The sequence below is a fragment of the Trachypithecus francoisi genome, unplaced genomic scaffold, assembly GCF_009764315.1.
Source record: "Trachypithecus francoisi isolate TF-2019V2 unplaced genomic scaffold, Tfra_2.0 Lachesis_group1, whole genome shotgun sequence".
Classification (NCBI taxonomy): Eukaryota; Metazoa; Chordata; class Mammalia; order Primates; family Cercopithecidae; genus Trachypithecus; species Trachypithecus francoisi.
In genome coordinates this window covers 1410294-1479838 of record NW_022681454.1, presented here as the reverse complement: position 1 = coordinate 1479838, position 69545 = coordinate 1410294, and the positions used below count along the sequence as shown (strand labels likewise).

General features: G+C 58.2%; 2 protein-coding genes across 6 annotated transcripts; one reads left to right on the top strand and one right to left on the bottom strand.

Moving 5' to 3' along the window:
* Positions 1–9317: 9317 nt before the first annotated feature.
* NKX1-1 (NK1 homeobox 1) lies at positions 9318–12807 on the top strand. Its single transcript, XM_033213437.1, has 2 exons — positions 9318–9780; positions 11927–12807. Exons 1-2 carry the CDS (start codon positions 9318–9320, stop codon positions 12805–12807), a joined length of 1344 nt encoding a protein of 447 aa, XP_033069328.1.
* Positions 12808–27556: 14749 nt separating this feature from the next.
* On the bottom strand, positions 27557–69117 carry UVSSA (UV stimulated scaffold protein A). 5 transcript variants are annotated; one of them, XM_033213432.1, is made up of 14 exons: positions 68947–69117; positions 67814–67913; positions 66285–66615; positions 64495–64615; positions 62921–63304; positions 61686–61798; positions 61278–61406; positions 50140–50251; positions 39125–39269; positions 38464–38598; positions 35422–35605; positions 34691–34799; positions 31642–31816; positions 27557–29763 (listed from the first exon to the last, which is right to left on the bottom strand). In XM_033213432.1, exons 2-14 carry the CDS (start codon positions 67909–67911, stop codon positions 29670–29672), a joined length of 2130 nt encoding a protein of 709 aa, XP_033069323.1. In that variant the 5' UTR covers positions 67912–67913; positions 68947–69117; the 3' UTR covers positions 27557–29669. The 5 variants fall into 5 exon arrangements, with proteins under 5 accessions (XP_033069323.1, XP_033069326.1, XP_033069322.1 ...); XM_033213431.1 differs by having other exon boundaries at positions 28493–29763; positions 61278–61514; XM_033213434.1 differs by lacking the exon at positions 68947–69117 and adding an exon at positions 68674–68936 and having other exon boundaries at positions 28493–29763; positions 61278–61514.
* Positions 69118–69545: the final 428 nt, after the last annotated feature.

The window sequence follows — 69545 nt, the reverse complement described above, 5'->3', positions numbered from 1 at the left end:
CAGGCGGGCCCTCCACCCCAGCCTCTCAGTCCCGCCCTCCACCCCAGCCTCAGTCCCGTTGGCCAGCTGAGGGCCCCACCTCAAGCAACCCTGCCCAGTGTGCCCACTGGCTGTGTACGAGGGAACTGGGCCATGCTGGGCCTGCTGGTGGGGACGCGGCCAGCGAGGCAGGCGGCAGTATCCCAGACCTTCTCGGCACCTGTCCCCAGATTAGATTTCCCCTTTCTCATTACCACCGTAATGGGTCCTTCAGACCTCATTCCAGCCCTAGATATTATCTGACCCGTATAATTAATTAATTATAGCCCAAATATTATAGATTATTAAAAATAGCATAACTAATAGTGTAATATCTCAAGCTGTCGACTTTAATAGTCAACATTGTCTTGGCGGAGCTTATCAGCCCGGGACACCCGGTGAGAATATTGATTCCGGGTAATTTTAGCCGTCATCTGCCATCCTGACGGGGAATCGTCAGGTCCTCACCCCAGCCGGGCCTCATTTGAAATCGTTAAACCGCCGCGCAGCACACAGTGGATCTTAATGTTTCCTTTTTCTCCCCTTCAATATGTTTTGGCAACAGAGAGGAAAATAAATAGAGAAGTGAAGTGGGGGGCGGGGGAGAGAGGAGGATCTGTTCAAGAGGAGGGGGTGACTGACTTGTCTCTTGCCTTGGGGACCCTGGAGTCTGCATCCCCCGTCTTTTCTGGGGGCTCCTTCCGGCCAAGCCCACGAGGCTGTGAGGAGGAGGGGCCAAAGGACAGGGCCAAGGGACTGGGAGTCACACACAGACACCCCACGTGGCACTGCATCCCGGCCGGAGACCAGGGGGCTGAGTCCAGGGGCCCCTCAGGGTGCCGTCTGCCTGCTGTACCCAGCAACCCCCCCACAGGCCCACGACAGAGGCCCCCGACACGCTCAAGCCAGGAGCAGAAACACACGCACCCACGCGCACAGACCCACGGACGCCCGGACGCTCAGTCGGCACGCACCGCGCGGTCACACGCGGACACGGACACGCGTGGACGCTCCGCAATGCACACGATCGTAGGGACACGTGGATGCGGACACTCGGACACGCCGCGCGGTCACAGGCGCACGCACCCACTCGGAGACCACAGGTTGGACGCGCGGGACGGACACCTGCGCGCCACTCACGGGGGCCTGCGGGTGCCGGGAGGGGCCGAGGTTTAGCAGCGGATGGCGGGGGGCGGGGGGCGGGATCCGCCAAGGTCGCAGAGAATCAGAAAATGCAGGGGAGGCGCGGGGGGCGAGGGCGGGGCCGGCTCCCAACCGTCGAGAGGAGGGCGCTGCTCTGCGGGGAGGGCAGCTGCCTGGCGGTGCGGCCCCGAACGGAGCGGCCCCTGGGGGAGGGGCTTGGCGGTGCGGGGGCGTGAGAAGGGGAGTCGCTGCGGGGTGGGCGGGGCCGTCTGAGACCCCGGCCATGGGCTCAGCCGGGGGCGCGCCACGTGAGCGCGCCGTAGCCCGTGCTCACACGCCTACCCCACCCACCTCCCACAGACACGCGCCCACCCTTACCCCCTCCCGCGGACACGCGCCCACCCGCACCCACCTCCCGCGGACATGCTCCCACCCTTAATCCCTCCCGCGGACACGCGCCCACCTCGACTCCCTCCCGCGGACACGCGCCTACCTTTACCCCCTCCCGCGAAAACGCGCCCACCCCGACTCCCTCCCCGCGGGCGGCCCCAAGCACGTGGAGGCGCCAGAATCACTCTCCAAGGCTTCCCCAGGATCGTCCTTTAAACTTCTAATTATGATTCATGCGCGTGATGATAATTTAATAATCACGGAGCTGCGGGAGGCATTAACCTCAATTAAGCTCATTGCGCGGCCTGACCCACCCTCCCCACTTGCCCTCCGAACCCAGAGCGGCCCTGCAGGGCGGGGTGACGGTGCCGAACTCGTTTATTGAGCACCTGCTGTGTACCTGGCCTCTCAATCCCCTACTCCTCCTTCCTCCTTGCACCCACCCAGCTTTCCTGGAAGCTGCCTGCTCCCCTGCGCCAGGCAAGGGCCGCCTTCTCAGGCCCGGAGCCCTCCCAGACCGCATCTGCCGCCTCCCTCCTCCCTGAAAGGCTGCGGTGAGCGCGGGGTCTCCCTGAGCATGCTCATCCCTGCCTCTTACAGCCTCCACAGTGCCCACCCTGTCAAAGGAGCCAGGAGGAGCCCCTTGAGGGATAACGAGGGAGTGGGCTCCTCGTGAGGCACGGAGTGCTGGAGGAAACGCTGGCACTTGCATCTGGGTAAGGGTGGGGAGGATAGAGGTGAACACATGGAACCCTGTCACAGAGGGAGAAACTGAGGCAGAGTAGCCAGGTGAGATGGGAGCCAGGTAAGAGGGTGGGCTCTGGGAAGATGCATGGTGGTGGTGCTGAAGTCACATTTTCTCAACCCCAAGACTCAGTGGCCTGCAGTGGCCAGCGGCACTGCTTCTTCCAGGCCGGTGGTCTGTGCTGCAATGCCTCTGGGTAACAACCCCGAAGACTGGGTCGAGGCGGCACCATCTCCTGCTCTGGGCTGCAGTGGGCTCAGTGTGGCTGCCCTTGGTGGGCTCATTAGGATGAAGGCTTTGCATTGGATCCAGTTGGCTCCAAGCCTTCATTCCAAGTCCCAGGCTGAGGGAGTAATGGCTCCCTGCAGCACGTTCCCATGGAGGGGGTCTCCAACTGGCAGGGGGCCCTTATGGACTGAGCTCAGAACCCACACCTCACTCTCTGCCCACTGCGGGTCATGGGCCAAGACCAGCTTCAGCGTGGCTGGAAGTGTTCGTTTCCCAGAGGAAGGCATGGATCTTAGAGAGGGCAAAGGGAGAACTGTGGGTAAATTCGCCCATGGGGCACATTGCTGATTCAATTAGCGCTTCCCCAGTTGGATGTGACTGCGATGAGGGAGGACGGGCCCTACCGTGAATGCGCACCACACATCCTGGCTCCTGACCTGAGCTGGAGCCAAGCTCCACAGCATGGCACGGATGACCACTCCCCCTGTGCAGGGGACTCCTCAGGTTTCTGTTTCCATCCTCTCCGTGCATGGCCTCTGGGGAGGCCAAAGCAGAGCCAGAGGCAGGGATTCAGATGTATCCAGATGCCTGGGATTTACCAAAGGCAGGGATATCAAGAGGAAGTCCAGGGAAAGACAGAACCTGAACTGAACAAAAATACCTCTCTGTAAAGTCCCCCATGGCCTGATTCGAGGGCAGTTCTGGGTTGTAAATCCCACCAGCTGCTCAGCCATGGAGGAGGGAGTAGTGTACTCCCAGATGTCTCTGGGGGCCTAGGGAAGTTCCCCCAAGTTAAGCCATGGCACTCACAGCAGCCCAGAGCAGGGGTCCACCAGCCCACACAGAGAAAATGGATCAGTTCCAGGCCACATTGTTCGTGGAGGACAGAGTCAAGGTGGCCAGAGCCATTTCCCTGCCCAGGGGCTAGACAGATGGACCAGGACGTCATACGACTAAAAGGGTGGAGGGGGGGTACACAGGCTGAAACACTGCCCCACCTGCCAGCATTGGGCCCTTCATTCTTCCCTGTCCCAGAATGCTTTTGCCTTTTGCATCCTGCCTCTACCTTGGTGAAGGACAGAGCTAAGTGAGACACACACCATCCATGAGTGAACAGATAAAGGTCATATGACGTGTTAAGGCAGAACTGTGGAAGCTTGGATTGGAGGGGTACACAGGATGGCACCTGCCTCACTTGAGGAAATCAGAGTGGCTTCCCGGTGGTGCTGCCACCAAGGGGAGCAGGGATGATGCATGTGCACTAGTGAGTGGCTAAGAGCACCACCAGCAGAGAGGACATGGCAGCTCGGCCATCCAGGCACGGGGAGGGGCTCTGTGTACTGGGTACAGGCTTAGGGAGCTTACAGGATAGCTGGAAGGATCCAGCCAGGAATGACCCCTGATGCCAGGCTGCAGAGCCCAGATATGGTCCCCAGCGTTTCTGCAAGGGGAGGGTACTATTCAATTTACATTTCAGAATGATGGAAAGCAGACTGGAAGCAGCCAGGCTGGGGCAGGGGCAGGCAGAGGCCAGGTGGCCAAGACACCCCCAGACCCCCACTCAGAAGGGGTCTCCTGACCATGTGTCTCCAGGCAACATGACCCTGGTGTTTCCTACAGAGCCCCCCAGATGACTGTGGCAGTCATAGACAGGAGAATGCCTATGCTTCGAGCCCTGAGTACCGGCAGGAGCTTGGGGACAAGGGAGGGAAGGTGGCCATCCCAGGCAGGCTCCAACCTGGGCACCCTGCTGCCCCATGCAATGTAAGCCAGTGGCAGGCAGAGGCCAGAGGGCAGGGGCAGTAAGACAGAGTCTGGAGGGACAGAGCCTGAGGAGCAAGGACCCCTCTGGGCTTGGATGCTTTCTCTCAGAGACCAGTCACACGATTACCTATGACTTTGCACATGAAAAATGCTGTGCCAAAGGAAATCAGCGTTCACAGAAAAACCCCACCACTTACTGGCTGGGGGACACTGAGCACAGCATCGGTCCTCACTGGCCTCAGGTTATGCATCCGTAAGGTGGTAATCCCTGCCCCGGCCTGGCCCTGTGGTCAGTAAACTCTCAGGAGCCAGGGTGCTCTCCAAGTTCAACCAGCAGTGCCCGGAGAGGGAGCCAGCAGCGGTCTGCTCTGCAGCCCTGATGGGAAGCCAGGCGTCCTGCCCTCCACATAGCACCCGTGTCCCCAGTTGTTCCGATTGTTTGTATCTTTTTGTTTTTAAGTGTAAAGGGTTTCAACCTCACCTTTGCATCTCTGGTGGGCTCCTCGCCAGAAGCTAGGCCCTGTGCCACGTGCTTTCCATCCTTAACTCACGCAGCTTGCAGGTAGGAGAATGAAAGCCCACGCTGTGAACGGACTGGTAAACTTCTGGCCCTTTTGTGGGTGCTGGCTTGGTCGAGGTGAACGAGATGGCATCTGATCGGGCTGTGTAATGTACGCCGTGACAAGACTCCACACACAGCCTGTGGCCCTCTTCCTCCCTTGGGGCATCCCAAAGTTTGAGAAGGAGTCGAGGGCGGGGCTGGGAGGTCAGAGACGAAGGGCTGGAGACCAGGAGACACTCGGAGTTGCTGGCTCTGTCCGCGGTGCTGAACACGGCCCGAGCTGGTGGCCTCCGGGGGTGGCTGGAGCGCGCTGTCCGCGGTGTTGGCGCTGTTCGCAGTGCTGAAGCTGTCCTGTGCGGAGGCGCACGACGCTGGGGCCGCTGGTCTCCAGAGCTGACGTGCTCTTAAGGTCCGACCCTGTGTCCCCTCTCGCTTCTGGTGTTCCGAGTGTGGTCCACTCTTTCTTGAGGAGTCACAGGCCCCTAAGTGGACATATCTTAGAGAAGGAACCCAGGCCTGAAAGCAGAGGGCTCCCCTCTGACTTCCCAAACTGCGGTGATCAACAGGGGTCGCGGTGGTGCGGAGTGTGTGTAAGGGCGAGAGGAGGGGACACAGGAGCCTTCTTCCTCGTCCTCCGCCCGCACCCCCCGCCCCCATCCGGCAGATGCAAGGAGGTGCACAGCGAGGCTGTGGGGCCACGGGTGGGGTGGGGTGCACTTGGCACGAGGCAAACACTACACAAAGTGGAGGTGATTATGCCTCTGCCCAACCCTAGAGCCCCCGGGACACTGCTGCCCTTTCAGTCTATCCAGCTAAAGCTTTCCAGGCAAAGAGAGAAGGGACCCCCCCTCCATGCACCAAGTAAAAGGCTATGACCTTGCTGTCATCATTCGCACCACAAGTGGAAGGTATCAGGACCCGAAGCTCGCATGGGACCCAATCCCTGCAATTGACAGATGAAAAAATGAGGCGGAGGGTGGTTCATAAACCCACACTGAGTTCGTGGCAGTGGTGGCTGGCTCCGCCTCTTCCTCTTGTCCCTCAAACTTTAAAAACCTCTAATGCTGGGGAGGAAATCTTTGAAGTCTCAGCTCCCACCCACTCCTTTCCTCATGCTCCCTTCTAAGACCTGTTACCACCCCCCAGACTTCTGCCCCGTCCCAAGCCTGTTCCTGCCCACACCCGCACCCAAGCCCACGGTGACCCCACCTGGACCTGCAGCGGGGGGGCGGGGGGAGCTCTGCAATGGAGGGAATGTTTCCTGTGCACTGGGCAGGCAGAGGCAGCCCACCCCCGGCACTGATTTCACCTCTCAGTGCCCACCTGGGGCCCTGCAAGTGAAGCTGGTGTCTTGCAGATAACCCGAGATGGCAGATGGGCAGAGATTGCACAAATGGGGGTCTAATTGACAATCAGTTGTGATTAGGAGTGAAAGGACGTCTTTATAGCCCCAGACATGCTAGGTTGAGATCGGGGAGGGGAGGGATGTTTCTGGGGATCTGAGAGAGGAGGAGGAGGAGGGGTGCCCTGCATCTATCTCCGTGGCATGTGTTGTTCCTCAAAGATGGGGGAAGGGTGGGGCAGGGGAGCATGCAGCAGTGCCCTCTCCGAGCCTTTCCCAGGGGAGGCGATGGGAGGTGCCCTGTGTAGCTCTGGGGGACCCCTCAGGCTCCACCACCCGGCCCCTGCTCCTCTGAGCCTGAGAACTTCGAAGTTCATTACCCTGCCCGCTGCGGCTCACATGAAGATGGTGTGGGGCAGACAGAGGAGGGGAGGGAAGGCTCAAGGAGAACCTTGGGGCCCACAAACTTCAGATAGCCACGTGCTTTCATCAAAGTGTCACTCAACCATGACCAGGCCCCGCCCCATCAGGGAGAACATTCTGCAGTGCTGGGTGTGCACGTGTTTGCTGGGAAACGTATCGTTGTGTATATTATAACACAATTCCGTTATGCTATTCCCTATCGTATTTGATGTGTTACATTTACCATGTTTTAGTGACAATCATCATACATACTGCATCTATGTTGTATAAAACATCTTTTACATGTAATTGTGTGCATAAAACATCTTTTACATGTGATTGCATTCGTTTTGAAAGTTGTACCAAGAGGGCTGGGTGCCCATTACCCATCCCTTCCTCAGGCGCAGGTGTTCCAACTGTCTGGGACCTGGCAGGGTTGAGTGTTGTGGCTACTGGTGGGAGATGCTTGGCTGAAGTCAGGCCATGGCAGGGACGGACGCTTTGAGTGGGTTGTGCTGCAGGGAGACTGGCAGCCAGGTCAGGGGTCTGCCCTTGAGACCTGCCCTGCCTTCCCCCACCCAGGCCTCGCTGGCCACCCACAGCTGTGCCTCCTGGGGAGGGGTACAGGGACTGGCAAAGGGTCCTGTGTGCCCCTCCTCCGGAGAGAGTTAAAGACGAAGCCAAGACCAGCGTGGAGCTGGCGCTGGCGGGGGAGAGGGAAATGCAGGGATGCCAGTGCGTTTGTGAGGGCTCTGCCGGGCTTGCGTGCCTGGGCGCTTATGAACGGATCTGTGCTTGTATGTGCTACGCACTTGTGAATGAGTGTGTGTGTGAGTGGCGTGTGCACATCTATATCCAAATTTAGCTGAGGGAGAGGGAGAGAGTGAAGACCAAGGTGGGGTGGAAAGGAGATAATTGCCTCCCTGCGATGGGAGATTACCCACCCTCCTTCCCCAGAGGTGATTTATAATTTAAAGATAAAGAATAATCAAGTCCTGGCAAGGAAGGACACAGTGTTGTGGATCTGATTAGAATCTCGGGATGGACCAGCAGCGGGGAGGGCAGGGGAGGGGAAGCGGGAGGAGAAGAGGGACGGGAAGGCCTGCGGCCCCCCCACCCCCCAGTTCCAGCCTCCCTGAGGCTCAGCGTGTCCGAGCTTGGCCCAAATTACAGCCGATCGGTCCACCATTATTTCTCTCAACTTTTAATTTCTGCTTCCAAAGGATCATTGCCCGCGGTAATTGCAAAGGACCGCCCTGCGCGCGGAGCAGGCTCCGGGGACCGCGGCGTAAGGCGGCGCGCACAGCCGCCAGTGCGCGCGCCCGCGCGCTCACACCCTGAAGAAGCGTGCGCGCTCCCACTGCTGGCGCCCACCAGGGTCCATCTGCATCTGGCTGCTCGCTGCATGGGCAGGAGGAGGAGGGAGACTAGCGACCCGCCGGGGAGCTACCGCGATCCCGCACTGGGACTCCGGACGCCAGGCCCAACCCTCGACCGAGGGCCGCAGGGCCCTGTCCTGCAAATATCGCGGCTGTAGATAAAACGTACCCAAATAACGACTCAGGCCGTGGGGCTTCTTATTTATCCGGATGTGGCGAAGGGGGCATTTGTCGTATTATTTTTGGAAGAAACACACACTTTCCCCTTACTTGAAGAGGATCGATTTTATGTAGGCCGCCTGCTGTGTGTGCAATTTGTCGGTCCCCCTTTTGGGGGCGGGTTAAGAGGGACAAGCAGCCTTCTCATTTTCGATTCCACTTCTAATGAGAGGCTCGGGGGCCGCCGGCCCCGCCCCTCTGCTGGGACTCCAGGTCGGGCCCTAATTTGACGACAAGAAAGGGGCGGGCGTGGGAAGGGATGGAGGGGCAGAGACCCTGAGCAGGAGAGACCCCGGAGACGCAAGAGGAGACCCCAAGTGGGAGCAAGCGAGAGAGGCGGGACCAAGACCCACGGAACGCGTGGGAGGGGGCTGCAGACCCGGCGGAGACTCGGAGAATCGCGCGTGAGAACGGCTCCCCCCATCCCCGCCCCAACTGCCGAGGGGCGCCAGAGCTGTGGGAACCTTTGGAGCTCCGGGCCCCGCCCGCCGGGGGCCCGGAGGAGAGGCCGGGCCAGTCACCGCAGCCTGCGCCGAGATGTCCCAGCCAACTCTTGGCGCTCGCTGGCCCGCGCGCCCTGGGGTCTCTGCGGCCCCGCCGCAGATTGATCCCGCAATTATTTAAAAGCCAGGGCTGTCTCCTCCCCCTTCGCCAAGGAGGCTGGTGCGCCGTTTCCGGACGAGCGGAGGCGCAGCGACGCGCCGCTGACCACTACAGCCGCCTGCGGACCGCGCTGGGCTCCGGCCTGCGTGTCTGTTCGTCCGGCCGGCGGCTCAGTCCGTGTGTCCCGTGCGGGGCCCGCCTCCTCGGCCCGGGACCGTTCGCAGCCAATTAGGCGCGCGCGCTAACGAGGGCGGCGGAGCCCCGCGGCCGCCTGCGGGCGCACGTGTGTTCGGCGTGTGGGCGCGTGGGCGCCTCCGGCGGGGCTGCCATAAATGCGCGGACCGGGCGCCGCGGGCGCTTAAGGCGGCTGCGAAGGCAGCATCGGCCGAGGGCAGGGCGCGGCGCCGAGAGCGAGCGGAGCAGCGGCCGCCTGCGCGGGGTCGTGTGGCGGTGCCAGGGCCGCCAGGTATGGGAGCCCAGTAGGCAGCAGGGCCCGAGTGGCCGGAGCGGCGGAAGGCCGGCATGAGCGCTAGCGGCCCCGCGGCTCCTGGGGACGTTCCCGCGCTGCCGCCGCCTCCTCGGCCAGGTTCGGGGCCCGCACCGCCCGCTCCCGCCGCCGCTGCCCGGGACGCTATGGACGGGCGCGCGGAGCTGCCGGCCTTTCCCCGCGCTGGAGCCCCGCCGCTCGCGGCCAGCGACACTGTGCCTGCGGCGCCCGAGGGGGCTGGAGCGGCCCGGCCCGCAGCGCCCCCGCGCCCCACCTCCTTCTCGGTACTAGACATCCTGGACCCCAACAAGTTCAACAGCAGGAGGCGTCGCTGCGTGCTGCTGGGCCCAGTGGCGCCTGCCGCGTGCGCCCCGTGCGCTTCGGCCCCATGCGCCCCTGCACCCTCCGCCTCGGGACGCCCGCCGCGCGCAGAGGAGCTGGAGCGCCGCGCCCTCGCCGGCGCCGGGGGAGTCGGAGCCGCCGGAGCTGAGCCACCAAGTGAGTAGGATGCGTCCGGCGCCAGGTCGTGGGGACAGGGGGACCGGCCGCTTCTACGCGTTTACAACCCTGGAACCCCATGGCGAGTTGGGTCTGGCCCACGCCGAGGCTCCGTGGAAAGTTCGCAGAGCGCGGGGTCCGCACCAGCCCACCCGTGGCCTCCGTCCGACCCGGACTGCAGGGCCCGCATCGCCAGGCTCCTCTGGAGAAGCTCAGCCGGGTCAGGCCCAGGGGCTGCAGGGCTGTGAGGCAGGTCCAGGGTTTGCCTCCGCGCGTCTCCGGCCTGGAGGGGTAGTTGGTGCAGGAGGCGAGGGGCCGCGCGCGGTGGCTGGCCCGTGACCTCCCCACCCGCACTGTGCCCGCCCGAGGCCTCCTTCCCTCCCTCCTCTCTCTCTCTCTCTCTCTTTTTTTTTTTTGGACAAATCAGACTAATTGTGACAAAACGCTGGTTATCTCTGGAAAAACAATTAAATCCCTTCGATTACGGTTAAGGGGAAATGTGCTTAGCGGCGGAAAGCGGCCGGTAATGGGGCGGCCCGCGCCCCCGGTCGGGTCGATATCCCATTACGGCGCGTGCATATCTCTTTCAAGCACCTTGCAAACTCCCCCCGAACATCTAAATTATAGGGTCAAAATTCGGATAATTACTCGATTAAAACCTATTACACTTATTAGGGGCCGCTATTGATCGCGAATTGCATTCGACCCGCTCCTGATTGCTTTTTGTGTCCCCTCCCCCGCCTCCTCCCTCCAACTTCCCGGCCCCGCCGAGGCACAGGGAGGACAGCGCGGGGCAGATGGGGCTGGGCCGCGGCCACGGGCTCAGCGCCTGGAGGCTGCGGGCCGCACCTGCGCGGGGCCTCTTCCGGTCGGCCGAGATGGAGGGCGAACAAATCCGGCTGAGTGGAGGGGACCTTACGGACTCTGCGGCGGCGGCGCTCAGAGCCTCCACCTCCGGGGAGCCTACGGGGCGGAAGGACGGGATCCCGCTGAAGCCGGGAAGGCGCGCGCATAGCACAGCCGGGGAGGGAGCGGGGCCAGGCACCCGGGGCAGGGCTAGGACGGCGCTCGCAGTCGTCTAGGGGCGGATCCTGCTCCTGCTGAGGGAAGCGGGGACCCACAGTCGCCCTGGAGGAATCTGACAGGAGCGATTGATCATTTCTTACCGGAGATTTCGGTTCCGACCTGGCTGGAGAGCAGGCGGTGGCCACCACTGGGCAGCTCTGTGGAGTGCACCTGCCCCAACTCCTCCTGACTTAGGCCCCCTGTGCCAGGGCATAGAAGACCCTGTCTGGGAGAGATGCTTTCTTCCAAATTTCAGAGACTCAAAATGCAGTCACTGCAGGGCCTCTGCTTGGAGGATGCGGGGCTGCTGTTCAGACTTGGCCGACCCGGGCCTTTAGGCTGCGGGGAGCCACTCGGACCTGCTTGCCCGCCCAGCCCTCCGGGTGAGGCCGAGCAGGGCCCTACCCACGGCAACTCTGCGCAGGGGCCGAGGCGCGGGCAGGGGAGCCGGGGCTGACCTTCGCGACCGAATCTCAGGGCCTGGAGGCTTGAGGTAGGGTCGGGGCCAGGGCATAGGATTTGGGTCCCCCAAGCCCCGTTCTCTCGGTCGGCTCCGGCCCCACCCCCAGACCTGTTATTAAATGCCCGGTAATTGGCTGGTCCTGCGCTGGCGGTAATTGGAGGGTAATATACGCCGAAATAAATTAAATGACCTTAACTAGTTTGTACATTACACAAAATGAGTTTAATTAAGTTTGTATCTGCCCCGCGGATCGATCGGAGCTTCCACTCCGCTGTAATCTCCGCAGCCCGGCCCGGCCCGCAGCACCCGTCCAGCCCCGCTCCAGCAAAAACGTCGGGCGCCGCGAGAACGGGCAGCGCAGGGCGAGAAGGACTTTCTCCATAGAGAGAAACGAACAAGGGACCGGGAGGAGACGCGGGCGGCGGGAAGGAAGGACAGGCCGAGGGGAAGGAAACGACGGAGCGAAGGAGAGAGAGAGGAGGCGGGTGAAAAAGCAGGAGGAGTTGAGCAGGAGGCGGGAGGGAACCCTGGGGGAGGAAGCGGGGCGCGCGAAGGGCGGGATCCGGGAATGGGCCTTGCCTAACTGCCCTGTCCTGTCCTTGTTCCTCCCGCCCGCAGATGCTGGCGACCCCTACAAGGCAGGGGAGGCCGAGACCAACGACACTAACGGCTACAGCAGCGGCGGCGGCCACAGCCCTAGCGCGGACAGCGGGGACGAGGTTCCGGACGACGAGGACGACGACGAGGACGAAGCGCCCGAGACGGAGGCGGCGCGAGGCGCGGAGGAGGCGCGGGGAGGCAGCGGCGGCCTCGGGGCCCGCGGGTCGGGCTGCCCGGACGCGGCTGAGGCGGACGCGTCCCCCGGCGCCACCGTCGACGAGGCCGCGGTCCCCGGACCCCGCGGGAACTCGCCCGGAGCCCCGGGCCCGCCGGGAGCTGCAGCGGCGCCGGGGGGCGCGGGGACCACTCCGCAGGGCGCGGCGACCGCGGCGAAGCCCAAACGGAAGCGCACGGGGTCCGACTCCAAATCTGGGAAGCCGCGACGAGCGCGCACCGCCTTCACCTACGAGCAGCTCGTGGCGCTGGAGAACAAGTTCAAGGCCACGCGCTACCTGTCGGTGTGCGAGCGCCTCAACCTGGCGCTGTCGCTCAGCCTCACCGAGACGCAGGTGAAGATCTGGTTCCAGAACCGCCGAACCAAGTGGAAGAAGCAGAACCCGGGCGCCGACACCAGCGCGCCGACCGGCGGCAGCGGAGGACCCGGGCCGGGGGCCGGACCTGGCACGGGGCTGCCCGGTGGCCTCAGCCCACTCAGCCCTTCGCCGCCCATGGGCGCCCCTCTCGGTATGCATGGCCCGGCTGGGTACCCGGCGCACGGCCCCGGAGGCCTGGTGTGCGCCGCGCAGCTGCCGTTCCTGTCGAGCCCGGCGGTGCTCTCGCCCTTCGTGCTGGGCTCGCAGACCTACGGGGCGCCAGCCTTCTACGCGCCGCACCTCTGAGCCCCGTGCCGCTCCCCGCCCCCGAGGCCGCCGCCGGGCCCGGCTGTTTTCTACGATTCTAGTCGTTGACTTTGTACATAACCGGTTGCTACGGAAGAGTTTTAAATTTATAAATGACCATGCGCGTCGGGGCCGAGCAGGCGGCTCCCGAGGGCTCGGCCCGCTGAGAAGCACTTTGCAGAACTTCACTCAATCAATAAACCGCAGGCGGCCGCGCCCCAGTCTCCCAGGTTCCGGCGCCGCCCTCCGCCCGGCCCGGCCCGGCCCACCCATGAATCCTCTCCCGTGGGGACCAAGGCGCCTAGGGTGTTCGGCCTCGCGCGGGACTCCAGCTGGTTTTCCCACCGGCCTGGCGTCCTCCGGCCAGAATTCAGGTCTCTCTGCTGGTGCCTGCCGGTCGTCCTGGGCTTGGGGCTGGGTGCAGGGGCTCACCCGCCAGGCTGGCTGAGACTCAGATCTCAGCGTCCCCTCCCTGACCGGCCCCCAAGCCCCAAGAAAGAAGATCACAGGTCCCGGAAAGTGACCACCTGCTTCCTCTTCGCCTCTCCGCTTAGCCACTGAGCTGGTGGGACCGCACCTGGGGGCACAGCATTTTCTGCCTCCTGCTCCCCACCCCTGCAGCCTACTCCGGTCCCACTCCCCTGGTCCACATCCCCGCAAGGGAGCACCGGGCTGGGCGTGTCAGCCTGGGGGCGGTGTCAGTTTCGGCTACTGCCTGGAGGAAGGAGCACCTGCCTGCTTTCCCCCGGGAGGAGAAGGGGCTAACCCGGCAAAAGAAGGGGCTGGCCGGGGGCGCAGCTACCTGCCCAAGAGCGTCCCAGCCCATTCAGAGTCCGCCCCCGAGAGTCGGGTCGAGTGCTCCCTCTTGGTGCCGCCACCTCTCCTCCAGCGACGCTGGAAACGGTCCCTACATTCCTCGCACAGGCTCTCGGAGCCCTGTGGGTTTGGTGTTCGCATGAGCTGGGCTCAGGGAGGCCAGAGGCGCCAGGGCTAGGTGGCAGTGTGGATGCAAAAGCTGATGCTTCCAAGCGGGGAAGGGCGACATGGGGAGGGTTCAGAGCCCCAGAACGGGTGGGGAGGTGGCATGAGACACTGGCGACAGCTGGGCAGGTGCCCACCCCTCTTCTGCTGCTGGCAGGTGTCCTGAGCCCTGCCTCACAGAGGGAGCCTGGCTCTGCCTGGCGGCTGTGCCCTGACTGGGCCGGGTCTCCTGGTGTCCTGTCCATTTTCCGTGAGTGGGCTGAGCTCATCTCTGGGCTGTCAACCTGGCACCAGCCACTGGGGGAGGGCTGGGAGCAGGTGGTGGCAGTGGAATACTTAGTACCACAGGCAAGATGGGAGACAGAGCTGCCCACTGACTGGCCAGAACCTGTGGACAGAGAGCAGGCCCAGAGCAGCACCAGCCATCAGGCAGGTTGGTGGGGGTGGGGCAGGGGTGGCTGGGACCACCCTGTGCATTTGCTGCCCCCACATCCCGAGCCCCAGGCAGGCCTTGGCTTCTCCAGCTGAGGGCCAGCCTGACTCCCAGTTACTCTCTGCTCCCTTTCTGGGTCTGCATAGGTGAAGTCACCTGCCTGCAGCAAGCGTCCTGAGGCTCACCAGTCCAGGGGCAGGGCAGCCTCTCCCTCCTCCCTCTGCTGGCAGAGCTCAGGCTTGCTGGGTGGGGGTCGGTGAGGGAAGGTGAGGCCCACCTGCAGGTGACCAAGTATAGCCAGAGGGTCGACTCAGCTGAAGCCAGTGCAGCAGGCTTGGCCTGAGCTGGGCCCTGGGGCTGCTGAGCGGGAAAGCAGCTGCCGCATGGCTGGGAGGGAACCAGCTCTGTGCTGCAAGGGCCTGACCCTTTGCTGAGCTTGCTGGAACATTCCAGGAGCTCACAGCCCCTACAGGGAGATGACAGAAGGTGGCTGTGACACTGCAGGCCAGATTCAGACCCACTCAGAGCTGGCGTGCAGCCCTCCCATGGAGTTTAGATCCTGGCTCCCCATCCCTCCAGCTTCCACATGCCCCCACCCTGGCCTCCTCTGTCTCCTCCCCTCAAGGCTCAGCCAGAAACACAGAGCCACACCGGAGGGCCCTTTAGCAGTGCCCCTGGGGTGCGGATGGGATGGAGGTTATGGGCCGGGGGCTGTGAGGTCTGGGAAGCAATACCCACTCTATGCACCAGCATCGCCCACCCCTTCTCTAAGCTCCCTGGACAGCCCAAAGCCTCATGCTGCAGGCTTGGGGGACATTTCCTTGGGTCCCTCCAGTCTCTGGTTCACAGTTGCTGCACAGCGGACCCTCGTCATAGGAGGACTGCATGCAAAGCCACCTGAGCCTCCCACTGTGCTTTGCTGAGTCAAATGTGGGAAACTGAGGCTGGGAGGTCACAGGGCTTGCTGAGGGCAGTGCCAGCTGTGGTGCTAGTGGGTGCCCTGCTCCCTCCTGGAGGAGCCCCCACTTTTTAGCCCATACTCCTCCTGGGTCCCCAGGCCCCCAGTCTCCCTGGGGAGGCTGGGATACCGTTCCCTTGGCTGCCTCCCAGGGAACCCTCGGGCTGCCCCACCACCCCCATTTCCAGCAGGTTTGGGCCTCCCCTACCCGCCATTTCCAGTCTAGGCTGCCTGTGCCTGACTTGGTTTCAGCTCCCTGGGCCTGTGCTGCAGGCAGAGGTGAGCAGGAGCCTTGTTAGGGGCTTTGACGTGTCCCCTACTTTGGTGTCAGGGCCGTGAGGGAAGGTCTTGACCCCAGGATCTGAGGATGCTCTTCCATGGACCCTCCTCCTAGGGCTTAGGACTCATCCTGCTCTGGACCACACCTGCCCTGAGTTCCCAGAACTGCACGCATGTCGTTGCTGCAAAGCCAGGCACAGAAGGGGCCTCCTGTCAAGTGAGCATGAGCCCAGACAAGGGCAGCATTTGCTCTTATGCCCTGGGCTCCCGTCTCCTGCCCAGGGACCACTGACCCAGACGGTGAGTGGCCTCCCAATGAGGCCACCTCCCCACCCCCACCAGCCCATGGAGGGGCTGTGGTCCGTTGCTGTGGGGGTCAGGATTGGGTTTGGCTGCGTGTAAGAAAAAACCTGAATGAAGAGAGTTGAAAGGAGACTGTTTATTTTCTCTTTGTGAGGGAATTCTGGCCGGTGGCAGCCCTGGGCAGTTTTGAGACTTTCACTGAGTCCTTGGGGACCCAGCTCCTGGCTCTCTGTGCTGCATCAGGCCTGGGCAGGCCTCAGCCTCACAGACCCCAGCGGAAGCTGAGGCTCCAGCCACCACATCCTCACCCCCGGCTGCAAACAGGAAAAAAGGGAGCAGCTGGAAACACCCATCTCTTTTAAGAAGCTTTCCCGGAAGCCCACACAACACAGCTGCTCATGTCCCATTGGCCAGAGCTGGGTCATGGGTGCTCTCCTAGCCAAGGGAGGCTGGGAGATGCAGTCTCCCCCGGTGGGCATCTCACTCCTAGTGAAAGGGGAGGATGGATTGGGGCCACTGGCTGCCGCTGCCAAGCCTCCCTGTGCTCTCCACCCCCATGCCCACCTGCCCACTCCCCCAGCCCCAGGCAGCTGGGCTTGCTGAAGAAAGTCTCCCTCAGCCCGCCTGGTCTTTTCCAAAGCCCAGGGCCTCAACCTTGGTGGGCACCCAGCTCCTACACCCTTAGGTGTCTGGTGTACTCTCTCCATAACCCCAGCCTGGGTGGGCCACAGGTCCAAGCCCATCTTTCAGCCACAGAATCTTGTCACCTGCCTGTGTCTGCCAGGGGAGACGGCCCCTGCTGGGCTTTAGATGCGTCCAGTGTCTCCCAGCTCAGGCATAACCCTCCCTGGACCCTGTGTGGCCTCCAGCTCTCCCCCTTTCCTTCCAGCCTCAAGCCAAAGTATCAAAAGAGCCATCTACACCTGCTGTCTACATTTCCTCCTCCTCACTTCTCCACCCTCAAGCAGGCTCTCACCATCACTCGGGCCCTTGGCTGCCCCATCCTGGCGTTGCCTTCCCAGCGCCCTGCTCACTTGGTGGCTGGTTCCTCCTGTTCAGATTCCTGAGGCGGCCTGGGCTTGGGGAGCCCTCATCCCCCACTTGCCTTCCTGCCATGGCAATGGTGTGCCTGGTCCTGTCCTTGCCCCATGATGTCCTGGCAATGGTGTGTCTGGCCCTGTCCTTGCCCCATGATGTCCTTCCTGGGGCCAGGGGCCCTCCAGGCACCACAGAGCCAGACCAAGCTCCTCCCAGATGAAGCCAGCCCCACAGCCTCAGAGCAAACCACAGGCACCAAACACCCTCCCCACATCCAACCTAATCTACCCACATCCAGATGCCCCAAAATACCCCACATCCAACGTGCCCCTGCCACCCATTGTCCCCCCATCCCTAGGGGCCTCCCTGTGGTGCTCAGGCCTCCCCACACCCAGTGTCCTGCCTGTGATGGCCGTCACCTGGGTCCCCCGTTTCTTCCCTGGTGACTGAGTGCCCCCTCACTCCTGGTCTCTTCTGGTCGGCTATGCACAGCATCAGCTGCGAGGGGAGGCTTCCTATAGAGAAGCCATTTACCATGGGGGGAGGTGAGGCTGAACAAACAGGCGGGCAGCAGAGGGAGGTGAGCGCGGGGAGGAAGGGGCAGGGGTGGGTGGCCAGGCGGGGTTGCAGGACTGCACCTGAGGGAGGAGGCAGGGCTGAGCCCCATCCTTGCCCCCATGATCACTGCAGTCCCCACCTGCCTCTGGCACTGCTGCCCCTCCCCCATCCCAAGATCACCTTCTCCTCCACAGAGGCACATGGGGTGGGGGCATCTCATCCACTGTTGGGCGGGGGAGCTTGCTCTTGGGTGACAACCTGGGGATGTCCACATCCCACCTCCTCCTGACTGCCCTGCAGGGTAGACAGCTCTGCTGGTGGGGATGCCTTCTCTCTTTTCTTGGGAGGCTGTGGCTGAGCACTCACTCCCAGGTTGAGGGCCACATGTCCTGCCTCTGGGGCAACGGGCAGCTGGGTGCAGCCTGTGACTAGATTCTGGCCAAGTCGACATGAGTAGTGTGTGGGGGTGGGGGGTCAAGAAGGCTCCTTATGGGAATCAGCTCAGAGGGGAGGCAAAGCCCTTCTCCTCCCTTCTGCAGACCTGGTGATGGCTGGAGCCCCAGCAGCCACCTTGGGCCATGAGATAGCCTTGGGGCTGGAGGCCACGTGCTCTGATACTGAGCCAGGAACTGGAAAAAGACAAGGTCCTGGTGGAACTGAGCCCCCTCATAGGTGCCTGGGGGCACCTACCCTTGGGCTCTGGATCAACAGGACACAAACCCTTATGTCTATGAGCCACTCTTACTTGGAGTTTCTGGTTGTGTGTAGCTAACCCTGACACCACTTCCCATGGTGGCCCGTCTACCCCAGCACTGGGGCTGTGACCCATGCCCACCAGTGCTCCTTGGTCACTCCTCGCACCCACCCTCTGCTGCTCTCTGTGCTGACCTCAGCCAGTCTGCCTTGGATGAGGGCAGCAGCATGCTGGACCAGCCGGCACGGGCTCCCTCCCACTGTGAGCCCCACCAGTAGCCCCTGCATCCCTGGGAGGGAACCCTGAACCCTTGGCCTAGCACTGAGGACCTGCTCCTGCCAGCCCTGCCCACCACACCCAGGCCACCTGCCGTGATGGGCACCCTGCCTCCAGAATCTCTCTGCTTGCTGTTTCTGCCCTTCTCAAGAGCCATGCCCAGCAGATCCAATCACCGATGCAGCTGTGCCTGTGTCTGGCGGCCATGCTCTGTCTGCAACAGTTTCCAGATCCCAGCTCCTCTGTCCCCACCACCCAGGGTCACCGTCTGTTTAGCTATGCACCCTGGGCAGCCTGGGGCCTCTGCGCAGCCTCCACCGCCTCTGCCCTTCCTTGTGGATGCTGGACCGATGGAGCTCCCTTCCCATCCTCACTGGGACTGACAGTGTGCACCTGCCAAGGCCCCCACAGCTGCAGTGACCCTGCGTGCAACGTGAGGCTGCTATAGTGCCTGCCCTGTCCCCTCTGGGCCTGAAGCCAAAGCCCAGTTGCCTGGGCTACCGGCCTGTGTCAGCGCAGACACAGGGGAGAGACAGGCAAGCTGCTGACCCCTGGCTTCTGTGCTGCTTCTCAGCTTCCCAGGCTCAGTCAACCCCAGGTGTGCAGGGCTGGGGGCAGGGGTGTTGCAGGGAGCTCCTAGGAGATCCCAGAACTGCTGGGGGTCGCTCCAGCAGGCAGGGTAGGCAAAGGGAGTCTGCACATACTTCCTGAGCCATGGGACCACTCTCACGGTCCTCAGGAACCCCATCCCTTCCTGGGCTGCCCGGGCCCAGCCTTCTTCCCCGCCTGAATCCTCGCTGGTCCCTTCCCTCCCTAGGGAGGGGGCAACCTGCTCCCACGGTGGTTCCTGCAGGAACTGGACCCAGCCCCGTCCTCTGGCTCTAAATGCATCTGCAGGCCAGGCTGCCCCAGGCTCCTCTGCCCCCTGCATCTGCCTGGCTCATGGGGACCCAAACCACTTTGTGGCAAGTATGGGTGGAAAGAGTTTGCTGAGGGGATCTGAGAAAAGGATAGGCCCACTCCCAGCACCCCCTTAGTGCCAAGTCAGCTGCTCCCAGGGGCACAGTCCCCACCCCCTCACCCCACCAGCCAGAAAGGCCAGCCCAGCACCCCCACCGCACAGGGCCCCTCACTTGGTCACAGAGTCACAGGTTTGTCTTTTAATCGGCATTCATGAAAATTCATTAAGTCTGATACAAAAAGCACCAGGCTAACAAATCAGTCCTGAATTCAATTTTACAAAAACACCCTCTCCTCTCCCATCTCATACCCAATATTCCCACTTTATCTCAAGGTGGAAACACTTTATCTCAAGGTGGAAAGAAGCATAAAAGGGGCCTTTGACATAAAAATGTATTAAAAAGCCACCATGAGTAGAATGTACGGTAACAGCGTCTGACTCAGCCAGCAGGACAGGAAACCCACAGAGCCACCGTGCCAGGGCTCTGTGTGAGCAGGCGGGCACTCCAAATCGGCACGTGTGAGCAGGCGGGCACTCCAAATCGGCACGTGTGAGCAGGCGGGCACTCCAAATCGGCACGTGTGAGCAGGCGGGCACTCCAAATCGGCACGTGTGTGAGCAGGCGGGCACTCCAAATCGGCACGTGTGAGCAGGCGGGCACTCCAAATCGGCACGTGTGAGCAGGCGGGCACTCCAAATCGGCACGTGTGTGAGCAGGCGGGCACTCCAAATCGGCACGTGTGTGAGCAGGCGGGCACTCCAAATCGGCACGTGTGAGCAGGCGGGCACTCCAAATCGGCACGTGTGAGCAGGCGGGCACTCCAAATCGGCACGTGTGTGAGCAGGCGGGCACTCCAAATCAGCACGTGTGTGAGCAGGCGGGCACTCCAAATCGGCACGTGTGAGCAGGCGGGCACTCCAAATCGGCACGTGTGTGAGCAGGCGGGCACTCCAAATCGGCACGTGTGAGCAGGCGGGCACTCCAAATCGGCACAAAGCAAGGGCTCACTGATAAGAGGTGCAGGGACACCTGGGCAGCTATGTGAAATTTAAAAACTGGGTTTCCTGGCTCACATTTTGTATCAAAAATTAGAAGTAGATCAATGATTTCCATATGAAAATGAAACCCATAAAACTACTAGAAGAAAACATGGAAAACATTTCAAATATAATCTTTGAGTGGGGAAGAGCATTATAACTAGAACACAAAACTTAGAAGCCAAGAAAGACTGATAATTCAACTACATAACTCATGAAAGGAGGATCTGAGGAACGAGATGCCCACGGTGGCCGCTGAGAAGCTCTGCCACACTCCTGGAGGCGTGGAAGGCCGTGCCCACACAGGCACAGAGCTGTGTGTATGCCCAAAAGGAACCTGAGTCGTTCCAGCCCTCACCTCCAGCTGGCTTTGTGGCTGTGTGCAAGTAAGAAGTGAAGGCAAAGGCACAGTTGGCAGCTGCCTGCTGGAGCGCTGAAGGCACACACATCACACATCAACTGCGTGTCGGCAGAACAGTGAGAGTTATTGGTGCAAAGCACTTAAAGGGGTCCTCGGTCCAGTCACTGGCTGAACATGAAGCTGACGAGGTGGACACTTCAAATTAGTCCAGAACACACACTAAACAAATGGTAACAGCAACAAAACAAAAATAAACTCGTGGAGAGCGCATCTGATTTCCAGAGTTGCTCAGCACGTAATTAAAGCGTCCAGTCTTCAAACACAATAGATATACATGAGACCACAAAGAAAGAGTATGTTATTTCCTTGGTTCAGACATGGGAAAAAAGGCCATCAATAGGAACTTTCCCTGAATAGGCCCTGATGTTGATGAACTTACTAGACAAGTCCTATCTATCTAATCTATCTATCTAATCCTATCTATCTATCTATCTATCTATCTATCTATCTATCTATCTATCTTAGTTTTGAGACAGAGTTTTGCTCTGTGGCCCAGGCTGGAGTGCAATGGCTTGATCTCAGCTCACTGCAACCTCTGCCTCCCGGGTTCAAGTGATTCTCCTGCCTCTGCCTCCCAAGTAGCTGGGATTACAGGTGTGCAGCACCACGTCTGGCCTAGACAAGTACTTTAAACCAGCTTCTATAAATATGTTCATATAACTAAAGGAAACTATGTCTACAGAATTAAAGTATGAGCCTATTTCACTAAATAAAGAATATGGGCCGGGCACGGTGGCTCAAGCCTGTAATCCCAGCACTTTGGGAGGCCGAGACGGGTGGATCACGAGGTCAGGAGATCGAGACCATCCTGGCTAACACGGTGAAACCCCATCTCTACTAAAAACTACAAAAAACTAGCCGGGCGAGGTGGCGGCGCCTGTAGTCCCAGCTACTCGGGAGGCTGAGGCAGGAGAATGGCGTGAACCCGGGAGGCGGAGCTTGCAGTGAGCTGAGATCCGGCCACTGCACTCCAGCCTGGGTGACAGAGGGAGGCTCCGTCTCAAAAAAAAAAAAAAAAAAAAAAAGAATATGAGTAAAGATACAGAAATTATAAAAGAGAGCCAAATGGAAGTTTGGAGTAGAAAAGTACAATAACTGAAATGAAAATTCACCACAGCAGCTTGACATCAGGTTTTGTTTGGCAAAAGCATCTGTGACTTTGAAGATAGGTCAATTGAGATGATTCTTTCTGAGAAGAAGAAAAAATTCCGGAATAAGGGAAAGTCAAGGAGGCCTCTGGGGCTGTGCCCAGCTCCACAGAAACACACGTGACTGGAGTCCAACAAGGGGACAGAGAGCAGGAACACAAAATATTTCAAGTAATGACAACCAAAAATTTCCCAAATTTGCTGAAAAATATTAACCTCTATATCCAAGAAGCTCAAAGAACTTCAGGTAGGACACACTGAAAGATCCACAATTAGATACACCACAGTCAAACGGTCAGAAGCTAAAAAGAGACTGAGACATGGTGCAGTGCTCCCGCCACAGAAACCATGGGGGCCAGAGGCAGTGGAGTGGCATCTAGAGAGGGCTGACAGAAGAAGAGGGCCGTATCCTGCACCATGATTCTTCCCAAGAGGAGAAATTACAACATTCCCAGATAAAAACAAAGAGAATTCATTGCTAGAAGATCTGTCCTACAAGAAATACTTGAGGCTGAAGTCCAAGACACCACACTCAAATCCACACAAATAGCACCAAAAAAGACAACAGCAAAGCCAGCAACAGAGATAGCACAGACTCATTTCTGTTCGTACATCTTTTCTTCGACATGATTTAAAAGACAACTAACTGCAGAAAGCAATAATTACAAGACTGCTGATGGACTTACAATCTAAAAGGAGCATTTATATGACAAATAGAGCACCAAGAGGCTGAGAGGAAACAAAGCTACTCGAAGCAAAGGGTTTTGTACATTATTAAGTTCATCTGAACACTTGATTGGTTTTACATTGTTACTGTAATACTCAGAGCAGCCACTAAGAAAATTACTTCTAAAAAACCCAGCAAAACAGACAAGGAAATTACAATGTTACAGAGAATTAAATGTCCATTTAACACAAAAAAGTAATGGAGAAATAAAGGAAGAAAGATAAAAAAGACAATATAGAAAACAAATTTAGAAATGGCAGATACAAATCCAACCTTATCAGTAATCACACTGAATGTAAATGGATTAAACATCCCTCTCAAACAGCAGAGACCAGCAGGACAGATAAAAAACATGATCCCACTATATGCTGTCTACAAGAAACACACTTTTGATTCACAGCAGAGACCAGCAGGACAGATGAGAAACACAATCCCACTATATGCTGTCCACAAGAAACACACTTTAGATTCAGAGATACAACGAAAGTAAAAGGATGAAAAAAGATAATATGCAAACAACAATCAAAAAAGAGCTGAGTGGCTATACTAACATCAGACAAAAGGAACTTAAAGACATTTTTTTTTCACTAGAGACAAAGAAGGACATGTCATAATGATAAAAGGGTCTGTTCATCAGAAAGAAATAGAAACACAGATGCACTTAACAGAGTTTCAAAATTTATGAAACAAAAGCTGACAAAACTGAAGGACTCAATATCCCACATTCAATATCAATATAACTAGGCAGTAGATGAATAAGGGAAGAGAAGATGTAAATAATCAAACTACAAACCAAACCAATCAGACGTAACAGGCTTCTCTACAACTCTACAAACCAATCAGACCCAACAGGCACCTATACAACACTACAAACCAATCAGACGCAACAGGCTTCTATACAACACTACAAACCAATCAGACCCAATCAGACCTAACAGGCATCTATACAACAAAACAAACCAATCAGACCCAACAGGCTTCCATACAACTCTACAAACCAATCAGAACCAATCAGACCTAACAGGCACCTATACAACACTACAAACCAATCAGACCCAATAGGCATCCATACAACTCTAAAAACCAATCAGACTCAACAGGCACCTATACTACAAACCAATCAGACCCAACAGGCTTCCATACAACTCTACAAACCAATCAGATCCAACAGGCACCTATACAATACCACAAACCAATCACACCCAACAGGCATCTATACAACTCTACAAACCAATCAGACCCAACAGGCATCCATACAACACTACAAACCAATCACACCCAACAGGCATCCATACAACTCTACAAACCAATCAGACCCAACAGGCATCCATACAACTCTACAAACCAATCAGACCCAACAGGCATCCATACAACACTACAAACCAATCAGACCCAACAGGCATCTACACAACTCTACAAACCAATCAGACCCAACAGGCATCTATACAACACTACAAACCAATCAGACCCAATAGGCATCTACACAACTCTACAAACCAATCAGACCCAACAGGCATCTATACAACACCACAAACCAATCAGACCCAACAGGCTTCCATACAACACTACAAACCAAGCACACCCAACAGGCATCCATACAACACTACAAACCAAGCACACCCAACAGGCATCCATACAACTTTCCAAACCAATCTGACCCAACAGGCATCTATACAACACTCCACTCAACAAGAGCAGGATAGAAATTCTTCAACACTCTGGGACAGAAAATACGGTACGCCAATAAAATAACTCCCAATACATATAAAAGGCAGGAAATCATACAGTTATGTTCTTCAGCCATAATGGAGTGAAATAAGAAATCAGTAACAGGTCAGGCACGGTAGCCCACGCTTGTAATCCCAGCACTTTGGGAGGCTAAAGTGGCAGGATCATTTGAGCCCGGGAGTTCCAACACAGCCTGGGCAACACAGTCAGACCCTGTCTCTACAACAAAATTTTTAAAAATTTAGCTGTGTTTGGTGGCTCATGCCTGTAGTCTCAGCTACTTGGGAGGCTGAGGTGGGAGGTCGAGGCTGCAGTGAGCTGTGATCACGGCACTGCACTCCAGCCTGGGAGACAAAGTGAGATCCTGTTTCTCAAAAATAAAAAAGGAAAAGAAGTCAATAACAGAAGCAAACTTGGGAAATTCACATATATGTGGAAATTAAACAACAAACTCTTAAATAACCAAGAGGTAAAAGAAGAAATCACCAGAGAAATCAGAATATACTTTGAGATTAAAAAAAGGCAAAACACAATATACCAAAACTTAAGGGATGAAGTAAATCAGCACTGAGATAAAAATTTACAGCTACAAACGTCTATATTAAAAAGAAAGATTTCAAATCAATAAGCTAATTTTCCATCTTAAGAAACAAGAAACAGAAAAGAAAATGAAACCCAAAGCAACCCAAAGGAAATAATAACAGTTACAGTGGAAATTAACAAAATAAAGAATGGAAAATCATAGGGAATAATCAACAAAACCAGAAGTTGTTTCTTAAATAGATCAACAAAATTGATAAATCTTTAGCCAGACTGACTAAGGGGAGTAAAAGAGAGAAGAATCAAATTACTAACGCCAGAAAATACTATGAATAGGCTGGGAGCAACAGCTAACATCCACAATCCCAGCACTTTGGGAGGTCAAGGTGGGAGGGTCACTTGGTGCCAGGAGGTTGACAAAGATCAGCCTGGGCAACACAGCGAGATCTTGTCTCTACAAAAAAATGTTAAAGAAAATTAGGGCTGGGTGCAGTGGCTCACACCTGTAATCCCAGCACTCTGCTAGGCTAAGACAGGAAAATTTTTTGAGGCCAGGAGTTTGAGACCAGCCTGGGCAACAGAGTGAGACCCAATCTCTACCAAAAATAAGCTTTTAAAAAATTAGCCAGTCATAGTGCCATGCCCCTGAAGTCTTAGCTACTCAGGAAGCTGAGACAGGAAGATCGCTTGAGTCTGGGAGGTCGAAGCTGTAGTGAGCCATGATTGTGCTACTACACTCCAGCCTGGGTGACAGAGCCAGACTCTGCCTCAAACAAAACCAAACCAAAGTCAGAAAATTAGCTGGATGTGATGGTACATGCCTGTGGTCCTTCCTACTGGGAGGCTGAGGCGGGAGGATCACTTGGGCCCGTGAGTCTGAGGTTGGAATGAGCTATGATTGCACCACTGCACTCCAGCCTGGGCAACAGAGACCTTGTCAGTTAAAAAAACTTTTTTTAATGCTATGAACAATTGCATATAAACAGATTGCAACAAAGAACCTAGAAAGGGACAAACTCCTGGAAAGATGCAAACTACTGGAACTAAACAGATCTATAATAAGTGAAGATATTGAATTAGGGAAAAAAATCCCACAAAGAAAAGTCCAGCCTTCACTGGTAAATTCCACCAAATGTTTAAATAATTAACAACAATCTTTCACAAGCTCTTCCAAAAAATAGGAGGGGAGGGAACACTTCCCACCTCAATCTATGAGGTCAGTAGTGACGTGACTAAAGTCAGACAAAGACATCACAAAAAGACTACAGACCAATATCCCTCATGAATACAGATGCAAAATCCTAGCAAACTAAATCCAGCAGCATAAAAAAGGATAGTGTACCATGAACAAGTAGAATTTACCCCATGAATGCAAGGTCGGTTCAACATATGAGAAACAATGTAATATGCCATATCACTAGAATAAAGGACAAGAATTATACTATTATCTCAACACACGGAGAAAAAGCATCTGACAAAATTCAATACTTTATGACAAAAACACTTAACAAACTAGGAGGAGAAGGTAACTTCTTCAACCTGGTAGACAGCATCTACACAAAACAGCACGGTTAGCATCACGTTCAATGGTGAGAGACTGAAAGCTTCCTGCTAAGGTCAAGAGTCAGACAAGGATGTCTGTTCTCACCACATCTATTCAACATTGTCCTGGAGGTACTAGCCAGAGCAATTAGGTAAGACAAATAAAAGAAACCCAGATTAGAAAGACAGCTGTTTGCAGATGACATGATTTTGTGTATGGGAAATCTTAAGGAACACACAACTAATTAGAATGAATAAACAAGTTCAGCAAGGAATGCAGAACACAAGATCAATACACAAAAGTCAATTGTACTTCCATATTAGCAATGATCAGCCCCAAAATGAAATTCAGAAAACAATTACATTTATAATTGCTTTTATACATGCAATTTATAATCTTTTAATAATTTATAATTGCATTTATAATCCTTTTGGTTATAAATAAAAAAGAATAAAATATGAGTAAATTTAACAAGTGAAAGACTTATATACTGAAAACTACAAAATACTGTTGAAATAAATTTAAAAAGACCCAAATAAATGGAAAGATAATCAGAAGCTCATGACTCAGATTTAATATTAAGATGGTAATACGGCTGGGCGCGGTGGCTCAAGCCTGTAATCTCAGCACTTTGGGAGGCCAAGACGGGCGGATCACGAGGTCAGGAGATCGAGACCATCCTGGCTAACCCGGTGAAACCCCGTCTCTACTAAAAATACAAAAAAACTAGCCGGGCGAGGTGGCGGGCGCCTGTAGTCCCAGCTACTCGGGAGGCTGAGGCAGGAGAATGGCGTAAACCGGGAGGCGGAGCTTGCAGTGAGCTGAGATCCGGCCACCGCACTCCAGCCCGGGTGACAGAGCGAGACTCCGTCTGAAAAAAAGGCTGGGCGCGGTGGCTCAAGCCTGTAATCCCAGCACTTTGGGAGGCCGAGACGGGCGGATCACGAGGTCAGGAGATCGAGACCATCCTGGCTGACACGGTGAAACCTCGTCTCTACTAAAAGAATACAAAAAAACTAGCCGGGCGAGGTGGCGGGCGCCTGTAGTCCCAGCTACTCGGGAGGCTGAGGCAGGAGAATGGCGTAAACCCGGGAGGTGGAGCTTGCAGTGAGCTGAGATCCGGCCACTGCACTCCAGCCCGGGCGACAGAGCGAGACTCCGCCTCAAAAAAAAAAAAAAAAAAAAAAAAGATGGTAATACATCCCAAAGCAATCTCTAGATTTAATGTAATTCCTATCAAAATCTCAGCTGCTTTTTTTTTTGGAAGAAACTGATGAGCAGATCCTAAAATTCATTTGGAAATGCAAGGAATGCAGAATAGTCAAAACAGCCTTGAAATAGAACAAAGTAAAACTTATCACAACAAAGCAACATTGATCAAGGCATTGTGGTACTGGCATAAGGTGAAGGTCAATGGAATAGAGTCAAGTGCCCAGAAATAAACCTGTACATTTTTGGTCAACTGATTATAAATAAGGGTGCCAAGATAATTCAATGGGGAAAAATAATGTTTTCAACAAATGGTGTGGAGACAACTGGATATCCACAGGCAAAAGAATGTGGGCTCTTATACCATACACAAAACTTAACTCACAACAGATCAAAGATCTACACGTAAGAGCTTAAATTATAAAACGCTTATTAGAAACCAGGTGTAAACCTCTGTGATCTTGGATGAGGCAATGGCTTCTGAGATGTGACAGCAAAAGCATAAGTAACAAAAGGAAAACACAGATAAATTGCTGGACTTCATCAAAGTTAACTTTTGTGCTTCAGAGGACACTATCCAGAAAGTGAAAGGACAGTATGGAAGAGTTTTTGCAAATCGGCCGGCATGGCGGCTAACACCTGTAATCCCAGCACTTTGGAGGCCGAGGTGGGTGGATCACGAGGTCAGGAGATCAAGACCAGCCTGATCAACATAGTGAAACCCGTGTCTACTAAAAATACACAAATTAGCTGGGCGTGGTGGTGGTCTCCTGTAGTCCCAGCCACTCAGGAGGCTGAGGCAGGAGAATGGCGTGAACCCGGGAGGCGGAGCTTGCAGTGAGTCAAGATTGGGTCACTGCACTCCAGCCTGGCAACAGAGCTAGACTCTGTCTCAAAAAAAAAAAGAAAAAGAAAAAGAAAAAAGAAAAAAGAAAGTTTTTGCAAATCACATGAGGATCTAGTATCCACAATATACATATAAACTCCTGGCTAGGAGTGGTGGCTCATGCCTGTAATCCCAACACTTTGGGAGACCGAAGCAGGAGGATTGCTTGAGGCTAGGAGTTCAAGACCACCATGGGCAACGCAGTGAGAGCTTGTCTCTACAAAACATTTAAAAAATTAGCCAAGCGTTGTGGCGTGTGCCTGCAGTCCCAGCTACCTGGGCGGCTGACGTGGGAGGAGGCCTGAGCCCAGGAGTTTGAGGCTGCAGTGAGCTATGATCATGCCACTGCACTCAGCCTGGGTAAGAGCAAAAGCTCATCTCTAAAAGACAGAGAAAAAAACTGCTACAACTCAAGACAAATATTCAATTAAAAATAGGCAAGAGATTTGAATAGACTCCTCTCCAAAGAAGATACACAAACGGCCCGTGAGCCAGGAGATGTTCAGTACCCTCAACGCTGCTGTGGACATGTGTGCACGAGCTTCCGCATGGACAGGTTTTCACCTCCTTTGTTTTATACATCGGAGGGGAACTCCATGGGTGAACCCTGAAAACAGAATGCTAAGTGCAAGAAGCCAGGCATAAGAGGCCACATGTCGTATGAAAAGCCAGAAACAGAAAGCAGATGAGTGAACGGTTCACTAGCCTTTGTGTTTGTGTTAAAAACAACATTTGCATAAAAGTGGGTTTCCCAGAGTTCCTGAGTGGTCGCCTCCCAGCTGGGGAATGCAAGCTCTGAAAGCTGAGCTGCACGCACACTCCGTCAGTGCTGAACCCCGCACCACGACAGGCACTGGCCTCACGAGGACTCGCAGATACCCTCTGGAACAGCGCTGCTGCCTGTGTTCACATCTCCAGGCCCGAGGGCCTCTTCTACGAGGACAGACCCGTCACCAGATGACGACGAACCCTGTCGCAGCAGCACGGCCAGACCTTCAGGGCATTTCAATGTGCCATTTCTTTACATCAAACACAGTAATAGCCAAAGCATGGTTACTGCCCAGACCCACGCCCACTCTGCTGTCCTGAGACACTGGCAGAGGGAGAAGGTGCTAATGGCCAGTGCACTGGGCCCAGCTCTCTAGTTCAGTGCATAGTTAAACTGGTTTGAAAACTTCTCGTGCTTCTTCTGGTCCATCTGGTTCATGGCTGTCACGACCCTCCGCACAGCTGCTCTGTGGGGAAACAAGGCAAGATGTGACCTGGGAGGCTTCCACCAGGGGCCTGGGCTCCCAGTGGTGGCATCACCAGGGTTACGCACTGGTCCTGGGGCAGCTGCTGCCCTTGGATGCTAACTGCCTGTGGGTGCCACCTTCAGAGAAAGATGGGCGACAGGACCCTTGGCCCTGTCCCAAGACAGAGGCAGGCTTGGAAAGGGCCACCCAGGTCCCAGAGCTGGGGTCTGTGGCGGGTGGTTCTGTGCGGTGAAGGTGGCCCCAGCCCCACCTTGGCACTTCTCCTGTGGCCTCCCACACTCCGGGATGAGGGCACAGCTTCCCTCTTGGTCTCCTGGGGAGTGGCCTTGCAGGAGATGCAGCCAGGAGGCATGAGGACGGCCCTGCCCACGGCTGCACGCACAGCTCCGCAGCCAGGGACGGAAATGTGGAGGGCCGCAGCAGGGAGGTGTGCTGTGCTGACCAGCTCAGGTGCCGCGACGCACGACGCTGTGGAGCCAGCAGGGCCTGAGGCCACAAGGTGGTGAAACCGCCGCTCAGCTGCGGCCCTGTGGGGCTGCCAGGCACTGCTATGGGGGCCCCTCAAGGCAGGGTTTCGCCTGTGGTCACCCCCGGTCCTTTCTGTAGGGAGGGCTCTGGGCCACACAGCTGCTGTGAAAAGCCAGCCCCTGCCATGGGCTTCCCTGCCCTCATGAGACACAGGGAGGGGGCCTGGCATGGGGCCACGGGCCGTGCCTGCTCCTGCGCATCAGCACCCAGGCTGGCCTCTGCCCTGGCTGGTCCACAGGAAAACAGCCTCATCGTGAGCTACCAGGGGTCGAGGCGCCTTGTGCGGCTGGCTGCCATGATGGGTCCAGCTCTGCGCCAGGGGCCCCAGGCAAGCCTCTCCACAGCCCCCACCAGCACCCCTGCCCCGCCCAAGCAAGGCTGTGGATGCGCCGCCCACAAGCCCAGGGGATGCGTGGTCTGAGCGCTGCGAAGGCGCCTCCCGCCCGAGCCCATTCAGGTCGGTGCAAGGTCATGCTGGCCAGGAGGGGCCGCCTCTGCCCGGCGCACTCAGCACCCTCCAGGGGTGTCCAAGGGAGGGTCTCTGGGACGGCGATGGGTGGGGCCACCTCACTGGCGCTACAAGATAAACCTGCACCAGCAGGCACTTGGCACAGATGTGGGAGGGAGTCAGCAACCTCAGGTGGCTTCTAAGCAAGCATTCTGGATTTTCTTGGGCGAGAGTAAGGCAATGTGAAGACAGAAACACAAGGCCATGCGAGTGGCTGGTGCCCCAGCCGACAGACCGCATGCAGGGATGTCGGGCTGGTGGGCTTCGCACTCTGGCCCTGCCAAGGCCTCACCAGTCACACAGGCCCACGCTGGGCTGCAGAGACACCAGGCCAGCCTCCCAGAGCCAGTGCTCAGAGCAGCCACGCTGGGACTGGGCTCTGCTGGGGCTGATGCGTGGACCCCTGTTGTGGCCGCCTTTGCAGTCACCACCCTCCCTGAAGTCACCACTGCAGAAATACGCAGGCACTGACCTGGGGGCACCGCCAGGCAAGGGAGAGACAAGGGGGCTCACTCTTGTGAGCCGAGGCCTGTGTCCTGGCACGGCTCCCCCAGGAAGCGAGGATGACGGTGCCTGGTGGTCGAGCCCCTCTTATCCTAGGGAATGCTCAGGGGCGTTCCTGACCAGACCCTGCCTGCTACCCCTGCTGGCTGGCACTGCCCCTCCCAGGGGAAAGGCTGGGTGGTCCCCCAGGGGAACTCAAAGCAGGGGAGCCCCTGGAAGCCCCAGGTCCCTGGAATATCTTGGAGCTCAGAAGGACCCCCTCGAACACCCTCACGTTGGGGCCACGCGGTGGGAGGTGGCCCAGCAGCCACTCTTACTTGGCGAAGACTTTTCTCCCAATGCGAGCGCGGGCAGTGTCAGCCTGAGCCTTCAGGTTGGTGAGGCTGGGGTACCTCCTCTTCTTCCCCCTGCCTTTCCCGCTGTACCTGGACGAGCCAAGATCCTGCCCTGTGGCTGCCTCCACGTCTCTCATCAACTCAGGGTCCTGCCATTCTGCAAACAAAACTCATGCACTTCAGGAAACAGCTGGCACTGACCACAGCCCGTCTTACCCGAGGCCCCCAGGAGGGGCTCTTGGTCTCGTCCTGACAGCGGGGCCGGGTGGGCTTGCCTACAGCCGCACCCTGGCACCAGCAAGCCGAGAGGATGCTCGGCGGGTAGGGTTCCCTGAGCAACAAGCTGGGGAGGGTGGGCACACTGGTCCCCGTGGGGTGAAGGCGACACAGAGCTCGTCCCCACTGCCCCACACTCCCACAGGCCCCTGCCGCCCAGAGATGGGGAGCCGGGGCTGGGCCCAGAGGCCACTGCTAGGGCACCCATGGACCTCCCAGGCTGGAAGGCGGCCAAGGCCAGTGTGTTGGCGGTTGGTGCCATCCGCAAGCTACTTCCTTGCCTGCAGGCTAGACCGTGCCCCACTAGGCCAACTGTGGCCCTGCTGGACGCGCCTGCTGGTGGGGAGGTATGTGCGGCAAGGCTGGGCCCAGCATGATGCTCAGCAAAGGGCTTTTCTTTTTCGTTGATCCAAAGATGACCTGGCCTCAGGCCTCAGAAATGCTGGGTGGGGCTCTCCTAGACAGAACTGCCCTTCCCAAGCAAGCCAGGCATTGTCTGCTTGAGGCCCTGTGGCAGTGAGGGGTCACAAATGTCACCAGCCCCACTGAGCAGCCTCCCAGGCCCACAGCACCCACTGTGCAGATGGGCACCGAGGCCCTCAGGGGTCACAGGCCCAGGCTTCCCGTGGGGTTCCCCACACAAGGCGGAGGAAGGCCTCCACCAGGTGTGGTACTGGTCGGGCTCGGAGAGGCCACCCGACGGGACTGTGATGGCCGAGGGACTTACAGACAACCCTGACTCGCAGAAGGGGGCTAGGCACTGATGCTCCAGAGGCACCTGCTCCTGCAGACAGGACCCCATGAGCTGAGCCAGTGGGACCAGGCCACGGGGGCACATCCCCGGAGGGATGCCTACGCCTCGGACTGATGGCCAGGCCTCCCAAGCGGGTTCTTTGAAGTGAAGGAATACGGGGCCCACAATTCAGATACAGGAACGATTAATCCAAGATTAAGGAAAACTGTCCAAACAGTTTATCTCCCAGTAATAAGAAGGCGTCACAGTTTAGGAACCCAGTGAATGGAGCAATTGTTTAAATACAACGAAAAGGCGCCGGCACCCAGTAGAGATGGAGCGAGCGTCTCAGTGAAATGAAGGAGCAATTTAAAAGCCTTTGAGAAAAATCAATAGATGCTGGGAAGCGCCTTCCTGGGCGCTGACGGGCCCTGTAGCACACGCACATTGTCACTGAGGTTAGCGCCAGGGAAAGGAAAATTGCGCCCTGCGCGAGGGAGGCGGGGATCAATACTGTAGTTAGTAGAGATGCTATTTCACATCTGACTGGCCAGCGCTGGCCGCAGCCCGCGGCCTGATACCTGTTTGTTAACAAGTCACCAAGGGCTGGAAAACCAGATACTTTTCAGGGTTGACACAAAAAATAGGCACTTAATTTGCTCCTGAGTGTGAGCCCCAGGGAAGGCCTCACCCAGAGACGAGCAGGTCAGGGCCCTCCCACCGCCCAGGGCTGAGCTGCTGCCTCTGGGCTTCAGGCTGCACTCAACATCCGCCTCTCATGACCGGAGTGCAAGATGCCCAGGAGCCATGACAGAGATGGCTTAGAAGGGCCCCCGGGCCCCCAGCACTGCTCTTCAAGACAAGGTGTGATCCCCCGACTTCAGGCCAGGGCCAAGCCTGCAGGCGTGGCCACTCTCCAGAAGGGATTGAGGCTGGCCGGGGCTCACGCCTGTCATCCCAGCGCTGTGGGAGGTGAGGCAGGAGAATCGCTTGAGTCCAGGAGTTCAAGACCAGCCTGGGCAATACAGTGCCATCCCACCTCTACCAAAAATAAAAATACAAAACTTAGTCGGGCACGGTGGCATGGTAATTCCAGCTACTCGGGAGGCTGAGGCAGGAGGATGGCTTGAATCTGGGAGGCCATGATTGTGCCACTGCACTCCAGCCTGGGTGACAGAGAAAGACCCTGCTTCAAAAAAAAGCCAAATCAGATTTAAAAAGGAGAGAGAGAGTCTGAGGCTGGCCAGGGCCTCTAAAAACAAAGTCTTCCTTAGAAAACAGAAACGCACCCCCACACGGGAATGAGCCTTCGGGGAGGCATGGGGGGCAGATGAGCCGGGGGAGGCATGGGGGGCAGATGAGCCCGGGGGAGGCAGGGCAGGCAGATGGGCCCGGGGAGGCATGGGGGGCAGATGAGCCCGGGGGAGGCAGGGCAGGCAGATGAGCCCGGGGGAGGCATGGGGGGCAGATGAGCCCTGCTGACGTGGCAGTGCTGCCCCACAGTGGCCTTGCTGTCTGGGGCCTCTGGGCACCCGCACTCCTGCTGCCACAGCAGTGGCCACACGCCTCCTGGACAGAGCTTTGACCACTTGCACACTGAGGCAGGTGCGGGGCACGGCTGAGGAGGCCAGAGGGGTTCCTGGAAGCCACTCCCAGCTCAGCCCCATCACTTCTCTCGCCTCAAGGCCTTCACCTGCCTGAAAACACGAGGAAGCAGGACCCAGCCACACAGATGGCACCTGTGGCTTCGTGGCCCTGGGTGCCCACCTCCCGGTCGGGGTCTCATGAACACATAACTCCCCCTGAAGCCGGAGCCTCCTCTGGAGCCCCCAAATCCAACACCCGTGGGGCAGCATCCCCTCCTGATTCCACCAGTTACGACCGAGGGGCATGTAGCTCTGTGGACTGAGCTGGCAGAGAGGGTGCTCTATGACTCTGCAGACGCACCCCGGGCAGCCAGTGGCAGTGAGTCCCAGGCTGTGCCTCCCACGGCACCCGCCCCACCCGCCTGCCCAGACCTACCCGGGCGCTCCTGCTTCTGCAGCTGCCGCCGCTGCTCGCGAGCCCTGTCCTCCGGGTCGAGTGGCCTCCCTTTGTCGTCCCTTGGAATGATCTTCCCGTGGAAAGGGCACTGCACAGCGAGGACATGGTGGCTGACAGCGGGGAGGGGTCCACCCGCCTTGACCACCTGCCCCACCGCAACTCAGGCACAAACAGCGACCAGGGAGGGCAGCATCGCAGAGCCAAAGTGTACACAACCCTGGAATCCTCAGGGGAGGGCGTCCTGAGAGTCGTGTGGGTGGCTCCATCCCTCCCCTGGAGCCGGGAGCTCTTGGGCAGCTGTGGAGAGTTTAGGCCTCCCTCACGCCAGCACGGCCACAGCAACCCTCCTGCACCACGCCCAGCTGCCAGGCTGGGAGCTGCCCTGGCCCCCCGGCCTCTCCTCACTTTTGAGGAGCCCAGGCCCAGCACAGACCCGGGCTGCAACCATGGAGGACACTGTGTGTCTCGGCCCCTGAAGAGTCCCCAGGCCGTGTACCCAGGTGTCAGGCTTCAGGGCCCTAGGCAGGAGCCCCAGACACCATTCTGATGACCAACGGCTGAGCAATTTCTGCCCACCACGGACAAGCCCCTTCCACGGGCTTCTCAGTGCTTCCCCACCCAGGGCAGGGGCAGGTGGGGCTCGGCACCCCTCCGGCTGCCCCACCCTGGTCCAGCCCACGCCCACCCCTGCCCTCAGGCCACGGCCTTACCTTCAGCCGATCTTGGCGCTCACAGAGCCGGCCGTCTGGCCTTGGGGCGCGACACCGGTGCCGCACAGGCTCAAACCTCCCTGCAAAAGTGATGTGGCGGCTCCGAAGCATCTCGGAAACATCGGCATTGACCACTTCCTCCTCCACCTCGCTGGGCTTCCAGAAGCGGTGCTCGGAGTCAGATCTGCAGACAGAGCCAGAGGCCCTCAGAGCATCTGCAGGGACCCCAGAGGAGCGTGGCCACGGTGGTGCAGGCACAGGGGAAGGCCAAACCACCGCAGCCCAGCCACCCGACCCCGCCGACAGCACGCAAGCCAGAGAACACGGTCGCTCCTGCCTGGGTCTGAATTCTGACGCCACATGAACCAGCTGCAAGACCATGGGCACAACTGCCACCTGCAGGATGGGCTCTCCCTACAGGGCAAGGGCGACAGCCGCTGGGTCCTTGAGGCGTGACCTTGAAGGTTTACGGGACGTGCACGTGAAGGTCGTCTTTCCACTGCAGGGGCGTAAGGACAGGGCGGTACCGCACCCAGGAAAAGCAGTGGAGGCTGTTCAGCCCTCGGCAGCACAGAGGGACCAGGGGCTGGAGACCAGACTCTGCGGCCCTGGGTTTCCCAGGCGTCCCAGGTCTCCCAGGCGTGTCCGGTCCCATGCTCTGCTGCTGTCACCAGCCTGATTAGAGATGCTTTCCTGTGGATGCCACAGGATGGGGGAGCTGGGTGAGAACTATGTTCTCAGAGAACTATGTCCCCTGCCCACCTGGATGCCCAGGCAGAGGAGAAGTGTCTGAGGGGAACTCACACAGACCTGACTGTCCCTGTGCTGCCACCAGGCCTCCTTCTAGGGCATACAGCCACACTTGGGGCCAGCAGGAACCGGGGAGGACAGATGGACAGTGCCAAAGGCTCCCAGTGATGAGAGACACCACTCACCGCCTGCTGACTGGGGAATGGTTGGCTCTGCCCAAGGCTCCTGGACTCCCACACCCTGTGCCCGAGGGTGCTGGAGGAGCAGAGCCCAGCAGCCCTGCCCTCACCCCGGGTCCACAGACAGGAGCACGGCCCCAGGCACAGCCCACACTAGGGAGAAGGGACTAGCAGGAGGCCCTGCCCTGGGGCTCCCTGGACCTCATTTCTGCACCCACCTTGGTCTGGGATGAGGCGGGGTTGGGATAAGGCAGTGGGTGGGAACGCAGGCAGAACGTGCTGTCTGGGGCTTTGGCCCCACTTACAGGGAGAGGCATCTCGGGCAAAGCCCTGGTGGACTGCAGAACACCTGGCCATGTGCCCTGCAGTCAGGAGGGGTACATGCGGCTCCCCCGAGGGTGCCTGACCGCCTGGTCAAATGCCTCCTGCCACACCAGGAGAGGCCCCGTGTGAGAAGCAGCGATGCATTCTGCCACCCAGAACTCAGACCAGAGACGCCCTGTGGATCGCAGTGAGCCGGTGCACAGCAGCCACACCACGGGCTCCACCACTTCGTCCCCATCCAGGTGCAGGGATACTCCCTCGGCTCCCCTCGGCCGAAGACCACTGGCTGTCTTTTTTTTTTTTTTTTTTCAGACAGAGTCTTGCTCCGTCGCCCAGGCTGGAGTGCAATGGCACGATCTCAGCTCACTGCAACCTCCGCCTCCCGGGTTCAAGTGATTCTCCTGCCTCAGCCTCCTGAGTAGCTGGGATTATAGGCACCCGCCACACCTGGCTAATTTTTGTATTTTTAGTAGTGACGGGGTTTCACCATGTTGGTCAGGCTGGTCTCGAACTCCTGGCCTCAAGTGATCTACCTGCCTTGGCCTCCACAAAGTGCTAGGATTACAGGCGTGAGCCACTGCGCCCAGCCGGGGCCCGCCAGCCCTCTGTACCAGCATGGCTTCGTTCCAGCGGTTGCCTGTGGCCACGAGGCCCTCACAGGCAGGGGTCTTTCCGGAGGCTGTGGAGACCGAGCTGTTTCCAGGGCCCAGGGGCGCCAGCCCCATCAGCCCTGTCTCCCACCACGGCCTGGTCAGGCCCCGGCCTCCTGGACCCTCATCGTCTTGACGTCCTGGCTGAAAGGGGTGAGCCCAGGCTCTCCAGATCCCTAAATGTGGCAGACAGCCAGAGGGCAGGACCCCTCCACTTGGCAAGGGAGTGTGGGGTGAGCAGCCTCTGCCATCCTGGCTAGGGGCCAGCCAGGAAGAATGTGGCCCGCAACTGCCTGTGGGGCACACATGGCACTCAGGGGCCATCTCCCACACCAGCCCAAGCACCTCCACCCACACGACTGACACGGGGCCCTTCCCCAGCCCAGGCCACTGCCATGTTCAGGCTGCAACTCCATCAAGCCAGCCACTGCAGCACTCTGCAGGCTGCTGGGGAAACATGAAACCACGAGCTTGACGCACCAGGTGCATGGTGCTGACGGCCAGGCGGGTGGCGCGTGAAGCCAGGCCTGCCCAGCAGGGCCCTGGTGCCATCCAGGACTAACCGGGTCCTCACCAGGAGCTGTTCAGGCCTCTCTCTCAGCCCAACTGCCCAGGGGGTCAGGGCAAAGCCTGTGGTCCTGGGGACAGGCCAGGCAGGCGGGAGGAGGGGCAGGCATCCGCTTCTAGGTGGGAGCTTTGCTGGGTGTCACCTGCCAGGCTCCAAAACCAAGCGCTGGCCTTGGGGCACCCCTGGTGGCAAAGTGTGGCAGGGACGGCTGTTTCTTCCCGACCTCAGCCAACTGCAATATGAAGCAGAACAAACTCCGTGGGCCCCAGGGCCGCCTTTAGGGAAGTGGTTTCTCGTCCAGCTGTTCCCACAGGACTGATAACACTTATGTTCCATGGACGGCCCCCGACGCAGCAGCAGAAAGGCTCACAAAAGCCCTGCTGGGTTCCACGAGCTGACTCAGCAGGGGAGGCCCATCCCTGTGCCCCTCCAGGTGCCGGGAAGGTGGGGCAGAGCTGGGAGGCGGGGCCAGGTTCCTCAGACCCAGGGAGGCCTGGCAAGCCAGCAGCTCCTCCCCAGGCTGGGACTCTGGCTGTGTGCCCTGGTCGACTTCAGAGACACGGGGACTCACTTGAGGATCTTCCCGGCTGTGGGGAGCTCCTGGCCCCAGTAGTGCAGGTCCACGCCATAGGGCACCACGGGCGCCCGGGCCCGCTCTGCTGCCAGCTTCTGGGCCTCCTGTGGCTCTGGCAACACTCTGGGGGGGCTACAGGAACAGAGTAGGACATCCTGACTGTGTGCTGCTGGTGCCAGCCACAGCCACCTGCCTCTCCCTCTCCACCCTCACAGCACGGCCGGGGCCTCAGGTCGGCTCAGGTGAGCAATGGATTCCGCCACACGACACCTGGGCCTCAGAGCCGCCACGGAGGTCCTGTGAGAAGCTCTGGGCCCCGGCCAACAGCCGGCCTCTGGTCTGCAGTTCTTCACCCTGGCCCAGGGGGGACCCGACACCTGCCTCTCAAACCCCAGCCCTGGGGGCTCCTCTCAGAGGCACGAGCAGTGTCTGGAAGGGTATGTGGTGGCCCAGCCCCACACAGGCTCCCGCTGATGCTGGCACTGACAAGCCCAAACATGGCACCAACAGTGCTCACCCGGCCGGGGGTGTAGACCCCAGGCTTCCGCCAAGATATCCAGAGAAGGCACTGAGCAGCCTGTCGAGGCCAGCCAGTGCTCTGGGCAGAGGTTGTGGCAGCGCCAGGCAGGGGCTCAGCACACAGGACACAGGGAGTCACCTGGCAGACGAGGGTGGGGGCAAGTGTTCCCGGAGCCGCCGCAGCTGAGCAGCCGCAGAAGTGGGGTCTGACGCCTCCTCGTCTTTCCTCATCCTTGTCCGCAAGCTGCGCACAGCCGTGTCTTTCTCTAGTGTTGCCTCCAGCCCTGAAACAGACACGTGTCCACTCCCTGCCACCACTCCCACCACCCGCCAGGCACATCCACGAGACTGGGCAGTTAGGATGCGTCTACGCGTTAGCGTGTTCCATCTTCCAACAGTCCTGAGGTGGGTGCCTGCTATCTGAACCTCACGGGCGGGGGTGAGGCCCGGAGCAGCAGCTCAGGCCACACTCTGCCAGAACATGGCGTGCGCTGGGGGCTCCGGCAGTCTTGCCTTGTGGCCACGCAGTTCACGCACCGTGCTACCTGGCTTTGCAGAACGGCCAGCCTGAGCAGACGGATTTGCCAGGCTGTAAAGAAGCTGGGCAGCAGCGCGAGCCCAGACCGCCCGGCACTCTCTGCCTGTGAGATGTAGGCAGCCTGCAGCCCTCCCCAGGCCCCAGGCCTGAGGTGGCAGCCGCTTGGAAAGGCCACCCACGGGGTGTCCTCATGGTCTTCAAGGAGAAGAGAACACACACGTCCACACAGGGTTTCAACCCACGACTCACGCCAAGGTAAAACTGCGATGTTAGCGGGGATTCCAGCCCCTGCGTCCCCACAGAAACACCTGGGGCTGTACCACGGCTTCAGCAGGCACCTCTGAGAGCCACGGCCCTGGCCCTGGCAACTCCCTCCCTCTGTCTGCCAGGCAGAGGCTGAGCTCCAATGAGCAGGATGCCGTCCCGGAGCACCTGTCGCAGAGGGCCCATCCCGCCGCCAGCAAGACAAGGCCATGGCGCTGTATCTCACCAACACCCCACAGAGACAGACAGGGACGAGGCCACCAGCCCCTGGCCTCCACAGCCCAGTGTGCACCCAGGGTCCGTGGAGCAGGACAAGGAGATTCTCCAACACTGCTGAGCCCTGATCTGCCTCTCCCCTCACCTGCCTCTCCCCTCCTCCTGTACCACGTCCTGGGCTTGGCTCTCAGGCTGCCCCACGGGGCTCACCCTGACCCTCATGGCACCTCTTGGTCAAGGCAGGGGCCTATACTCCCTAGTGGCTATCTGAGCTGGTGTCCTGGGACTTCAGGATGGCAGGGGGCACAGGAGGTGCCAGCAGGCTATGGGTTAGGACAAAGGGCACCACCCACCTCCCCAAACCTGCTGTAGGAGCAACTAAGGCCTGCACTTGAGCCTATCCTCCCCTGTGGGCTGCCAGTCAGCGGGGCTCAAGACCCCAGAGGAACCTGGACCACAGGGAAGCCAGACTTTGGAGAGCTGCCATGGAAGAAAGAAAACGGACCGAGCAAGGTGTCCTGGCTGCAGTGGAATCCACAGAAAGAAAATGGACCCAGCAAGACGTCCTGGCTGCGGCAGAATCCACAGAAAGAACACAGACTGAGTAAGCCATCCTGGCCGCGGCAAAATCCACAGAAAGAAAACGGACTTAGTTAAGGCGTCCTGGCTGTGGTGGAATCCACAGAAAGAAAACGGACCGGCAGCCCGGGCAAAGAGGCGCACAGCCCATGCCATGCTCCCCAGAAGCTACGGAGACAGAGCAAGAGGCCAGGAAGGGAGGGGGGAGGGGGGTGAAGACGCCTCCACTAAAGATGAAGGGCAAGGAAAACTGTCAGGTGCAGAGGACTTGCTGGATGGCTGAGGGGACCAGCCACAGCACGAGTGAGACACAGGTGACCGCAGACAGCGAGGGAGGAAGCATGGAGGACCCTCTTAAGAGCTCCAAGGGGTGAGGGGGACGCGCAGGTGTCAGCATCCTCGTCTCTCTTAAAATCCCGGGAGGAGACAGAAATAATTGGAGCGCAGAAAAGAGCTGAAGAAACGATGAGCCACATTTTCCTGGAATTGGAAGGCTCACTGAGAGTCAAAGGAGACAGAGGAAAAGCCATGGTTAGAGGCGCTACAGGAAAACTGAAGAACACCACAGCCCGAGACAGTTACCACCGAGTACTGAGGTCAACCCGACTGCCTGAAGGAGACAAAGTATTGATCCTGGGTGTGTCTGTGTGGGTGCTGCCAAAGGAGATTCACATGAGTCAGTGGGCTGGGAAAGGCAGACCCACCCTTCATCTGATGGGCACCATCTAATCAGCTGCCAGTGAATATAAAGCAGGCAGAAAACTGTGAAAAGCAGAGACAGGTCTCGCCTCCCAGCCTACATCTTTCTCCCGTGCTGGATGCTTCCTGCCCTCCACCATCGGACTCCAGGTTCTTCAGTTTTGAGACTCGGACTGGATCTCCTTGCTCCTCAGCCTGCAGATGGCTTATTGGGGGACCTTCTGGTCATGTAAGTTAGCTGATACTTTCAAAGAAATAAAAATTCTATTGACACAAGATTTTCAATAGCAACCGTGAATGCAAGATCTTAGAAGGTCACTTTGAAAGTGCGGAAGGAGAAGTTCAAGCTCAGTTTTACAGCCAGCTAAACGATCACTTCTTGTGTAGGCAGAGGACGATGACCTCATGGAGACAAGTCCTTTTGAGGTTTGCCATGGTGAGGTCCGCTTTGAAAACACCTTCACAGCCAGTAGTCACAAAGAAAAGTCAGGAGGGTGGACCAAGACATGGGCAGTGCTCTGAGACATGAGCACTGAGTGTGTAGAGACACGGAGGTGAGTACCCTGAGACGCGGGAGGTGAGTGCCCTGAGATGCAGGAGGTGAGTGCCCTGAGACACGGGAGGTGAGTGCAGGGACGCAGGAGGTGAGTGCCCTGAGAGGTGACTGCAGAGACACGGGAGGTGAGTGCCCTGAGACGCGGGAGGTGAGTGCCCTGAGACGCGGGAGGTGAGTGCCCTGAGACGCGGGAGGTGAGTGCAGGGACACGGGAGGTGAGTGCCCTGAGACGCGGGAGGTGAGTGCCCTGAGACGCGGGAGGTGAGTGCCCTGAGACGCGGGGGGTGAGTGCCCTGAGACGCGGGGGGTGAGTGCCCTGAGACGCGGGGGGTGAGTGCCCTGAGACGTGGGAGGTGAGTGCCCTGAGACGCGGGAGGTGAGTGAAGGGACGCGGGAGATGAGTGCCCTGAGACGCAGGGGGTGAGTGCAGGGACGCGGGAGGTGAGTGCCCTGAGACGCAGGGGGTGAGTGCAGGGACGCGGGAGGTGAGTGCCCTGAGACACGGGAGGTGAATGCAGAGACACAGGAAGTGAGTGCAGACGCGGGAAGTGAGTGCAGACGCGGGAGTCGAGTGCAGACACAGGAGGTGAGTGCAGAGACACGGGAGGTGAGTGCCCTGAGACGCAGGACGTGAGTGCAGGGACGCGGGAGGTGAATGCCCTGAGACGCAGAAGGTGAGTGCCCTGAGACGAGGGGAGGTGAGTGCAGGGATGCGGGAGGTGAGTGAAAGGACATGGGAGGTGAGTGCCCTGAGACACGGGAGGTGAATGCAGAGACACGGGAAGTGAATGCAGACGCGGGAGGTGAGTGCAGACGCGGGAGGTGAGTGCAGAGACGCAGGAAGTGAGGCCCTGAGATGCAGGAGACGAGTTCAGGGGCATGGGAGGTGAGTGCCCTGACACGTGGGAGGTAAGTGCGGGGCATGGGAGGTGAGTGCCCTGAGATGCTAGAGGTGAGTGCAGGGGCGTGGGAGGTGAGTGCAGAGATGTGGGAGTTGAGTGCCCTGAGATGCCGGAGGTTGAGTGCAGAGATGCGGGAGGTGAGTGCCCTGAGATGCCGGAGGTTGAGTGCAGAGATGCGGGAGGTGAGTGCCCTGAGATGCTGGAGGAGAGTGCAGCGGTGTGGGAGGCGAGTGCCCTGAGATGCCGGAGGAGAGTGCAGGGGTGTGGGAGGCGAGTGCAGAGACACAGGAGATGAGTGCAGAAACGCAGGAGCTGAGTGCAGAGACGCGGGAGGTGAGTGCCCTGAGACGCTGGAGGTGAGTGCCCTGAGATGCCGGAGGTGAGTGCAGGGGTGTGGGAGGTGAGTGCAGAGATGCAGGAGGTGAGTGCAGAGACGTGGGAGGTGAGTACAGAGACTCGGAAGGAACACTGAGCACATGACTTTGTAAAGCTGACTCCTGCCTGTCTCTACCCAAACCCAAGTGTTCATATCAACCAGAATGAAGTTGGTTCTGGATGACCCAATGTGACGGGGTGGAAGGAGGCTGCACGTGGAGAGAGGGTGCTAGGTGGTTTGTCTTATGCAGGAAATAGTACAGTAATCGAGAAACTCTAGAAACAAACAGTGAACGGTATGTATGTGTGTAAATCCTTTCCACAACAAGGAGTGACCATCTGAAGAATAAAAACCAGCGGAGCAACGGGGCACATAAACAGTGGGAGAAAGGAGGAAACGAGGCAAGGATGGTGGCTGAAGTCGGAGAGGAAGTGCGACGGGTGGACGCATGACAGGCCGCCAGATGTGTCTTCTGAAGACTTCGTAACAACCATTAATTAAACAGATTCAGATTAATGAAAAGCCAGACTCCGGAGTGGACGTCTTTAGCAGTATGCCATCTAAAGAAGACCCACTTAGGGCCAGGCGCGGTGGCTCAAGCCTGTAATCCCAGCACTTTGGGAGGCCGAGACAGGCGGATCACGAGGTCAGGATATTGAGACCATCCTGGCTAACACGGTGAAACCCCGTCTCTACTAAAAATACAAAAAAACTAGCCGGGCGAGGTGGCGGGCGCCTGTAGTCCCAGCTACTCAGGAGGCTGAGGCAGGAGACTGGTGTAAACCCGGGAGGCGGAGCTTGCAGTGAGCTGAGATCCGGCCACTGCACTCCAGCCTGGGCGGCAGAGCGAGACTCTGTCTCAAAAAAAAAAAAAAAAAGAAGACCCACTTAATACAATGGTTAGTGAAAAGTTGAAAATAAAGGGATGAAAAGAGATTTACTATGAAAACAGTGACCAAAAGACAGAGGAGGTCCTATGTGGGTACTAGAAAAACTAGATTTTAGGTAAAAAATAAGAGGGTAAAAGAAGGAATGTTTGAAGGTGCAATAAACATGAACAGATATGTAGATACGTAACTTACAAATGCAGTCTCAAAACATAAAAAGCAATGCTGAGGGGCTACGGGTGCAGAGACACCCCTGACCGCAGGGACTTCGGCGAACCCTCTTGGAAAGTGGCCGTTGGGCAAAGAATGAGCCGTATCATCAGTGGTCTGTACAGTACAGTCAAAACACCAAACTAAGAGACACGGTGAGACTTCCTATTGATACAGTCTGGCTCTGTGTCCCACCCAAATCTCATCTTGAAGCTCCCATAATTCCCACACGTGGTGGGTGGGAAGGAGCCGGTGGGTCTTCCCCGTGGTGTTCTCGTGACAGTGAATGCGTCTCACGAGATCCGATGGTTTTAAAAGCGGGAGTTTCTGTGCACAAGCCCTCTCCCTGCCTGCTGCCATCCACGTAAGATGGACTTGCTCCTTCTTGCCTTCCACCATGATTGTGAAGCCTCCTCCATCATGGGGAACGTTAAGTTCAATAAACCTCTTTCTTCTGTAAATTGCCCAGTCTCGGGTATGTCTTTATCAGCAGCGTGAACATGGACTAATACAATATCCAAGAAGTCCTTCTCCAACACACACGCAGAACCGACGAGAGAAAACCAACTACTAAGTCAACAGGGGCCTCAGTCACCTCCCAAGAATCAGCATCGCCCAGACTGTGTCCTGAGACCACAGAACAGAGCGTCAAAAACAGAGACCGCCAGAGAGCTCAGACGCCCAGAAACTCATGTACACGTGATCGATTACATACATACACACACACACACACACAGAGGTCCACGCACAGACGCACTCTCACTGAACACGAGTGAGCTGCAGAGCATGCAGGCCTTCTGTTTGTGCAGACTTACTGAATATACACACACACATACATGTCCACACACGCACGTCCTTACAGGCATGCTGTCACTGAACACACATGTGCTCACGGCAGGCTTTCTGAGGACACCCACGATGCCTCCACTTACCTATCTGCATAGCCAGGAATGCTCTGTTTGGAGAAGAGCTGGGAGGAGAATGAGGAGGCGTGAGAAGTGGGGGTACTGCAAGGCTGCCTGTGCAGGGGCTTCCTGGGAGGGAAGTGGGTAAGGACAAAGGGCCTTGCTCAGGCCCTTGACAAGCATCCTGGAAACCAAGGAGGTGGCCCCAACCCCATCCCTGAGTTGCAGAGGAGGGAAAAACTGCCTCTCCGAAAAGGCTCACAGAATTTGGGCAGTCTGGAGCCACCTCTGACTTGGCCACCAGCTCTCTGGGCAGAGGTCAGTCTGGCACATGCAGAAATGCCACACCCTGTGCTCAGGGCTCACCAGCCTGTGGCTGTGGGCCAAGTCCAGCCCACCGCCTACTTTCGTGAATAGGGTGTTACTGGCACACAGTCGCACCCATCATCTACACGCAGAGACAAGGCCTCGTGTGGCCCCTGAAGCCGAAGAGACTGCGCTCTGGCCCTTCACAGAAGGTGCCTGTCCCACTCGGGAGCTCTTTTGAGCCGTGCACAGCTGCACACCTGCTCGCGGCTGCATGCCTGCGGGGCTGCTCCCATTTCCTGGGTTCCCAGGAGCTGAGAGCAGAGGACATGAGACAGAGCCACCACAGAGCAGGTGAAAGGGCTGGACCTCCAGCCCCAAGGCACGCACCTGGGAGACACTGGGCAGGCCCTGTTCAGCCCTGGCACTCAATGCCATGTCCTGGGTTTTACTCACAGACCTGCCAAGTGCCCCTCAGTATTCCGGAAATGTACATGACACAGATACGGGCTGACAGCACATGCCTGCACATGCACACACACGCACGCACACACATGCACACGCGCACAGGCACACACGTGCACACACGCACACACACGCATGCACACACGCACGTACACACATGCACACACACGTGCATGCTCACAGTGAGGGAGCCAAGACTGATAAGTGAACAATGTGACATTTAGATACAATCACAGCCAAAAGATCAATATGAGAATTCCTAAGAGTTACAAGAATGAAATATATTTTTCATCGATTTGTTGTTTTAAACCATTAAAAAGATGGGTAAGCGTGTTAAAGCAGGGTAAATACTTAGGGCACTAAAAACACTCCCACTTGAGCATCGCGTGGAAAATCAATCTCACTGACATACTTTCAAAGCAAAACCCCAAAAAGCAGACAGCATTCCTCAGGCACCGGGAGCACGCATTTTCAGGAAGAATAATGACTCCTGGAAACAAGAGGCCACATGTCACAGCCGAACCCGGCCCGCCCCGCCCACACCGCGTCTCACTGAGTCCAGTATCTTGGCTCAAATTCACTCCCACGGTTGTTTTTAGAAAGAATCATAAAAATGTCCAAATCCCCTTTTTTGTTTAAATTGGCCAAGTGGCACCTATTTGCCTGAGGCACCAAAGCAGACAGTGCGGGAAGGAATCGATGGCAGGAAACGGAGAGGCGGGGGCCTCTGCGCCCAGGCGGGCTGCCCAGCGCTGACATTATTGATTTTACCTAGTTCAGCTGGCCTTGTAATTAAAATGTAAATTTGAGAAAGAGATTATGTCCTGACAGAAATGGTAGGATTAAGGGAAGATAAGGCCCTTCAGTGAAAATTCAGAGAAAGAAATGAGCAAGCAAAAGAGCACGAGTTTCCTCCGTGGTGTGGATTTAGACTAAATCTAACTACTTCAAATTCGCCCACGTTTAATTGAAAAAACAGCGACAGAATATAAACTCGTGTTATGGACTGAGCTGGCCCCGCGTCTGCCCCCACGGTTCCTGTCTGGTCCCTGCCTCCGGCACTCTTGGGGCCCCTGGGGTGTGAAGCTGAGTGGGGCCGGGGGGTCCCCTCTGCACACCCCAGAGGGCAGCTCTGTCACCAGGGCCTGCCCCTCCTTTGGGCCCTCCAGCCCTCGCCTGGGGCTGGTACAGCCGGTGCCGCACAGTTGCACCCAGGCAACTCCCAGCAGTGCCGCCGAGGACACCCAGGCCAGGCCTACAGGGGCCATCGGCACCTTCAAGGCTGAAGGCAGAAGGTGGTCAGCCTTCCCACTTCAAGAAGTCAATCAGGGGCAATAAAACTGCCAGGGCCTCTGCCTGCCCCAGGCAAGGCTGTGATGGAGCCCCCCGCTTCTAAGGCACCCTCCCCTCCGCCAGGCATGCGTGGGCCCTGAGAGCGAAGGGGCAGATGCCATGCAGTGGAGGAGGCTTGGAGCCAGCACAGGAGGGCGCTGTGGGGACCTGCAGCTGCAATGACAAGAACCGGTGGCCAGTGCACCAGTTATGCACACTTCCCTGGACCAGGACTGACCCAGCAGGGACAGCTCATCTCTGCTCTGCTGAGCCTGGGGCCTGAGCTGGAGACACACATCTGGAGATGCCTTCACAACCAGGGTCAGGCTGGGACAGCCCACCAGTGGGACTTAGTCAGGACTGCCACGTCCAGTGCCTACCTGTGACCCTGTGAGGCTAGGTGTACCTGCCGCAGGGCTGTGTCAGAGCAGGTGTCCCGGCACACCCAGCAGGGGCTACGAGGCCTGTGCAGCTCAGCCCCTTTGGCTGGACACTATTGTGGATGGACTCAGGACCCCTGGGCTCCAGTGGGGAGGGGACGGCCAGGCCTGGTGACGAGTGAGCACTGTCACCATTGTGTTTGGCGAGAGGCCGGAGGAAGCCTCACCTCTTCTGATGAAAGGAGACCGCTCTGTTCTTTGGGGAGAGTCACCTCGTTTGAGTTTCGCTTCTGGCCTTGCTTTGGATAATTTAGAGCCACAAGTCAGGTTTTAGGGGAAGTGGGGATTTCTGCCTTTGAGACGCCACACATCACCCTGTCTGTCTAAGATGTGTAACTTCCGCTCAAAGGGCTCAGAAGCCATCATAACAGGTCCGTGTAGAGACCCAGGGCCAGGAAATGTCAGTGACTCTATAGGCCAAGAGTCAGTGCCAGCTCCCAGACTCTGAAGACGCCCAGAAGGGATCCAGGAGATGAGGCAGCCCAGCAGGCTGGGTCAGGGTGGGCCTATGCAGACAACATGGCTGCCTAGGCCCCGGCTGCAGCACCTCCAGGAGACACCTCTGTGCTTCGACCGGTGCTCCTGGGGCTGGACCCACGGCCTGGTCCACCTGAGGGCGGCCAAGAGCCAGGAAAGGGATTGCAGCGGCCAACAGCGTGCTCAGGCACCCCCAGGGCCCTCACGTCAGGCGTGGGGACTCCTGCCCAAGGGGGGGAATCAGCAGAAAGACCATTTCAGGTGGACGCTGGAGTTGGAAGAACAGAGTGTGTGAGGTGGGGACGGGGGAAGCCCAATGAGGGCACAGCTGGGGCTGTGGCCTGGCGGGGGACGGGGTCTGACACAGTGAGGTCGGTAGGGGGGAGAGGCGTGCAGGTCCCTCGGCTTCTGCCTGCCTGGCCAGAACCCCTGGAGAAGCAGCACAGGACCCTGGTCCGGAATGGGCCGGGCCACAATGGTGCCCAGAGAGAGGTCGCAGCTGGCCCCAGGCATCTGAGGCTTTCTTCCAGACCCTCAAGCTCACACTGACCCCAGGAGCTCAGCCTTCACAGCCTGGGCCCTCACTGGGTGGCCCCAGGGCAGAAGACAGCAGGACCCCAGTAAACAGGACCATACAAATGGAGGACCGTTAGAAGCCTGGTTGTGCTAATCTGGCGTAACACCCTTAATGGGTCATATCTTCACACATGAGTTGTCTAATCATCTAAATTCTCTTAACAAATTTACATCTCTTTGTGTTTTTTTGTTTGTTTGTTTGTTTTGAGACGGAGTCTCGCTGTGTCTCCCAGACTGGAGTGCAGTGGCACCATCTCGGCTCACTGCAAGCTCCACTGCCCGGGTTTACGCCATTCTCCTGCCTCAGCCTCCTGAGTAGCTGGGACTACAGGCGCCTGCCACCTCGCCCAGCTAGTTTTTTGTATTTTTAGTAGAGACAGGGTTTCACCGTGCTAGCCAGGATGGTCTCAATCTCCTGACCTCGTGATCCACCCGCCTTGGCCTCCCAAAGTGCTGGGACTACAGGCGTGAGCCACCGCAACCGGTCTACACCTCTTCTTATACTCGGATTCAAACCAACTTGTCCATTTCACACAAAAGCTGAGGGTCTTGTTTTCATTTGCTTCCCCTCCATGCAAACACCACTGTGGGTACTCTGGGGAACTTGAAGAGTAGACCCACCTGGGCCCACGCCCTTCCTTGAGGGCACAATCCTGGGTGTGGCATGGGAACGTGGCTTTGGGAGGTATTTTTGAAAAACCTAAGCCCTCGATGGCATAGCACAGGCTGTGGCAGCACTCAGCACCTCCCGAGTGTTCCCTGAGAATGACAGGAGCTCCTTGCTGTGGAGGGCACAGCAGCTCTGGGCCCAGACCCGAGTCTGTGGCATCACCAGTGGTGAGGAGGGATGCCTGTGCTTGTGACTCCACTAAGTGGGGAGGGGAGCCTGGAGGGTGTGGGGTGGCGGCCCCTCCCACCTGCCAGCAGCGGCTCCTGTAGCTGCGGGAATCACACCCACAACCCTCAAGTTCAAGGAGCCCACCAGAGCCCACCCTCGTGCGTGAGGCCTTTCTGTCCCCGAGCAGGGCTGCTGATGGCAGAGGGAGGTCAGGACCTGCCCCGATGCGTCCTTAGAGCAGGTCGGTGCGCTGGGGCCTCCAGACAAGAACCAAGAGTAGGATGGTCCCTGCCCCAGACTTGGGCACCCGAGGGCCTGCCTGGCACAGGAGGACCAGCAGGACCACCGGAGAGGGAGCACACCTCGGGGCAGGCTGCAGGGAGGACGCTAGGCCCAAGACCCCAAGATGGAGCCAAAGCACAGAGGAAAAGCATGCACACAGCTTCTCAGCCTCATGGCTACGATCACGAGCAGGAAAAGCAGTATTTTAAACCAAAGCAGCAGTTACCACCAGACGGATCCCAAGGGGCCACATCCTGAGTGGGGGACCCTCCACCCAGGCACCCTCTGACAGGGCCCGCTGCTCACCATACTCAGAGCGCAGGTGGTCGGGGATGTGGGGCTCATACCCCTCCTTCTCAGGGACCTCCACAAAGTCCTCATCATCCTCATCTTCCTCCGCATTCCCCAGGGCTTCCGTCTGTGGAAAGATGCCCCAGTACAGATCAACCTCCAGACCCTGTGTATGAACACAGCTCTCAGTGGGCAGAGCCCTGGAAATGCCTTTTTGTTGTGGAGCTTTTTCTCCCGCTCAGGGCTCCAGCATCAGCCACAGCTGGACTGCAGTTAGGGTTGTCTCCAAGGCTGCTCTCATTCCCCAACATCACACCACCTCCGCACTGCCCCTGAGCTGGGGGCTGTTTAGAGTCTACGTCAAAACCACGAACTGCAACCCTGGCTGACTCCCCAGGTCCCTGTGGGAGGTGAGGTCCTCACGTGGAATGGCGTCGCACTGGTGCAAGGGTGGCCGTGCCCCCACGGCTTAGGGGAGTCATCTTCCCCCCAGGTGGAGCAGGTGCATCTGCTCTTCCGCAATGGCCAGGGCTAGCTCCCCGCACAGGGTTCTCCCGTGGCGCTGGTGTGACCACAGCATGTCAGATGACCGAAAGGGACAAGTACTTCTGGAACATTCTGTCCTTGAGGGCTTGAATGAAAACCACCTCAATTTCCTTTTGACAAGGTCACTTCTCTGCCAGGGTAGGTGTAGGGGATCCCTCACTGAGTCTGGAAGCCCTCAGGCCACCCCCGCCTCCCTCCTCCCATGAGAAAAAGGCCGCCTGCCCCGATAAAGCCTTTCTCTTCCCAAAGGCTGCTGCTGTAGTACTGGCTTCTGTGTGCACTCGGTAGCGAGCCCACTGCTTAGTAACATGGCCACACGGTGGGCACCACCTGCTCCATCCATGTGCTCAGCTGTGGCCATGAGCAAACTCTTCTCCGCCTCACCTTCCCACTGGCCTGCATCCTTCCAACAGCCCCACCACGGCCCAGGACAGGGTGTGGGCGCTCACACATAGCCCCCAGGGCACACCATCCTTCCCTGAGAGCCCCGCCTCCGCAGCTCACCCACCACAAACCTGGTGTGGGCTCAGCACAGCAGGGCGGTCATTCCTCACCTTCAGCTCCCTCAGGCCAGGAGAGGGGCTGGCAGGGCTGCTAGGGCAGCTGAAGGTCATGCCCCCAGGGTGGCCAGGATGGAGGTGCCCTGGGGTGGCCAGGGTGGAGGTGCCCTGGGGTGGAGGTGCCCTGGGGTGGCCAGGATGGAGGTGCCCTGGGGTGGAGGTGCCCTGGGGTGGCTAGGGTGGAGGTGCCCCAGGGTGGAGGTGCCCCCGGGGTGGAGGCACCTGAGAAAGGGAAACTTCCCGGAAGGGAGATTCCTATCAGAGGAACACCAAGCAAGGGGACTGTTAACGGGTTGATAAGAGAAAAACCGAAAACCGGAATCACTCTAACACACACCTTCATTTCTAAAACGCATTCCCAGCATCAGCACCTCACAGGCGCTGCGATCGCAGCTTTGCTTCCTGAAGGGAGGAAGGACAGCTGAAGAGGGCCTGACCCCTGATCCCCCAGGGCAGGAGTCCACATGTTCACCAGAGACAAAGCTGGGGGAGCAGGGGACCGTGGCTCCACATCCAGCCCCCCGGAGCCAGGCCACACAAGGCCGCGGGGCCCGGGCACCAGCACCCTGCCGGGAGGTGGCCCCGGCACCGATCGTCAGACCAAGTGCACTTTGTTTAGGAGCAGCCCGCTGCCAAGCATCTGGGAAGCAGGAGACATTAATCACTGGAAACTGTAATTTTTGTTATCAGTCTAACACTGATCAAAAGGGAAGCCTGCCTCCACCGCTGACCTGTGAAACGTCCCAATTATACTCTTTGGAAATGACGGGGGCACTTAACTCCCGCGCTGAGCAAATGATGGCGATCCATCACGTCTGAATAACAACAAGCCACGGACCTGAAAATTATTTCTGTACAGAATCTGCCAGGAATTTATGAAAGGTGGAGAGCAGCCCAAGGTTTCAGGGCATTACGGTTCTCAGCCAGTGCAGCGCGGATCACACACTAAACAGAATTTATGTGTTTTAATTTTCTAAAAGGTAGATGTGGACCGGGTGCTACAATGCATAACATATAGTGCCAGATTTTAAATATGGGGGTCATTTTCAAAAAATATTATGCTTATTGCTCGCACCCTTGAATTTCATCGGGGACTTTTATCAAATTTTCATTTCCTAAAAAATATTCAACTGCTAAGCTAACTATTAGGAATTATACCTTCTTTCTCCCCAAATAATGGTTCATTTCTGTGATTAAATTAGAAGCCCTGGGTTCCCCTTTGTTCTTAAATCAGCGCTGATGAGGCCACCCTGGTCCCGGTAAGCAGCTCCCTCTAACACCAGCCCGGCCCGTGGGTGGATCTCCCTTCACCTCTGAGGAAGCCCCAGGGCTTTCTCCCGGGCAAGAGCCCACCACAGCCACCATGTCCACATTTCAGCTTGAAACTATTTAGAGGCTGTGGTAGCCCCTCAAACCACAGCAACTCAGGATTTAGGGACTTCACTGCTAATACTAAATGGAAGGCTGAAAGCTGCTGTTTTCAGGTTTCCATTTACACGGGATAAATTCTCATGTCTGAAACCCACAGATGCACAGTGCGGTCACCTCCGACATCTGGTGCTGGGCACACTGAAAGTCAGGGACAGGCGGGGACGCTGAAGATGGGGAAGCTGGGAGCCCAGGACGCTGTGTGGCTGTTCAGGGGCCTGCTCGGAGGACAGGAACAGCGTGGTCACTGGGGACAGAGCTCCCGAAGCCTCCAAGCGCACGGAGCCCCAAGGGAGGGTGAGACCCCACAGGAAGCACCCCTTCCACGTGGCCCCACACGCCTCCAGTTCACCTCTAAGAAGTCAAGTCATCAAGTGGTGACAGGCAAGAGCCACCCGCCCTCAAGGTCAGGGACAGACGAGCCGGGGGCCAGCACCACGTGTCTGCAGGCCCTGCCGAGGGGCTGGGCACTGGCGCTGGGGGGCTCTGGACTAGCAAGAATCCTGGAAAGGAGATCACACACCCTACAGCGGCGCTGGGACCATTAATGTCTACAAAATGAGGTTAGGTTTGGAAAAGGTTCTCAGAGCAATCTGCTTTGACACCAACCTGGAAGCCGAGCTTCCTGTGATAACGCAGGGGCGTGGGAGGCACAGGTCACCCGCAGGCTGCCCCTCCCAAGGGGACTGTGACCTGTGCCCACACCTTCCCTAATGGGCCAAGTCCCCTGCGAGGCACTGGAAGCCTCCCGAGGCTGGTCCGCAGTGCAGCAGCTACGGGAGCTACAGACCCTCGACACGGAGAGCCAAGACCGCCCGTGCACAGGGTGCCTCCAAAGGAACCCCGGCCACCACGGGGAGGCGGGCAGGAGCGCTTGGGGCCTCTGCTGGCTTCATACAAATGGATTCTCACCCACACTTAAAAGGATTTAGAAAAATGAGCCTCCACGATCATAATTAAACAAGCAATAAAACGGCTAAAATATACAATGCAATCAGTTCACAGGAGTAGGGTGGCGAGATTACTAATTATTTGAGAAGGAAAGGAAGAGGAGAGGCCAGGGTGAAAGGGCAGGTCCGTCCACCACACGCAGGCTGGGAGATACAGCTGGGGCCATTTTGTACGATCTAATTAACTTGGTATGCGGTCTCAATTACTTTCCACCCAAGAAATTACTTTTGTTCAGTTTTATGTGTGTGTGTTTCCCTTTTAAAAAAAAAAAAAAATGATGTAAGGCCTCGTCAGACAAGTGAGTTCCAAACTACATTTGTCTTTCAGCGCCTTGATGGCTATGCGTTTAAAAACCCATTCTATCTTATAAACTAAAAATTAAACGTGCTCAGCTGTGATGGTCCTCATTGCATCTGCTATTTATATGCTAATGCCCTCCCTGGAAGGCCGTGCAAATTGCCCGGCCAGGCCAATATCTCATGTGCATCTCCGGCTGCCAGGGACGCACCTTGAGAGGACGGAGGGCGGCGCGGAGCAGGGCTGACCACAGTGAGCGTGTGGGAAGGGCACCTGGCGGGCAGCACTGTCGGGGCCGAGCGGAACCTGCTGGACACAGACACAGCACCATGGGCACGTCCTCACCTCTGAAATGAGAGCCTGGAGGTTCTGCTGGCAAATCGTTGCTTTCTAGAACGACTGGCTCTTTACTATATAATCTATACTCATCAATATGCTCTTATAAGAGTATCACAAAACAGCGCTGTGGGCCTCTTCCCATTCTCGTGTAACCCAGATCACTCCCAGGGATGAGGCTCAGACAGACCTCGGGAGCTGCTAACCAGTACGGTGGGCCGTGGGCCGCTTCCTGGAGTCCCAGTTGCAGGGGCCAGGGCCACAGCACCACAGGCCTGGGGGCCTTCTTGGGCATGAGAAGAGGAGGCCTCAGGTTCACAGGATGCCTGGAGGTCAATTCCAGAGCCAGGCTGGGGGCAAAATTTCTGCTGGGTCCCCAGGGCCGCCTGCCAGATGGAGACATATATCTGCCAACCAGATGCGGGCCGGGGGTCCTGGGTCTCTGTTGCCCTCCAGACGGATGGAGCTGGGCCAGGGCGGCCTCTTCTCCTGGGGCAGCCAAACTGGCATTTGTCCCTGGGTCCCACACAGGTCCCACACAGGACCAGGCTGTGGGCCTGGTTCTTGCTGAGCAGGAGCGCTGTGCGCGATGCTCGGGAAGCAGCTCGAGGCACCAGGGCTCACAAACGCCCCCTTCAGTGGAGAGCGGAGTGACTTCTTACGCCTGGCACCTCCAAATCTAGTAGCTCCTGCCCCCGAGCTCTGCAGGGAAAGCTAACGCTGGGCTCGGGAAAATGAGGGCTGCCTGTGTCCTCGCTTCTGGATTCCAATGAGACACACACACACACACACACACACACACACACACACACGGGGGCGGGAAAGGACCCTGCTTCAGCCTGACCTTCTCAGGGAAGGAGAGTGCAGCCAGGGCCCACAGGGGCCAGAATGCCAGGCTCTGGGAAGCGGGCGGACGTTCAGCTGTGCGGCCACAGTGCCGGTTCGTCAGGCGCACTCCCATTCACAGGGCGGCCAGGCCTGGACAAGGAGGCTGGGCCCACACAGCCTCTCCAGGGCTCAGCTTCCCGGTCTGTAAAATGGGGCGGAAAACCCAGCGACCCCACAGGGCTGCTTTCCAAACGGAAGGGGTAACAGCCTGGGGCAGTGTTTCAAGCAGCGCTGGACTTGTCTGGGAAGTGCCCTCTGTTTTGCAGACAGGTACTGAGGGACGGTGAAGGCCCAAGAGACAGGCCTGAGCCACCGGTGTGAGAGGGAGGGCTGGCCTGAGCCCCAGCTGGGCCTCAGGTGTTCTCCCCGTGTTCCCCGTGCTGACTCCAGAGAGGCCGTGTGTCTGCGCCCCCCGGCGGGCAGCCCTCGGACACGGTGGCGGACGTGGTGGCTTGGCCTTCAGCGTGATTGAGGCCCCATCACCCAGGAAGGCTCCTTCCCAGCCCTATGGCGGTCCAAAGTTTCCCGACGGCGTTGATTTAGGTCCCTCCTCCCCTGCCTGTGCCTGGTGGGTCCACATTTCATCCCTGGCTTTTCAGTTTCTGTCCTTTTCACCTCCCGGAAGTCAAACACTCCCATGGCTCCAGAGCATCACAGAAAACTTTCCCTCATGCACAGCAGGGAAAGGAGGTGGGGCCTCCATCCCAGGGGCTGACAGGGTCCCCGGGAGGCTGTCGGCTGCAACCCTGAGCCCACTGAACATCAGAGGGCAAGAGAATGCTTCTGGCTTCTAACTCCAAAGATCAGAGCTCTGGTGGTAAGGCCGGTGGAAAAGGCAGACAGGCAGCTGACAGAAAGAAAACCACAGGCCGGGCGCAGTGGCTCAAGCCTGTGATCCCAGCACTTTGGGAGGCCGAGACGGGCGGATCACAAGGTCAGAAGATCGAGACCATCCTGGCTGATACAGTGAAACCCCGTCTCTACTAAAAAATACAAAAAACCAGCCGGGGGAGGTGGCGGGTGCCTGTAGTCCCAGCTACTCGGGAGGCTGAGGCAGGAGAATGGCGTGAACCCGGGAGGCGGAGCTTGCAGTGAGCCGAGATCCGGCCACTGCACTCCAGCCCAGGTGACAGAGCGAGACTCCGTCTCAAAAAAAGAAAACCACAGAGGTGGGGGGACAACTCCAGTTCTGTGAGCAACGGAGGACGTGCCCATGGCCGAACCCACGTGGCTGCCCCAACAGACTCAACACCGGCGAGAACGAAAACAAATGCATCTTTCAGCCATGGAAACAAGTAATCCAGTAACTAGCAGAAGGAAAGAGCCACGCTGACAGAACTAAAGAGAACGATGCTTAAGATGGTTTTCTGACTCACTGGCCGATAGGAAATTAATATTTTGTTAATTATACAATACAAAGTAATTGGTGAGCTGAGCTATGTAATTTGGCAGCAGGCAATGTGAAAGTTTCCAGAGGATTTTTATCAGCTCAGTGAATGACGCAGCCACGGATGATCACACCTGCCCTGGAGTGCGGCAAGGCTGGACACTCAATCTACCAAATGACGCTGCACATCGATCCAGGAGATTCACCCTTGGCCTGCTTCCAGACGGAAGCCACAGAGGCACTCCAAACGCACAGCACACGGACGGGAGCCACACAGAGGCACTCCAAACGCACGGCACACGGACGGGAGCCACACAGAGGCACTCCAAACGCAGGGCACACGGACGGGAGCCACAGAGGCACTCCAAACGCACGGCACACGGACGGGAGCCACAGAGGCACTCCAAACGCACGGCACACGCACGGAAGCCACACAGAGGCACTCCAAACGCACGGCACACGGACGGGAGCCACACAGAGGCACTCCAAACGCACGGCACACGGACGGGAGCCACACAGAGGCACTCCAAACGCACGGCACACGGACGGGAGCCACACAGAGGCACTCCAAACGCACGGCACACGGACGGAAGCCACAGAGGCACTCCAAACGCACGGCACACGACGGGAGCCACAGAGCACTCCAAACGCACGGCACACGGACGGAGCCACAGAGGCACTCAAACGCACGGCACACGACGGGAGCCACAGAGGCACTCCAAACGCACGGCACACGGACGGGAGCCACAGAGGCACTCCAAACGCACGGCACACGGACGGAAGCCACAGAGGCACTCCAAACGCACGCACACGGACGGGAGCCACAGAGGCACTCCAACGCACGGCACACGCACGGGAGCCACACAGAGGCACTCCAAACGCACGGCACACGACGGGAGCCACACAGAGGCACTCCAAACGCACGCACACGGACGGGAGCCACACAGAGCACTCCAAACGCACGGCACACGGACGGGAGCCACACAGAGGCACTCCAAACGCACGGCACACGGACGGAAGCCACAGAGGCACTCCAAACGCACGGCACACGGACGGGAGCCACAGAGGCACTCCAAACGCACGGCACACGGACGGGAGCCACAGAGGCACTCCAAACGCACAGCACACATATTCAAACCAGCGTGAGCATTTTCTGAAGACAGAACATCTGTGTCAAAAGGAAAACAATACTACGTAGAAGAAACCAAGTGGAAATGATAAAACAGAAAGACACGGTGTCTGCTCCCAGGTGACTGCCTGAGAGCCTCAGCACCAGCATCGGCCGGAGCCGCCACAGGATGGGCTGGGCCTTCCAGCGCTGGGCTCCGGGCTCCTGCCTGCAGCTAGCAGCGTTGCACGTTCCCATCTCCTACACAATTGTTGGAAGTTCTAAAAATATTTAAATCAGGCATGATTGAATTAGCGTGCTCTGTTCTACACACGGAGTTAACGACGTCAATCCCGTGCTAAATGGGGAGACACTGAGGGAAGTGATTTAAACCCTCTGTAAATTTTATTCGAAAATTAACGAGGAGCACCTCATTCATAATTTCTAATTAAAACGGCTCTAATTAACATCCACGTTCGTCAGCCAGCCACCTGCCACACACGCGCCACTCAGATGCGGTGGCCGCGCGGAGCCAGGAGGGAGCTGGGCAGATACCGCAGTGGTGCCGCGGCATCTATTCTGGGAAGCGTCGCCCACCTGAGCCCGGCGAGCCCGCCAATCACTTCATCTCCAGGCAGCTCCTCGCACTCCAGCTGCCACGAGCAAAATCTCCAAGGACTTCAGAGCGGTGCTTTAAAAGACACCAGTTTGCGGAGAAGAGTCTAGAAAGTGTCCATTCAACTGACAAAGGAGCAGCGTGGCGCCTACCTTCCTGCCAGAGCTGTGACATCCTCCATCCAGCCTCACAGGCCCTGCTGCCCTTGCACACTCACCAGCTCTGAAGCACAGCTGCGGCGTGTCTGCTGGCCAGACCGTGTGGTCGAAGGGGGCGAGGGGCCCTCCAAGCACCGTCAGTCCTGGCCGCAGACACGCCCCACCCAGTGCCACCACTCGGATCTCAAGAGGACGCACACAGATGGGTCAGGAGTGGGCCCTCGGCCAGCAGGAGTGAGGAAGGACAGTGGAAGGGCAGCAGGTCCCAGGCGCTGGGTCAGGGTGGCTGCCTGCCTGCCGAGGGCTAGGGTCATGTGACACAGAGGGGTGGTGCTGGTAGCTCCACCACGTGGGGTGTGAGACGCTCACGTCAGTCACTCAGAAGCTCAGAGACAGCTAACAGCATTGGCAGGATCCCCAGGACCTGGTAGGTGGGAGCAGCAGCAGCTGCGGTCCTTCAGGCAGCTATGCCCTGCCCAGCACCCTCCTGCGTGGCCTGGCCCACACCCGTCTTGCGGGCCCTGGCCACCACAGACCAGGCCCTGAATATAGCACCCCTGAGCAGCCCTGTGGCAGGAGGGGCTGGCGCTGCAGCCAGGAGGGTACAGCCAGCAGGGGCCTGCAGCCGGCAGAGGTCCAGGAGGCCAGCTCTCCTAAGCCCACACAGGGCAGGGGCCAGGCTGAGCTGAACACTCACAGAAGAGCATGCAGGCCCCTGGCACAAGGGAGTTTGCATCCACTAGGCTGAGGTGGAGCTGTGGGTGAAAGTCAGCCATGGCCGGGAGCCTGCAGGCCTTGCCGGTACCGCGGCTGTGCTGAATTAAGAGTCCTGACTCGGGGAGCGGCAGCTCCTCATCCTCACCCAAGTAGGCCAAGCTGCCAGCAGCCCCGGAGGCTGCCCAGACGCACTTCCACCAGCCAGCCCCACCTGGGGGCCGTCCCAGATGCTGTGGAGCTATGACATGCAGGCAGGGGGAGCACCAGACATTCCAGAAGGTTCCACTGCCAGAACCTCAGGCCAAGGAGAGCCACCTGGCTGCCCCAGCCCCAGCACTGCTGCTGGTACTAAAAAGGCTGTGCCAACTGGAGGGGCCCAGGCCTGATGAGACTAGACCATGCCACCCATCAACCCCCTCTGCTCTGTGGACCCCCACCAATAAGCCGGCTGCTCCAGGGGTTTCCACTGCCAGGCAAAGGCCCACCAGCCACCTTCAGACAGAACGGTCTGCAGACTGCAGGAGCCGCGCTAGGTGAGTCCAGGGTGGCAGCTGCACGGGGCAGTGCCTGGTGCAGGGTCTCAGCGTGAGGCTCCAGCAAGCCTCGCCCGTGCCGTGGAGACTGGGCAGTGACCTTCAAAGGGCCCCAGTGTGAGCCACAGAGAAGTGCGGACACAGCTGGCAGCCCCCATGTGGCCCACTCGGCAACGGTGACAGCGGCTGCCATAGGGGCCTGATCCTGCAGCTGCCATCCTGTGGGCCTGAGTGCGCTGGGCGTGACCAGTGGGCTCACCCTAATCCTGACGTGCTGACGGCACTCACCATCTTCCTCCCCAGCCTAGACCAGCATGCTTTCTCATTGCAAAAACTCTATTTTTGTCACAACTCACAAAAGTATTTCCTCGTGGAGCGAGGTGTTGACCAGCACCCACAAACGCGGCCACACACGAGCGGCGCGGCCACCGGGCTCCCACATGACTATAAATTCTCCGGGAATCAGTTTTGGACTTAAAGGAGAAAAGCAAGCTCGCCCTCTGCTGGTCCCCAGGGCGTCTGCACACCCCCGCCATGTTGGGGACACAGGCCACTGACGGGGGAAAACCACAGGCTCAGCCTTTCATCCAGAGGAGCTTCCCCAACCCCCCCACTTCCATGGCCCCGCCGTTGGCCGCTGTGGAACCCGACCTCTTCCTCAGCCAGGAGCACAGTGGCCCTTCCACCCCAAAGCTTTCCTTAAAGTGGGGAGAGCCAAAAGGCCAGCATCTCCCAGGCCAGGGCTGCGTGTGGGGTCCGAGTTCAGGGGTGCTGGGGTTCAGGGCTTGGGTTCCCTGAGGGAGAGGCGCCTGAGAGACAGCACTGCTGTGCGAGCCCAGGGTGGCCGCGGTGTGCCTCTAGTCCCAAGGCCTGACTGTGCTGGTGCGGCCGAGGACATCTGTAGAGGACCCCAGCTCTCAGGCCCTTCCAGGCACTGAGGCCCAGATCTCCATTCTGCGCTCAGGCAGTTCAAGGCCCTGGCACAGCAGCGTGCCGGGCACCCCCACCCCTCAACCGGCTCCAACACGCCCAATGCGACGGTCTCTGCTCCCAGCTTCACCCCGCCAGAGGCACCCCATACCTCCCTCCAGCCTCCAGCCCCTCGTGGTGGTCCTGCCCCCTCCTAACCCTATGCTCCTTGCTCAGGGAAGTGCAGTGCCCCCTACGACCTTTCCAAGCCCTTCGCAAGGCCCAGCAGACAGTAACCCAAGTCGCCACCCCTAAGTGCGCTGGAGCCCGCGGTGACCCTCTTGGCCATCTGAGGGCTTGCCGGGGGTCTCTCCTCTGGTGGACACAGAGCCTGCCAGGACACGCGCCGCACTGCTGATGACTCCCTAGAAGGAGTTGTGGGGGGACAGCCTGACTGGTGGCTTCCTGGAGGCACGACCAGCACTCAGCACCTCTGCTCTGCTACCATACATGGCAGCCGGGCAGCACCCAACAGCTGCACCATCCCCTCTGCCACGGTGACGACCCTGGGCTCACAGGAAGCCCTTGCTGGGGTTGAGTGGGCTTGGGGTGTGGTTGGGTTCTGCCAGGCCCACAGGCCCAGGGTGCAGCCCCCCACAGCTTCTCCTCCCCCACTGAGGCCTCTAGGACACCTTCCCGCTTGCTGCCTGCCCACTCACCCTGTGCCTCTGCCCTCCCTTGGGCTCGATGTCCAGCTCCTTGTATTTTCTCAGTGCAAGCTCCAATTCCGCCTTTAGGTCAATGGCGCGCTTTAAACATCCACCGTGGGTCCCAACGCGGGTGAAGCGCTGCAAAACGGGTGTGAATAGCTCAGGGGCCTGGCCGGCAGGTCCCAGGAAGCCATCCCGCCGGGAGGCACACGCCAGGTCCACCAGCCCAGGGGGTCCCTGGTACACCTGGGGTGCAGAGGACGAAGCTGCAGGTGAGGCACAGAGCCCTCGTGGGTCAGGGACCATTCAAGTCACCAGGCCACGCCCCCGGGCCACAGTGCCCCCAAGAAAGGGACCCCCCATGCCTGGCGCTCCGCACACGGCCCTCCACCCACAGGTACCAGGTTTGAGGCTCACCTGGATCCACGAGCACACGGCCGGCAGGAACTTGTTCCGGATGAGCTTGAGTGTGTCGCGGGCGGCGTGGACGACAGCGAGGTTGTCCTCATTTTCCTGCACCTTCAGGCCCTCTGGGGAGAGGCACACAGAGGTTACCCGAGGGCGCCGGCCGGCATCTCCCACAGGCCCCGGAGAGGCGGACCACGCAGTGAAGGCTGCTCTAGCCTGAGGGGAACCTGCCAGATGCCTATGCCCCACCTGCCGGGCACAGGACCTTCCCCTCCACAGACTACCCCACAGGATGGGGCCTGCCCAGTCCAGCCTCACCGGCCCCCACCCACCCTGGCCTCTCCTCCGCCAGACACCCCAGCTCCAGCTCTGCTCTGCCATGGCTTCCCCTACTGTGGCACCCTCAGCGTCCGGCACAGGGCTGAGCTCTGTGCAGGCAAGGACAGCCCTGGGCTGGCAGCAGCGGTGCCCACCCCGCACAGGCCTGCAGCCTCACTGCTGAGGCACCTCCGGGCAGCTGAGCCCTGAGGATCAGTTCTCCCGGCAGCTTCCCAGCCCAGCTGCCTCCCGGCCCTGGTGAAGGGACACCAGCTGTGCCTGCTTCCAAAGAAGTAGGTTCCTCAAAGAGAGCAATTTGAAGCCATGCACAGACCCAAAGGGCCCCAAGTGGGGCATCAGTGGGGTTGGGAGGAAGCTAGGGCCGGGGGAGCGGAGAGCGGCTATGTCTCAGCAACCCTCACCCACCCAGGCTGCAGCACCAAGGCTGCGTGTGGCCATTTCTGGATCACATTTTCCTCCCAGCAAGGGCCGGTGCTACCTGATCCCTCATGGCAACACGAGACCGTGACAGGCCTGTGAGCTGGCGGGACGCCCACACAGCCTGCCCAGGGCTCCTGGTCACTTGGAGGTCAGGCCTGTGCTCCCTCATCCTTCGAGGACCACACCAGCCTCGAGACCCCACCTCACCCCAATTCTGCAGGTCCTTACTCTGTCCACAGCCTTGCTGAGGTGGAGGCTGCCATGAGCTCTTAGAAGTGTCCCCATGGCCACAGAGGCCTGGCATGGGTTGGGGGATCCCAGTGCAGAGGCCACACAGAAAGGAAAAACCTGGTAGTGACCCCTGATTTAGCCCCCCAGGGGAGGCCCCTGCAGTCCAAAGCTCCGGGACTGGGTGCCAGTGAGGGAGGGGCCTACCTGGGAGCTGGGGCAGGGTGGCGCCGCAAAGATCCCGGGAAGGCAGTTACCTGAGTAGAGCTCCACGTCCAGCGTGTACTTGTGTGAGCCAAGCCCGTGGCTCCGCACAAATTCCTCGAGGTCACTGTCCTCGTCCTCATCTGAGGGGTCACCTGTGGCTGTCTGGGGTGGCTGTGCCTTGCTGCCTACTCTGGGGTGGCCTGCAGAGGCAGGCAGGTCTCTACTGCAGCAGGGCTGCTCTCCATCCCAGGGGTCAGGGGTGCCAGACCAGCAAGGGCCCACCTGGCCCGCGCAGGAGGAGTGAAGGGCATCGAACGTGCCAGAAGCCACGCCAAGCGATTCTGTCTCCGGGTTCGGGTCAAAGTCAAAAGGCACCAGCAGCCTAAAGCAGTTCTCTACCTCCGTCAGGCAGGATTCAATTTCTCCAGACATTTCTGCCAAAAGATCAAGACACCTGTTTGCGTCACCATGTGCAGCAAAAGCACCAGCCCACCCAAAATCACACCCAGAGGCCCACTCCCCCTAGGGCGTCACTTTTCAGGTGGAATGGAGTGGTACAATCACACCTTACCCCAGCCTCAACCTTCCAGGCTCAGGTAGTCCTCCCACCTCAGCCTCCCCATTAGCTGGGACTACAGGCACGTGATACCATCAGCTAATTTTTTTGTAGAGACAGGGTCTCCCTATGTTGCCCAGGCTGGCTTCGAACTCCTGGACTCAAGTGATCCGCCCGTCCTGGCCTCCCAAAGTGCTGGGATGACAGGTGTGAGTCACTGCGCCTGGCCGTGCAGTGCACTTTTCAACTGCTTCCTAATGCACCCAGCTCAGCAGCTGGGCCTGCAAGGCAACCTCTCTGCACCTCTGGGAAGCGAGCACGAGTGTGCAGGGGAGGTCAGCCTGCCTGCACTTCCCAGGAAATGGCTGCACCTCCTTCCTGGGGCAACAAAACAGCTTTGTTCATGCCACAGCTCCCGGGCCGGAGCAGCTTTCCTCCTGGCGGCCTCCTCATCGTCTAGGCGCCTGGCTGCCTGCCTTGTGGGTTCCCCTGAGGCCTGTGTTTCCCAGACGTGGCCTGTGGCAGGGCCCACGTCTGGAACCACAGTCTGTCAGGGGAAGGATCTGGGGCACATGTCGTCTGAAGACACGGCTGTGCCTCCACCCATGTCAGGAGGTATCTCAGGAGGGCCGTGGCACCCCCTCCTCACACCATCGCGATGACACTCACGAGAAAGGCTGACTGCCGGGAAGCAAACGGTGAAGTTTTGGGGAAGGGGTTGGCAAGGTAGTCACAAAATAAACCAGTGGCAGGGCCTTCAGCCAGGCTGGGGCTCAGGCACACCTGTGCCCGGTATCTCTGTCCAGGGGTCTGCGCAGCAAACGGCGTGGGTGAACGTGACCACCAGAGGGCGCGAGGGAGGCATGGATGGCCCAGGAGGCCCCTGCAGGGTGTTGGGCGGGGTCCTGTGGCTGAGAATGCCTTCCAGTCCCACCTGAATCATCTCCACCTAGCCTGTCTCAAAATCTGGATCCCTTGCGGGCGGGGCCCTGGGACCAGGAGAATGAACTGCCGGACCACAGGCAACCCCCAGAGGTGTGGGCCCCTCCCTGTGTCCTGGGCACTTGCCTTGCATCTCCCTCTCCGCCTGGCTGGCTCTTTCTTGGTAAATTTTATCCAAGTGCTTCTGCTTCTCCTCTTCTCTCTTTCTTTCTGCCAGAGTCCGAGCATTTGTGTCTTGAAAATCCACCTGAGCAATTGAAAATAAAGACTAGGGTCGGCTGGGCGTGGTGGCTCATGCCTGTCATCCCAGCACTTTGGGAGGCCAAGGTGGGCAGATCATGAGGTCACGAGTTTGAGACCAGCCTGACCAACATGGTGAAACCCCATCCCTACTAAAAATACAAAAATTAGGCTGGGCGCGGTGGCTCATGCCTGTAATCCCAGCACTTTGGGAGGCCGAGGCAGGTGGATCACAAGGTCAGCAGATCGAGACCATCCTGGCTAACAAGGTGAAACCCTGTCTCTACTAAAAATACAAAAAATTAGCCAGGCGTGGTGGTGGGCGCCTGTAGTCCCAGCTACTTGGGAGGCTGAGGCAGGAAAATGGCATGAACAAGGGAGGCGGAGCTCGCAATTAGCTGAGATCGCGTCACTGCACTCCAGCCTGGGCGACAGAGCGAGACTCCATCTCAAAAAAAGAAAAAAAATAGCTGGGCGTGGTGGCAGGCGCCTCTAGTCCCAGCTTCTTGGGAGGCTGAGGCAGGAGGATCACTTGGACCAGGGAGGTGGAGGTTGCAGTGAGCCGAGATCACACCACTGCACTCCGGCCTGGGGGACAGAGAGAGACCCTGTCTCAAAAACAACAACCACCATAACAAAAACTAGGGCCATCTATACAGAATGTGAGCAAGATAAAGTTCAAGTAAGCCTAACAAAAGACACAGCATCCACGTGTGGCTGGGAGCCCTACACGTCTGTAAGTTCACAGTGGGTTTTTTTTTTTTTTAAGACAGGGGTCTTGCTGTGTTGCCCAGGCTGGACTCAAACTCCCAGGACCAGCTGACCCACCAGCCTCGGCTTCCAGAGTCAGTGGGACCACGGGTGTGCACCCTCACACCTAGCTATTCACAGCACATTACAACAAAATACAATGCACACCTCTCTGCTGTCGGAGCGTGGGAAAGCCAGCACATCTGCTAACTTAAAAGAGGCGACGAGACTTCTCACCGCAAGTACCTCACAGGTAGGCAAGCAGTGTGCTTGTTCCATTGGCAGGCAGGGGCTGCTGACTGGACCCAGGGGTCTGAAACAACCTGAGCATGAACCCTGGGAGACAGGGCACTCCAAGGGCACACAGGGAAGCCAGCAGGGCCGGGTCATTGCACTGGGGAGGCCTGAGCCTTCGTGGCGGGTGGGGTAAGGGGCACGGTAGGGTCTGGGCAATGAGGCTGGGTTCAGGCCACAGCAGCAGATCCTGGTGGGTTTCATCATGCCAGGAACCAGCCAGAGCCCACAGCAGGATCCGGGTGGAGCCTTAAAGTGCAAGGCTGGGACAGGTCCCAGAGTCCAGGGGCCACTGTCATAGAAAATGCTGCAAGTGAGAAGTTGGATTTGGCTTTTCCTTTGTCTCCTACACACACACAAAAAATTACACATGCAACCTCAGCTCCATCCACACACAAAAGCCTATGCTCTTCTTCTCAGAGCTGCGCCGCCCCTCGCAGGGAGGGCCTGACCCCAGCTGTTGTCCACTTTCCCACATTCCACGGATGGTCTGGCAGCCGGGGTGCTCAGGCAAGCCCAAGCAGGCCCCTGTCGTGCCAGGTCTGACAGAAGTGCATCTTCACCCTGGTACAGTCTGCCCTCCTCATGTCAGGTAACCAGAGTCTCTGAGAAAATGGGCCAGGCCCACCTACCTTTTTGTTGTGTCTTAAGAAGTGGTAGCCCAAGGCAAGCTTCTTGTAGGCCTCCCCAAACTTCTCATTCCACCCTTCCACGGCCCGGGTGGCCGCCTGCCTCAGCCTCTGTGCCGCCTCCCTGGGGGGTGGCAGAGGCTGTGCGGGGTCCGTGCCCAGCGTGAGCTCCAGGAACTCCTGGAAGTTGGAAACAACCAGCATCCGGAACTGGTGAGACCTGGCGAAGAGTTCGTCCACGATCTGGAAGGCTGAGAGGCGGATCTCGGCGTGTTCCTGGGTCAGCTGTGCTATCAGCAGGCGGTAGGCACGGCTCAGCTGCTCCTCTGAAGACCTGGGGATACGAGCCAGCCTGATCCAACTGCCCTGCATGCAGAGGATGCGTGGGGGGAGACTCTCCGTACAGGGATGCTGCATGCACGTGTGGCAGGGACCACCACTGCCTTCCCATCTTCATTCTCCCCTTTTCTAGAGCAGGGTCTGCATACTGCCGCCCAAGGGCCCCATCTAGTTCCCCAGCCCCTGCCTGTTTCTGTGTGGCCCGTAAGCCAAGAATGTTGAAACAAATGAAAACTACTTGGTGAAATGTGAAAATTATATAGACTTCAAATGTCGGTGCTCATTCACAAAGTTTCACTGGAATGTGGCCCATCTATCCAGCTGCATCATCTACAGCTGCGTTCACAGAGCTGAGGTCTTACAGCAAAGCCTGAAACACAAACCATCCAGCCCTTTAAACACAGGCCACCCGGCACAACGCAGACCGCCCGGCACAAACGCACACCGCCCAGCACGTACACTGTTCAGCTGGGTGCCTCCTGATGCAGGAAGGAAGGGAAGGCCTAGAGCTCGGGACATCTCCCAGCCCCTCCTGAATGCTCCTCTTCCCAGCTCCTGGCCCCACATAAACCATTGCAAATTGGATTTCCTGGTGCATGCTGCAAAACCTGACCTGAAATTTTCTATTAAAATGTCAACACTCCATCACTCTATAAACAATCTGTAAGTTCCCGTTTTACAAACGCAGGATACAGGATAATCAGTGTCCTCGACTTATGCTCCACCCTCCGAGGGGAAGTTCTGCTTCCCCCATGAGTCTCTGGGTGCCTGAGGGTGACCTGCAGAGATCCTGGGCGGCGGATTCCCGGAGGGAGAAGTGAACAGGAGTGGACATACCCTAAAGGCGATGGACCAACTCGCCCATCAGCAAGCTCTATTCTCTCCCTTCGCAAAGTCCAACAGCAAAGAAAAAGACGCACGTTTCTCTCTAAATCACATATGTGCACTCCAGAAACGGGAATGAAGAGAGAAGCACCAAGCACAGAGCAGTGATGGGTCCGCAACACCCCACGCCCTGAACCCAGATCATGACCACCCATCAGAGCTGGGTACTGCAGGGCCCTGAGAAAACGTCCTGGGTGTGTCCCTCGGGTGGTTCTCTCCCAGGCCGGGGCAGGACGGCAGGGCCCTGTGTGTGTCCTGGGCTCTGTGGGCCAGTCAGTTACTGTGAGTTACTAAACCCTGAGACATACTTGCAAATTTTCTTCAGTTCCTTCATTTTCTCAGGATTTAGTCTGGGTTCTCCTGAAGTTGTGAGCTCTTCTACCAACTTTGAAAGTTTCTGATCCATATCTAGAAATAGGTAAGGCAGAAATGCTAAATCACCATCTGTATTTTATAGCTCTTGGTGTTATTAACGTGTTTACTGGGCTCTACTATAAACCGAATGTTCCGGGAGGACCGTGAGGCTGGGGTCCATCTGCCGTTACCTCTGTGGGCGCCTCTCTGGGAAATACGTGTCCGGCAAGGTCTTTACAGTGGTGATTACAGTCAGTTTTAAAAGTGAACCTTCACCTCGGGACCTCTACAATCCCCTGCGTGTGGGACGCTGCACTGAGGGCCGTGCGTTAAAAAAACCAGTGGCGGCCGGGCGCAGTGGCTCAAGCCTGTAATCCCAGCACTTTGGGAGGCCGAGACGGGCGGATCACGAGGTCAGGAGATCGAGACCATCCTGGCTAACACGGTGAAACCCCGTCTCTACTAAAAAACTACTAAAAAATACAAAAAAAAAAAAAAACCAGTGGCACTGTCCAAATCAGCTTTTGCCTAACGTGACTGTTGCTGTTTCCCTTATTCACTGATTCCGCAGGGCAGCCTCCAGCAAGGCTGCAGAGGCCAAAAGGAGCCAAGAAATTCTGAGATCAATGAAAGTCGCGCCCGGAGGCCAGGGGTGGCCCTAATGGAGGTAGCCCGCCCGGAGGCCCAGGGTCGAGCACTGCGGCGTGCAGGGTGGGAAGAGGCGAGAGCCTCCAGCACCGCCAGGAAAAGGCCGAAGGACCCGGAAGGAAGCGCCAGGGGAGGCCGGGGCGGAGGCTGGGGAGCTGCGCACTACCGGGGGAAAGCAGCGGCCCGGCGGGGCTGCGCGAGGCTGGGGCCGCGGGGTCGCCCTCGCACAGCGGCTGCACCGGGCGGGCGCGCAGCCTTCGGCGATGCTCGGGGGCTGCGGCCTGTCACTCGGCCCTGGGCCCGCCCTCCGGCCCCGCCGCCGGCGCTCTCGAGGACACGGGACACGCAAGGCCCGCAGGTCTCTGCCCGGCGCCCGCAGAACCGCCGGTGCTGAACTGGCTCGACCCCCGCCCAGCAGCGCAACCACAGCCCCTCCTACCTCTGACTCGGCGCCCGCCTCGCCCCGCCCCTTCCGGCGGGTGGACCGCCCCTCCTGTCGGGTGCCCAAGAGCTCTACAGCCATTGGCTGGCCCTGGGCCGGACGCAACAGGAGCTGGGGTCACCACGGCGACGACTGCACCTACCCCTTGACGCGGCCGTTCTCGCCGTTGCCCCATCCTTTCCGGCAAAGGCCCCGCCCCTATCACGTGCCCTGAGCTCGGCAGCCAATGGCTCACCCCGGCCCAGGAGGCGCAGGCGCAAAGACGCGGCCAAGGTCTGCGCGGTGACGTAGGCGCGCTCCCGGCGAGGGCGGGGCAGCCGGGGAGGGGAGACGCGCGAGAAAAGAGGCGGGAGGGCGCAGAAAGTCCTTAAAGGGGCTTCGGTGTGCGGGCGCCGGGGGCGGGGCCGGCCGGGAAACTGAGGCCGAAAGGAAGTTCCGGTCTGGGCGTCAACGCCACGCCTGTCCGGAGTCTCGCGGCCAGGTCCGTTCCCTTGCGGAGGGCCGGTGAGGACTGCCCAGGCGGGAGGGCGCGGGTTTCTGGATCCTGGCGCCCTGGACCCCGCGGCCCCTCCCCGCTCGGGCCCAAGAAGGGAACC

Coding starts and splice junctions, on each gene's coding strand:
- NKX1-1 (XM_033213437.1), top strand. CDS start 9,318: ATGAGCGCTAGCGGCCCCGCGGCTCCTGGGGACGTTCCCGCGCTGCCG. Junction 9,781..11,926: donor CGCCGGAGCTGAGCCACCAA/GTGAGTAGGATG, acceptor TCCCGCCCGCAG/ATGCTGGCGACCCCTACAAG.
- UVSSA (XM_033213431.1), bottom strand. CDS start 67,911: ATGGATCAGAAACTTTCAAAGTTGGTAGAAGAGCTCACAACTTCAGGA. Junction 66,616..67,813: donor GAACTGAAGAAAATTTGCAA/GTATGTCTCAGG, acceptor TCGTATCCCCAG/GTCTTCAGAGGAGCAGCTGA. Junction 39,270..50,139: donor CCACCTGCGCTCTGAGTATG/GTGAGCAGCGGG, acceptor TGTCTGTTTCAG/GGCTGGAGGCAACACTAGAG.